The sequence below is a fragment of the Phodopus roborovskii genome, unplaced genomic scaffold (genome assembly GCF_943737965.1).
Source record: "Phodopus roborovskii unplaced genomic scaffold, PHOROB, whole genome shotgun sequence".
Taxonomy (NCBI): Eukaryota; Metazoa; Chordata; class Mammalia; order Rodentia; family Cricetidae; genus Phodopus; species Phodopus roborovskii.
The window spans coordinates 1,076,440-1,148,528 of NW_026125538.1; the positions used below are offsets into that span (position 1 = coordinate 1,076,440).

The window sequence follows — 72,089 nt, forward strand, 5'->3', positions numbered from 1 at the left end:
GAAGCAACCTAGATGCCCCTCAACTGAAGAGTGGATAAAGAAGATGTGGCACATCTACACAATGGAATACTACTCTGCAGAAAAAAAATTATGGAATCTTGAAATTCACAGGCAACTGGATGGCACTTGAAGAAACCATCCTGAATGAGGTAACCCAGTCACAAAAAGAGGAACACAGTATATACTCACTCATATATGGATTTTAGACATAGATCAAAGGATCACCAGTCTATAATTCACACCACCAGAGCAACTAGGATACAAGATGTGTTCTAAGAGATTCATATAAAGTCCCTCACAGAACTGGTAAGGGACAAGTCCCCCAGAGCTCAGGGGAAGTGTGGGGGGGAGGGCAGCTAATGGAGAGAGAAGTAGGAGAAAATGAGGGGGAGGAAAGGAAAACATGTGCGACCAGGAAGATTGAGCCTGGTTAGGAATAGAAGATAGGAAGGAGAGAAAGAGAGAGAGAGAGAGAGAGAGAGAGAGAGAGAGAGAGAGAGAACATAAAAGAGGGAGCCAATACTGGTTTGAAGATAAAATTGAACACAAAGAAAGGTCTAGAGAACTACAAGACTGCTGCCAAATAACAATTTGAGCTTCCTGGAAAGGCTACCATAAATGCCCTTCCCGGAGAGTGAAATCAACAACTAACTTATCCATGGAGCCCTCAACTAATCCCTGTTAGAAACAGGAGCAAACACCCATACATAAACACTGAGTCGAAGTAGAACTCAGATGCAGATGGAGAGGAAAAGACCAGGCGGCAGAAACACATACATACAGCTCACCTGAACAAGCAGGAGCTAACGGGCCACCGGACTGATAGCTGGGAAGCCAGCATGGGACTGACTCAGGCCCCCCTGAATATGGGTCTCAGCCAGAAGGACTGAGCAGTCTAAGGGACCTCAGACAGTGGAGCCAGGATGTATCCCTGGTGCACAAAAGGACTTTGCGAACACATCCCCCTTGGAGGGATAACTGCCTTAATCTAGAGACAGGAGAGAAGCCCTAGTCCCTACTTCACATGACCTGTCAGACCTACATGACCCCAACTGGATGGCATTCCCCTACATATGGAATTGGGGTGGGGGGATGGGAGGGGAGGGTGGTTAGAGTACATGTGAGAGGGCAGAGAGGGTAAAAGGGAGGGAAGAAGGGAGAGAGGGAGGGAGAGAGGGAGGGAGAGAGGAAGGGAGAGAGGGAGGGAGAGGGAATTGGGATTGACATGTAAAATAATAAATTAAATTAAAAAAAATGCTTTGACTCCAAAATTTAAGTTCAAGGACAAGTTACTGGGGAAAAGGATTTCTATTTTTGTTTCCACAGAAAATGAAAAGCTGTGGATTCCTTCCAGATTAATGTGGTTTGATCAAGCCACACCGCCTGAAACAGAGTACCAGGTGATCCTACATTCAAAACAGCTGGACAAAGCAGCCTTACAGACTACAGCCAGGAATTCTGAATCTTCTTCGAATCCCCCATGACAGCGCCCCTTACCAGCAGGAAGTAGTTTGGAAAGAACAACGCCCAAATTCCTAAATGTTGTGTATAAATGTTTGTTTTCATTTAAAAAAGAAAAAGAAAAAGAAAAGCTGGCTAGAAACAAACTAAACTAAGGCCAGGCAGTCATAAGTAATAATAAGACTCTGTGTGTGGTTTATTTGGAAATAGGGTAGTGGGCCCCTCAAAAAGCCAAAAGAGTAAAATACAATTCAAACAACAATTCTCTATTATGACAATAAAGTTTTCTTAAGTATTGGTCTGTTCATGGTAACATTTACAAAATCTTAGTAATGCTCACAAAAATTGGTCTGAAAAAAAAAAAAACAAAGATCTTATTTCATCCTTTTAGTAAATGAGACATTTAAAACCAGAGATTAGATTTCTCCAAATACTATTTACTTATTTTACCATTGAGCAAATTACAAGTGATCATAGGTCTTATTCCATTGAACAAATTTAAAGCTATATGTAAATTTAGCCCATTATACAAAATCTCATCATGGCCATGGTCTTCAGTCATCTAGATTAATAATTAATTTTTTAATGTCGCTAATAAATGGTTTTCTACAACCTGCAATTTTATATTCTTTATATCCTGCTGTACTTGCAAACTGCTTAAAACTTTGCTGGGTTATTCCTCAGTGATCAAATTGACTACTCCAAGATGTGATAAGAATACAAGAGGGCCTAGGCCCTGCTCCAAATGACATGACAGACTTTGAAGATTCCCCATGGAAGGCCTCACCCTCCCTGGGGAGCAGGAAGGGGATGGGATGGGGGTTGGTCAGGGAACAGGGGAAGATGGGAGGGTATGGGAACTGGGATTGACATGTAAAACAAGCTTGTTTCAAATGTAAGCTAAAAAATTATTTTAAAAAAAAAAAAAAAAAAAAAAAAAAAAGACAAGTAAAGCCTGAGTGGTGCTGGCATATACCTTTAATCCCAGCACGCAGGAGACAGAGGCAGATGGATCTCTGTGAATTTGAGGCCAACCTGGTCTACAGAGAGAGTTCCAGGACAGCCAAGGATACACAGAGAAACCTTATCTCAAAAACCAGATCCCTATCACCAGACCTGAGATAGAGGTGAGTCTGGGACCAATTCTGGTGGAATCCCCCACACACCCTTCCCTGGGAACTCTCTGGATTGGCCCCGGATCTATCTCCCCTGTGTCCTGTCCCCATGGAGAGCTCTGATACACACCCACACACACCCACCAAGAGTCTGCCCTCCCCCTATCCTGCTGGCTCTGGTTGAGCACTGAGACAGGGGGTGGAGCCAACAATCCTGCCACCATCCAGGAACTTCCTGGAGCTGCTCTGAGCACACTAGACCTGCCTATCCACTCGAGACCACCCATTATCCCCACTTGACTAATCTCTGCCCTCCACCGCCAGTCCTCTACTGGAGCTCTGGGGCCCTCCCAGAGATCTGCCTATCCCTGCAGGGACACTCTGAGTTCCTGTGGTTTGGATCCTTGACCCCCATCGCTAGGTCTCTGCTAAAGAGGCCTCAACTGGAGAGTGTCATGCCCAGGCTAGACCTGCCTATCGGCTGTGCAAACATCCTGAGTCCCAGCATTCAGGATCTTTGACCCCCATCACCAGTCTTCTGCTGAAGCCTGATCTTTGACCCTCATTCCCCCCCATCGCCGGGTCCCTGCCGAGGAGAGACCTCCTAGAGAGCTTAAACCACCCAGAGCTACAGACATTGAACCTCTGACCCACCTAAGCCCACCTGTGGAATATCATAGAGAGAGGGAGAGACCCCACCAACACCTACTGGAAGAAGCAATGGGAAGATTGCAATACAAGAAAACACCTAACAATAGAAAGACAAGCATAACAGCAACAGAATCTAGGGACTCTACACCAACTAGACCTGAACACCCCAAAGCAGATGGAGCAGAAGAGAACGACTTAAAAATTATTGCCATAAAAAATGATAGAGGCCCTCAAAGACAATGTGAGAAAATCCCTTAAAGAAATGGAAGAAAAAATAAACAAAATATTGGAAGAAATGAACAAATTTCTTAAAGAAAGTATAGAAAGCCAAGAAAAAGCAATTAAACAGGTGAAGGAAACAATTCAAAACTTGAAAACTAAAATAGAGACAATAAAGAAAACACAAACAGACAGAATGATGGAAATAGAAAACTGGGCAAGTGATCAGGGACTACAGACACAAGCATAACCAACAGAATACAAGAGATAGACAATAAACTAGAGGAAACAGATTCATCAACCAAAGAAAATCGTAAATCCAACAAATCCTTAACACAAAACATCCAGGAAATGTGGGACACCATGAAAAGGCCAAACCTAAGAATAATAGGCATAGAGGAAGGCGAAGAAGCCCAGCTCAAAGGTGCAGAAAATATATTCAACAAAAATCATTGAGGAAAACTTTCCCAATCTTAAGAATGACATGCCCATGAAAGTACAAGAAGCATACCGAACACCAAATAGACTGGACCAAAGAAAAAAGACCTCTCAACACATAATAATCAAAACACCTAACATACAGAATAAAGAAAGAATATTAAGAGCAGCGAAGGAAAAAGGCCAGGTAACATATAAAGCCAGACCTATCAAAATTACACCTGACTTCTCCATGTAAACTCTCAAGGACAGAAGGTCCAGGATAGGTGTTCTACAAGTACTAAGAGTCCACAGAGGCCAGCCCAAGCTACTATACCCAGCAAAACTCTCAAACACTATAGATGGAGAAAACAAGATATTTAATGACAAAGCCAGATTTCCACAATACATATCTACAAATCCAGCCCTACAGAAAGTTCTGGAAGGAAAACTCCAACCCAAGAAGTTAACTACACTCACAAAGACATAGGCAACAGATAATCTCACTTCCCCAGAAGCCAAGGGTAAAGCAGGACAAATATATTCATAATACCACTGCCAACAAGAAATCTAAAACAAACAAGCATTAACAATCAATGGTCCTTACTCACCCTCAACATTAATGGTCTTAACTGGCCTATAAAAAGACACAGGCTAACAGAATGGATACGAAGATAGAATCCATCCTTCTGCTGTATACAAGAAGCACATCTGAGGTTCAAAGATAGACATTACCTCAGGGTAAAGGGTTGGGAAAGATCTTCCAATCAAATGGAACAAAGAAGCAAGCAGGTGTGGCTATCCTACTATCTAACAAGTTAGACTTCAAACCAAAATTAATCAAAAAAGATGAAGATGGTCATTTCATATTCATCGCAGGAAAAATCCATCAACACAAAGTCTCAATTCTGAACATCTATGCCCCAAATACAAAGCCACCCACATTCGTAAAAGAAATGCTACTAAAACTCAAAGCTCACATAAAACCTCACACAATTATAGTGGGAGACATCAACACACCACTCTCACCACTAGACAGGACCACCAGTCAGAAACTTAACAAAGAAACAAAAGAACTAACAGAAGTTAGTCTCAATTGGGTTTAACAGACATCTATAGAACATTCCATTCAAACACAAAGGAATATACCTTCTCCTCTGCTCCACATAGAACCTTCTCTAAATTCTACCACATACTAGGCGGCATAACAAACCTCAACAAAAGAAATGGAATAGTCCCCTTTATCTTATCAGACCACCATGCTTTAAAATTGGAATTCAACAACAACACAAATCTCATAAAACCTGCAAACTCATGGAAATTGAACAATGTGAAATTGCACCATACCTGGGTCAAAGAAGAAATAAAGAAATAAATTAAGGACTTTCTAATATTCAACGAGAATAAGGACACAACATACCCGAACTTATGGGACACCTTGAAAGCAGTGTTACGAGGAAAGTTCATTGCACTAAGTGCCCATATGAAGAGAACCGAGGATAGTCACATTAGAAAATTAACAGCACAACTGGAAGCCTTTGAACAAAAAGAAGCAAATTCACCCCGGAGGAGTAGATGCTAGGAAATAATCAATTTGAGGGCTGAAATCAATAAAATAGAAACCAGGAAAACAATACAAAAAAAAAAAAAAATCAATGCAACAAAGAGTTGGTATTTCAAAAAAATCAACAATATAGACAAACCTTTATCCAAACTAATGAAAAAGCAGAGACAGAACATGCAAATTAACAAAATCAGAAACGAAAAGGGGAACATAACAATGAACACAGAGGAAATCCAGACAATTTTCAGGTCATACTTTAAAAACCTGTACTCCACAAAATTTGAAAATTCAAAAGAAATGGACAGATTTCTGGATAACTATCACTTACCAAAATTAAATCAAGAACAGACAAATAGACCTATGACCCCCCGCCCCAATGAAAGAGAAGCAGTCATGGAAAGCCTTCCAACCAAAAAAAGCCCAGGGCCAGATGGCTTCAGTGCAGAATTCTACCAGAAATTCAAGGAAGAGCTAATACCAATACTCCTCAAATTGTTCCGAACAATATAAACAGAAGGTTCATTACCAAACTCTTTCTACGAGGCCACAATAACCTTGGTACCCAAGCCTCACAAAGACACAACTAAGAAAGAAAACTACAGACCAATATCCCTGGGTTGCAGGGATGTTTTAACATACGAAACTCTATCAAGGTGATCCACCATATAAACAAATTGAAAAAGAAAAATCACATGTTCATCTCCCTAGATGCTGAAAAAGCCTTTCACAAAATTCAACACCCTTTCATGATAAAGGTCTTGGAGAGATCAAGGATAACAGGAACATGCCTAAACATAATAAAAGCAATATACAACAAACCAACAGCCAACATCAAACTGAATGGAGAGAAGCTTAAGCCAATTCCTCTAAAATCAGAAACAAGACAAGGCTGTCCTCTCTCTCCATATCTCTTCAATATTGCCCTTGAAGTTCTAGCTAAAGCTATAAGACAACTAAAGGAGATCAAGGGGATACAAATTGGAAAGGAAGAAGTCAAACTTTCTCTATTTGCAGATTATATGATAGTTTATATAAGCTACCAAAAAAACTGACACTGAGAATGACAATTAATAAATGGGACCTCCTCAAACTTAGAAGCTTCTGTAAGGCAAAGGACACAGTTGACAAGACCAAACGGCAGCCCACAGACTGGGAAAAGATTTTCACCAATCCTATATCCTACAAAGGGCTGATCTCCAAAATATACAAAGAACTCAAGAAACTAGCCAACAAAACACAAAATAACCCTATTAAAAATGGGGTACAGAACTGAAGAGAGAATTCCCAATAGAGGTAATCAAAAAAGGCTGAAAGACACTTGAAAGTGATCAACATTCTTAGCTATCAGAGAAATACAAATCAAAACAACTTTGAGATACAATCTTACTCCTGCCAGAATGGCTAAAATTAGAAACACCAATGACAACTTATGCTGGAGAGGATGTGGAGAAACGGGAACACTCCTCCACTACTGGTGGGAGTGCAAACTCATACAGCCACTTTGGAGATCAGTATGGCTGTTCCTCAGGAAAATGGGAATTAGTTTACCAGAGGACCCGGCAATCCCCCTCTTAGGCATATACCCAAATGATCCACATCCATGCAACAAAGACATGTGCTCAACAATGTTCATAGCAGCATTATTTGTAATAGCAAGAACCTGGAAGCAACCTAGATGCCCTTCAACTGACAAATGGATAAAGAAGATGTGGCACATCTACACAATGGAATACTACGCTGTAGGAAAAAAAACAATGGAATCTTGAAATTCACAGGCAAGTACACGGAACTTGAAGAAACCATCCTGAATGAGGTAACCCAGTCACAAAAAGAGGAACATGGTTGTACCTGCTCATATATGGATGTTAGAATTAGAACAAAGTATCACCAGCCTATAATTCACACCGCTAGAGGAACTAGGCTACAAAGAGGATTCTAAGAGTTTCAATATAAAGTCCCTCACAGTCGGGAGAAGGGACAAGTCCCCCAGAGCACATGGGGAGGGAGGGCAGTGAGTGGAGAGGGAACTAGGAGAAAGAGAAGGGGAGGAGAGGAAAGCATGTGGGACTAGGATGATTGAGTCAGGGGAGGAATAGAAGACAGAAAAGAGGGAGAGAGAGAACATAAAAAGGGGAGCCATTATAGGTTTGAAGAGAAAACTGAACCTAAAGAAATGTCCAGAGACCTACAAGACTGACTCCAACTAGTAATTTGAGCAACAGTGGAAAGGCTACCATAAATGCCCTTCCCGGACAATGAGATCAACAACTAACTTATCCACCATCATGGGGCCCTCATCTAATACCTGTTGGAAACAGAAGCATAACTAAACACTGAGCAAAACTAGAATCCAGATGCAGAGGGAGAGGACAAGACCAGGTTGCAGAAACACATAGAGACAGCTGACCTGAACAAGGAGGAGCTAACGGGCCCCCAGACTGATAGCTGGGAATCCAGCCTGGGATTGACTCAGGCCCCGCTGAATATGGGTCTCAGCTAGAAGGCCTGAGCAGCCTAAGGGACCCCAGACAATGGAACCAGGATGTATTCCTGGTGTACAAAAAGACTTTAGGGGCACATTTCCCATGGAGGGATACTCCCTTAAACCTAGAGGCGAGAGAAGTCCTAGTCCCTACTTGAAATGACTTGACAGATTTAGATGACCCCTCCTGGATGGCATCACCCTATATGTGGAGTGGGGGGGGGGAGGGATGGGAAGAGAGGGTGGTAGGGTGCATGTGAGGGGGGGAAGAGGGAAAGAGGGAGGGAGGAAGGGAAGAAGTTTAGGACAGGGAACTGGGATCGATATGTAAAATAAAAATTAGAAATTAAAAAACCCAAAAAAACAAACAAACAAACAAAACAACAAAAAAAAAAGAAAAAAGAAAAAAAGAAAGCATACAGGTAAAGACAGTTTTGGGTATTTCTGAAGTTTCTCAGACCCCATCTTAAGCCCCTTGCAGAAATTTATGTAAACTCTTCTAATATGAACTAGACTGCCATCTCCTCAATCTGCTGTCTTTGTGCCTTTAAAACATACTGTGTTATTTTAATATTGAATATAATTCTTCCATGCTGCATCTATTTTAAAACATCATGTTGTTAAAACTCCAATAAATGTAGAGTTAAAATGTTACAAGTCCGGGGTCCACTCGGAGTTCCTGCGGGCAAGATCCTTGACCCTCAAATCCGGGCCCCTGACAAAGAACAAGGTCTCAGCTGGAGAGCGCCAGTTTCCAGTGAGATCCCACTACCCCGCAAAACCTTCTCAAGTTCCAGCCCAGCCCTCGTCCTCTTCTGCTTGCTATTGGCCAGAGGTGAGTCTGGGCCCAATTGGGGCTGCCTGTCCCCTACAACCTCTTTTCCCCCCTCCCCCACCTGAACTCCCTGGATTGGCCCCTGATCCTGCTGCTCCTGTCTCCGGTCCCCATTGAGAGCACCCTTGGAGCTCTGATACACCCCCAACCATCCCAACCTCCAGCATACCCCCCCTACCCTGTGCCCTACCCCACCTAGGGTCCTGCTGCTCTGGTTGAGCACTGGGACAGAGGGTGGAGCCAACAGTCCACTCTACTTCGGAGACCTCTCAGAGCAACTCCAAACAAAGGAGACCTGACTATCCACGCAGGACCACCTGTAATTTCCACCGGCTTGGTCTCTGACCCCGCCTCCAGTCCTCTGCTGGAGTCCGGGGCCCCTCCCAGAGATCCGCCTATCTCTGCGGGTCCACTTGGAGTTCCTGCAGGCAAGATCCTTGACCCCCAAATACCAGCCCCTGCCAAAGAACAAGGTCTCAGCTGGAGAGTGCCAGTTTCCAGTGAGATCCCACTACCCTGCAAAACCTTCTCAAGTTCAAGCTCAGCCCTCGTCCTCTTCTGCCAGACATTGGCCAGAGCTATTGGCCAAAGCTATTGGCCAGAGGACCACTGTAAGTACCTGCTGGCATCTTCTTCTGGATCCTCATCCTTGACCCCATCCCTGGATCCCTGTCTGCAGAGAAACCTCCTAGAGAGCTTGGACCACACAGAACTACAGACATTGAATCTTTGATCCACATAAGCCCATCAGGGAAGGACCATAGAGAGAGGGAAGAGACACCACCAACACCTACTGGAAGAAACTATGGGAAGAAGGCAATACAAGAGAACACCTAACAACAGAAAGACAAACATGACACCACCAGAATCTAGGGAATCTACACCAACTAGAATGGAACACAACAACAAAGCAGAGGAAGCAGAAGGGTACGACTTAAAAATCACCATCATAAAAATGATAGAGGGCCTCAAAGAAGATATGAGAAAATCCCTTAAAGAAATGGAGGAAAAAACAAACAAAAAAGTGGAAGAAATGAACAAATTCCTTAAGGAAAGTACAGAAAGCCAAGAAAAAACAATTAACCAGGTGAAGGAAACAGTTCAAGACCTGAAAACCGAAATTGAGAAAAATAAAGGCAACACAAATGGAAGGAAAGCTGGAAATTGAAAAGCTGGGCAAAAAATCGGAAACCACGGACACAAGCATAACCAATAGAATTCAAGAGATGGAAGAGAGAATCTCAGGCGCAGAAGATAAACTAGAAGAAATAGATTCATCGACCAAAGAAAACCATAAATCCAACAAATCCTTAACACACAATATCCAGGAAATGTGGGACACCATGAAAAGGCCAAACCTAAGAATAATAGGCATAGAGGAAGGTGAGGAAGCCCAGCTCAAAGGTGCTGAAAACATATTCAACAAAATCATCGAGGAAAACTTTCCAAATCTGAAGAAGGACATGCCCATGAAAGTACAAGAAGCATACCGAACCCCAAATAGGCTGGACCAAAGAAAAAAGACCCCTCGACATATAATAATCAAAACACCTAGCATACAGAATAAAGAAAAAATATTAAGAGCAGCGAAGGAAAAAGGACAGGTAACATATAAAGGCAGACCTATCAAAATTACACCTGACTTCTCCATGGAAACCCTCAAGGCCAGAAGGTCCTGGATAGATGTTCTAAAAGTATTAAGAGAACACGGATGCCAGCCTAGGCTACTATATCCAGCAAAACTCTCAGTCAATATAGATGGAGAGAACAAGATATTCAATGACAAAACCAGATTTTCCCAATATGTATCTACAAATCCAGCCCTACAGAAAGTATTGGAAGGAAAATTCCAACCCAAGGAAGGTAACTACGCCCACAAAAATGTAGGCAACAGATAATCCAACTACACCAGAAACCTAGGGTGAAGCAGAACAAATATATTCACAATACCACTGCCAACAACAAACCTAAACCAAACAAGCATCAACAATCAATGGACCTTACCCTCAACATTAATGGTCTTAACTCACCTATAAAAAGACACAGGCTAACAGAATGGATATGAAGACAGAATCCATCCTTCTGCTGCATACAAGAAACACATCTTAGCTCCAAAGATAGACATTACCTCAGGGTAAAGGGTTGGGAAAAGATTTTCCAATCAAATGGAAATGAGAAGCAAGCAGGCGTAGCTATCCTAATATCTAACAAGTTAGACTTCAAACCAAAACTAGTCAAAAGAGATGAAGACGGTCATTTCATATTCATCTCAGGAGAAATCCATCAACACAAAGTCTCAATTCTGAACATCTATGCCCCTAATACAAAGTCACCCACATTTGTAAAAGGAACACTACTAAAACTCAAAGCTCATATAAAACCTCACACACTTATAGTGGGAGACTTCAATACACCACTCTCAACACTAGACAGGACCACAAATCAGAAACTCAACAAAGAAACAAAAGAATTAACAGAAGTTATGTCTCAACTGGGGCTAACAGACATCTATAGAACATTCCATCCAAAGACAAAAGAATATACCTTCTTCTCTGCTCCACATGGAACCTTCTCTAAAATCGACCACATACTAGGAGACATAACAAACCTCAACAGATACAAGAGAATAGGAATAGTCCCCTATATCTTATCGGACCACCATGCTTTAAAATTGGAATTCAACAACACAAATAGCAGAAAACCTGCAAACTCATGGAAACTTAACAATGTGCAATTGCACCACTCCTGGGTCAAAGAAGAAATAAAGAAAGAAATTAAAGACTTTCTAATATTCAACGAGAATGAGGAAACAACATACCTGAACTTATGGGACACCTTGAAAGCAGTGCTACGAGGGAAGTTCATTGCACTAAGTGCCCATATGAAGAAAACAGAGGATAGTCACATAAATGAATCCACAGCCCAACTGAAAACCTTAGAACAGAGAGAAGCGAATTCACCCCGCAGGAGCAGACGCCAGGAAATAATCAACTTGAGGGCTGAAATCAACAAAATAGAAACCAGGAAAACAATACAAAAAATCAATGCAACAAAGAGTTGGTTTTTTGAGAAAATCAACAAGATAGATAAACCTTTATCCAAATTAACGAAAAAGCAGAGACAGAACATGCAAATTAACAAAATCAGAAACGAAATGGGGAACATAACAACAGACACAGAGGAAATCCAGACAATTTTCAGGTCATACTTCGAAAATCTGTATTCCACAAAAATTGAAAATTCAAAGGAAATGGACAAGTTTCTGGATAACTATCACTTACCAAAATTAAATCAAGAACAGACAAACAACTTAAATAGACCTATAACCCGAAATGAAATAGAAGCAGTCATCGAAAGCCTTCCAACGAAAAAAAGTCCAGGGCCAGATGGATTCAGTGCAGAATTCTACCAGACATTCAAGGAAGAACTAATACCACTACTCCTCAAACTGTTCCACAAGATAGAAACAGAAGGTTTATTGCCAAACTCTTTTTATGAGGCCACAATAACTTTGGTACCCAAACCTCACAAAGACACAACTAAGAAAGAAAACTACAGACCAATATCCCTGATGAACATCGATGCAAAAATACTCAATAAAATACTGGCAAACCGAATCCAAAAATACATCAGAGAAATCATCCACCATGATCAAGTAGGTTTCATACCTGGATTGCAGGGATGGTTTAACATACGAAAATCTATCAACGTGATCCACCATATAAACAAACTGAAAAAGAAAAATCATATGATTATCTCCCTAGATGCGGAAAAAGCCTTCGATAAAATTCAACACCCTTTCATGATAAAGGTATTAGAGAGGTCAGGGATAACAGGAACATACCTAAACATAATAAGAGCAATATACAGCAAACCAACTGCCAACATCAAACTGAATGGAGAGAAACTTAAGCCAATTCCTCTAAAATCAGGAACAAGACAAGGCTGTCCTCTCTCTCCATATATCTTCAATATTGTACTAGAAGTTCTAGCTAATGCTATAAGACAAATAAGGAGATCAAGGGCATCCAAATTGGAAAGGAAGAAGTCAAACTGTCTCTATTTGCAGATGATATGATAGTTTACATAAGCGATCCAATAAACTCTACCAGGGAACTCCTACAGCTGATAAACATCTTCAGCAAACTAGCAGGATACAAGATAAACTCAAAAAAATCAGTAGCCCTATTTTTTTCAGACGACAAAGAGGCAGAGAAAGAAATCAGAGAAACATCACCCTTTACAATAGCCACAAGCAATATAAAGTATCTTGGTGTAATGCTTACCAAACAAGTAAAAGATCTGTATAATAAGAACTTTGTGACTCTAAAGAAAGAAATTAAAGAAGATACCAGAAAATGGAAAGACCTCCCATGCTCTTGGTTAGGTAGGATAAACATAGTAAAAATGGCAATCTTACCAAAAGCAATCTACAGATTCAATGCAATCCCCATTAAAATCCCACCACAATTCTTCACCGACCTTGAAAGGATAATAATCAACTTTATATGGAAAAACAAAAGACCCAGGATAGCCAAAACTACCCTATACAATAAAAGAACTTCAGGAGGCATCACCATTCCTTACTTTAAGCTCTACTACAGAGCTATAGTTCTGAAAACAGCCTGGTATTGGCATAAAAATAGACAGGTAGACCAATGGAATCGAATTGAAAATCCTGATATTAATCCACGCACCTATGAACACATGATTTTCGACAAAACAGCTAAAATTATACAATGGGGCAAAGACAGCATCTTCAACAAATGGTGCTGGCATAATTGGATGAGGGTGTGTAGAAGACTGCAGATAGACCCATGTCTGTCGCCATGCACAAAACTTAAGTCCAAATGGATCAAAGACCTCAACATCAATCCAGCCACATTGAACCTCTTAGAAGAGAAAGTAGGAGGTACCCTTGAACAAATTGGTATAGGAGACTGCTTCTTGAACATAACTCCAGGGGCACAGACACTGAAAGAAACAATTAATAAATGGGACCTCTTCAAACTTAGAAGCTTCTGTAAGGCAAAGGACACAGTTGACAAGACCAAACGGCAGCCCACTGACTGGGAAAAGATTTTCACTAATCCTATATCCGACAAAGGGCTGGTCTCCAAAATATACAAAGAACTCAAGAAACTAGTCAACAAAACACCAAATAACCCTATTAAAAATGGGGTACAGAACTGAAGAAAGAATTCTCAATGGAGGAAATCAAAAAGGCTGAAAGACACTTAAGAAAATGCTCCACATCCTTAGCTATCAGGGAAATGCAAATCAAAACAACTTTGAGATACCATCTTACCCCTGCCAGAATGGCTAAAATTAGAAACACCAGTGATGACTTATGTTGGAGAGGATGTGGAGAAAGTGGAACACTCCTCCACTGCTGGTGGGAGTGCAAACTCATACAGCCATTTTGGAGATCAGTATGGCGGTTGCTCAGAAAAATGGGAATTAGTTTACCACAGGACCCGGCAATCCCCCTCTTAGGCATATACCCAAATGATCCACATCCATGCAACAAAGCCATCTGTTCAACTATGTTCATAGCAGCACTATTTGTAATAGCAAGAACCTGGAAGCAACCTAGATGCCCCTCAATTGAAGAATGGTTAATGAAGATGTGGCACATCTACACAATGGAATACTACTCTGCAGAAAAAAATAATGGTATCTTGAAATTCGCAGGCAAGTGGATGGCACTTGAAGAAACCATCCTGAATGAGGTAACCCAGTCACAAAAAGAGAAACACAGTATGTACTCACTCATATATGGATTTTAGAACTAGATCAAATGATCACCAGCCTATAATTCACATCACCAGAGGAACTAGGATACAAGTTGTATTCTAAGAGATTCATATAAAGTCCCTCACAGAACTGGGAAGGGACAAGTCCCCCAGACCTCAGGGGAAGTGTGAGGGGAGGACAGCTAATGGAGAGAGAAGTAGGAGAAAATGAGAGGGAGGAGAGGAAGGCATGTGCGACCAGGAGGATTGAGCCTGGTTAGGAATGGAAAATAGGAAAAAGAGAGAGAGAGAGACAGAGAGAGAGAACATAAAAGAGGGAGCCAATATTGGTTTGAAGATAAAGTTGAACACAAAGAAAGGTCGAGGGAACTACAAGACTGCTCCCAACTAACAATCTCAGCTCCCGTGGAAAGGCTATCATAAATGCCCTTCCCGGAGAGTGAGATCAACAACTAACTTGTCCATGGAGTCCTCAACTAATGCCTGTTGAAAACAGGAGCAAACACCCATACATAAACACTGAGTTGAACTAGAACCCAGAAGCAGATGGAGAGGACAAGACCATGCGGTAGAAGTACATAGAGACAGCTTACCTGAACAAGGAGGAGCTAAGGGCCACTAGACTGATAGCTGGGAAGCCAACAGGGGACTGACTCGGACCCCCCTGAATATGGGTCTCAGCCAGAAGGTCTGAGCAGTCTAAGAGACCTCAGACAGTGGAGCCAGGATGTATCCCTGGTGCACAAAAGGACTTTGCAAACATATCCCCCATGGAGGGATAACTGCCTTATTCTAGAGATAGGAGAGAAGCCCTAGTCCCTACTTCATAGGACCTGTCAGATCTACATGACCCCAACTGGATGGCATTCCCCTACATATGGTAATGTGGTGGGGGGTTGGGAGGGGAGGGTGTTTAGAGTGCATGGGAGAGGGCAGAGAGGGCAAAAGGGAAGGAAGGAGGGAGGGAGGGCTGGAGGGGAGGGAGGGAGGGAGGGAGGGAAGGAGGGAGAGGGAACTGGGATCGACATGTAAAATAATAAATTAAAAAAAAAAAAAAAAAAAAAACGCTTTGACTCCAAAATTTAAGTTGAAGAACAAGTTACTGGGGAAAAGTATTTCTATTTTTGTTTCCACAGAAAATGAAAAGATGTGGATTCCTTCCAGACTAATGTGGTTTGATCACGCCAGACTGCCTGAAACAGAGTACAAGCTGATCCTATATTCCAAACAGCTGGACAAAACAGCCCTACAGACTACAGCTAGGATATCTGAATCTTCTTCGAATCCCCCAAGACAGTGCCCCTTACCAGTAGGAAGTAGTTTGGAAAGAACGACGCCCAAATTCCCAAATACTGTGTATAAATGTTTGTTTTCATTTAATTGGACTTTGTTATATAAAATTAAATAAAAATAATTTCATATAAGGAAAGCTGGCTACAAACATGCCAAGCTAAGTCTGGGCATTCATAACTAAGAATAAGCCTCGCGTGTGATTTATCTGAGATCTGGGTGTTGGGCCCCCTAAAAGGGACAAAGAGTAAAACAGATCTATAACAACCTTATTAAAATTTCTGTGCTCTTATTACACCTTCCCTACAACACCCTCTAAAACAGTGGTTTTCAACCTTTCTAATGCTGTACCCTCTTAACACAGTTCCTCATGTTATGGTAACCCCAATCATAAAATTATTTTTGTTGCCACTTCATAGCTGTTGTTTTTCTAGTGTTATAAATCATATTGTAAATATATCTTCCAATGGTCTTAGGTGGCCCCTGTGAAAAAGTTGTTTGACCCCAAAGGGGTCTGATCCACAGGTTGAGAAGTGCTGATCTAGAATGATCATTGAACATTAATGAAACTATGCAGAGGTGGGTGAATTTCTGTGAGTTCGAGGCCAGCCTGGTCTACAAATCAGGTTCCAGGACAGCCAGGGCTGTTACACAGAGAAACCCTGACTCAAGAAAGAAAGAGAGAGAGAGAGAGAGAGAGAGAGAGAGAGAGAGAGAGAGAGAGAGAGAGAGAGAGAGAGAGGAAAGAGAGAGAGAAAGAAAGACAGACAGACAGAAAGACAAAGAAGGAAGAAAGAATAGAAGAAAGAAAAAGGAAATTATAGTAGAAGTTTGTGTCTTTTAAGAATATAATTTGCTGGGCAGTGGTGGCAAGTGCCTTTAATCCCAACTAGGGAGGCAGAGGCAGTCAGATTTCTGAGTTCAAGGCCAGCCTGGTCTACAGAGAATTCTAGGACAGGCTCTAAAGCTACATAGAAAAGTGTGTGTGTGTGTGTGTGTGTGTGTGTGTGTGTGTGTGTGTGTGTGTGTGTGTGTAATTCAAGAAGTCCACCAGCAAATGTCAACATACTTTGTGACTACAACTTTATATTCTATAGGAATGTAAAATGGTCAGGAATTAGAAAGGAGAAACAACTAGGAAGGTAGAAACTATGTTGCATGACACTGCAATGAACACCTTCCTGCCACATTTACAACAACCATAAAATATTCATGAAGGGTATAAATTATAGACTTTAAGAGATAAAGCTATGTAAATATTATTAAAAATGTTCCACTCTGGTATGAGATACCAGAGAGGCTAGGAATCATTGGGGAAGTGGACACACAGGAATGCTAAACTTCATTCCATGTTGCTATGACTCTAAAGCTATTCTAAAACATAACATCTATTTTAAAAATGTTTTAATAGAACCAAATTATTGGCCAAAGCTTCAAACCTCCTATTCACTCTGCTTTGGACAATGACAAACAAGTCAGTCGAGTTTCTTTCAAGGTCTTTGCTCCAGAAGTGATACATGGAATACAATGCCAAGGTTCAGTAATTTGTCTTTTCACCTATTCATTTCTCCCATCATCCAACAGGCTCACTTTGAGCACCTCAATCAGATACTGTCTCCCCTCTCTTCTAGCAAGAACAAAAGCATATATGCAGAATACAGCAGTTGGCAATACCTAGAAGAGCTTGGCAGCATTCAAGCTGCCTCTGAAGACAACGCCCAAAGGAATCCTCTTCTCCCAGTCCCAATCCAAAGACAAAGTTGCTTTAACAAATTAGAAAAGAAATATAATGCAGCAGAGTGGTATCAGAAGAACCTGGGGTCCCCAGGCACAAGTCCAGAGCTCCCTGCAGCAGCTCTGCTTGCTCGGCACAGAAGTAGGGTACCCCTGAGAACTAATTAGGGAAGGAAAAGAGGGTGAAGAGAAAAGTGATTACAGTAACTCCCAATTAAAAGTGCACTGGATTCCCACATCACTGAGGGGCAGTGATTCACAGTTGCATCAGTATCAACTCCCTGAACAGAAAGAGAAAGCTGGAGAGGGGCAAACGTAGCCCATACTTTGGCAAGCTTCCACTTCCTCTTCCAAGTGAATCCATATATGATAATTAAGATGAAATGATTAGCCATGGTCTTAGTTTTCTATAGCTGTGGTGTGCACAATAACCAAAATCAATGTGCAGAAGAAAAGGTTCACTTCAGTTTATGACTCTCAGGTCAACTCCATCACTGAGGAAAGTCAAGGTAGAAACTCAGGGCAGGAACCTGGAGGCAGGAGCCATGGAGAGTGCTGCTTACAGGCTTGCTCCCCTAACTTGCTCAGCCTGCTTTCTTACACCATCCAGGGCCTTGTGTTCAGGGGTGGTGCCACCACCAGTGAGTTGGGTCCTCCCATGTCGATCACTAATCAAGAAAATTCCCCAATGACTTGCCTGCACCGTACTGGCGCTATCTCTGCAGCAGCATGCATTCAGAGCATCTCTTTCCTTCTCAAGTTTGCTTGGCCCACCTCCAGCCGCTGTCCACTCCCTTCTATATTACTGGCCGTGGCTGGCCTTCCAGAATCTTCCACTTTTTACAGTCTCCTGCACATGTAACAATTTGAGGCTGGGGAGCCTTCCCTCCCCTCCTGGAGTACATGTTTTCTCAATGATACATCTAGATTTGTGTCAAATTGCCAAACACCAAACTGGGACAGCCATAAAGAAAACTCCAGCATGTGACTCAAGAGATGCTTTTCACTGATTCCATATAAATTTGTTGAGAACTTCCGTCACATGGTCACCCAGGAACTATGACATCAAAGGTGAGAAGACCTTCAAAAGACCACAGCGTAAAGGAGGCAAGCAGATGACTGCAATAAGTTATTGGCACTCCAAGAGAATGAAAAGACATCAACATCTCCAGTGATCACTGTTGTCACCTACCATATTAGCAGATGTCATCGCATGCTGACAGCCAAACTAGAAACTTGGGAAGCCACCTCAGACGATTTCTTCTGCCAACACACCAAGACTGCCATCAGACACATTGATTTTGTCTCCTATATCTCTGGTTGTGAGCCTAGCCTCAAACAGCTAAGCCATCTCTCCAGTTCCCAATTTTGTCTCCTAAACACCTCACAGACTTCCTTTCCATTCTTAGCACACTAGCTCAGCATTTCTTGTCTTACTAGTACCTTAGTCCTTTCCCGTGTAGCTAAAACTTTATTTTTTTAAGACATTTTTAAGATTTAAGATTTTTTTAAAGATTTATTTATGTGTGCATATGTGTTTATGTATATGCACATGCCTATGCTGTGGAGGCCAGAAGAGAGTTGGATGCCCTGGAGCTGGGGTTACAGGTAGATATGAGCCATCTGACACACTGCTAAGAACCAAACTCTGGTCTTCCAAAAGAGCAGTACGTACCTGCTCTTAACCAGCCCTGCTTCTTGATTTGTTTTGTTTTTTCTAACAATGGTGAGCCCAATATTACCATTACCTGTTTGTACACTAATAAGCAGCAAAGGCAGGATCTGAAGCCTTAACTGTTTCAGATGTTATGGACTCGTTTTGGTTTTTTGCAGTTGATGTGGGGTTAAACCCAGGCCTTTACATTCAGTGAATATGATGCCACTGCCTACATCCCCAACCCCTGTAGGGTTTTCCTGTATTAAACATACAATACACTAAAGTCGCAAGAGTGTATTTCTATTAAGTAACATGCTATTGTAGCGTGACTCAAACATTTTAAACTTTAGCTTACCCAGCAGTGAGGGAGTCTTACAGGAAGGATGAGGGAATACACAAATAGAAAAGACTTCTCAGCAATCAGGGAGTGAGTATGAACAGCAGAAAGAAAGCTGGCCCACAATTACTTGGCACTTATCAGATTAGGCACTTCTCCAAGAGGCTGGCAGACAGGAGCCTTTGGGCAGACAGATAATCAGTAGACTCTTGCATGTGTGATTTGTGTATGCTTGTGTGTGTCTGTACTGTATATACATGTATGTGATATGTGTATGCTTGTGTGTGTGTGTACTGTATATATATGTATGTGTGATGTGTATACTTTTGTGTATATTGTGTATGTACATGTACGTAATATGTGTATGCTTGTGTGTGTGTATGTACTTGCCTTACAGACAGTAGAGATATTGTACTGAAATGCCTTGACCAAAAGCAGCTTGAGGAGGAAAGGGTTTATTTTGCCTTATAGTCCTTTAGTACAGTGGGAAGAAAGACCCAATGGGAAAAAAGTTTACATGAGATTGTCACGATGCGAAACACACTACTTATATGCCAATTTAAAACATGGAGAGATGGCTCAGAGGTAACTGAGTTCAATTCCCAGCAACCACATGTTGGCTCACAACTATCTATAATGAGATTTGGTGCCCTCTTCTGGTATGCATGCAGGCTGTACAGAGGGCTCAGTGGTACTCCATGCTAAAACACTTGTCTAGCATGAACAAATCCCTGCTTTTAAAAAGTAAATAAATAAAACATGAATACAGGGCTTGAGTGCTGGCTCAACGGTTAGCTAACTCAGTGGTTAAGAGCACTTGTTCTTACAAAGGGCCCAGGTTCAATTCCCAATACCTCTGTGGAAGCTTATCACCTCCTTGGGCATCAGCCATGCATGTGGTACAAAATACCCGTACACACAAAATAATAAAATAAGTCGAACCAGGCAGTGGTGGTACACACCTTTAAGCCCAGTGCTCAGAAGGCAGAAACAGATGGGACTCTGTTTGTTAGTTCGAGGCCAGCCTGGTCTATTGAGTGCCAGAACAGGCTCCAAAGCTACCCAGAGAAACCACATCTCAAAAAAGCAATAGATAGTTCTTTCTTGATTCCATCTTCCCGGGAGCAGCTTTGGCGTCCGCGAGTTAGTCGCCAACATGCAGCTCTTTGTACGTGCCCAGGAACTACACACTCTTGAGGTAACCAGCTAAGAGACGGTCGCCCAGATCAAAGTTCATGTGGCCTCACTGGAAGGCATTTCCCTGGAAGGAAGATCAAGTCTTGCTTCTGGCTGGCTCACCGCTGGAGGATGAGGCCATCCTAGGCCAGTGTGGCATAGAGGCCCTCACCACTCTGGAAGTAGCTAGTCACATGCTGGGAGGTAAAGTTCATGGTTCCCTGGCTTGTGCTGGAAAAGTGAGAGGTCAAACTCCCAAGGTGGCCAAACAAGAGAAGAAAAAGAAGCGGCGAATGCAGTATAACCGTCGTTCTGTTAATGTCGTGCCCAGCTTTGGCAAGAAGGGCCCCAATGCTAACTACTAAGTCCTATTGTGATTCTGGCACTCTAATAAAGCCACTTTACCCAAAAAAAAAAAAAAAAAAAAAAAAGCAATAGATAGATAGATAAAGTCTTTAAAAGTCAAGAATGCAAAAGAAGCTCAGAGGAACCTCCCCACAGCTTGATCAAAGACAGAATCCTGAAATTTCACGTCCACATCTATAAAATAGAATGCTACCTTCCTTGTAGGTCTGCTTCGTGATTAAATGAGCCATCACAGGTTCAACACATGGCCCAGAACACTGGGATGTCGGCTGCCTGTGAGCTGAATTTGATCCCAGCCTCTCTGATTCTGGGTTGATACTTCTGCCTATTATAATAAATTACTCTACTGCTGTCCCAGGAATGGGCTACAAGCTGGAGGAAAGGCTCTGTGGGTTGAGAGTGCTTGTGTCCTAAGCATGAGAATCTGTGTTCAAATCCCCAACACCCACAAAGAAAGCCAGCCCGGCAACACAGACTCAGGCAACTCCAGTGTTGTGGGAGTAGAGGAAGGAGTATCACTTGTACCTGCTCAAGAAAAGAATACGGTGAAGACTGATAGAGCAGGATAGCTGACATCTTCCTGTAGCTTTCTCACACATGTGCACATATACCACATACACACATGCATGCACACTCACACACACAAAATAGTCAAGTAGTCCTATGTTAAGATTAAGATTTTTTTGTGGGGAGACGGGCTTCTGTCTATAGCACTGGCTGTCCTGGAACTCCATCTGTAGACCAGGATGGCCTTCAACTCAGAGCTCTACCTGCCTCTGCCTCCCAAATGCTGGGATTAAAGATGCATACCACCATTCCCAGCAAAATTTCACTGTCCTTTGTTTTGGCTTGTTTTGGATTTTTTTTTCCCCAAATAATATTGGTGTTTTGCCCACATGTATGTCTGTGTGATGGTATCAGATCCTCTAGAACTGGAGTTACAGACAGTTCTGAGATGTCACGTGGGTGCTTACAACGGAATCCAGGTCCTCTGGAAGAGCAACCAGTGCTCTTAATCTCTGAGCTATCTCTCCAGCCAACTTCATTTTCTTAGATACAAACACTATCGCAGAATTTCTTGTTTTAAAACCCCAGCAGTGCCAGGCATGGCAATCCACCACCTTAATCCCAGCTTTCAGGAGACAAAGGCAGGTGGATCTCTGAGTTCAAGACTAACCTGGTCTACAGAGTGAGTTCTAGGTCAGCCAAGGCTACACAAAGTGAGAACCTGTCTCCAAAAGCAAGCAAAACAAGAAATTTTAAAAGAGAGGGAGGGAACAAGGGAAACAGCAGTGCCAAGAAGACAGCTTAATGGCTAAGAGAGCCTGCTCTCAAGCATGAGGACCCATGTCCAAACCTCCAGCAAAGATGCATGTGCAGGGTCTCCAGCACTGAAGAGTAAACAGGTGGATCTGAAGTTTGATGGCCACACAGATATAACAGCAAGCTCGGGGCTCAGTGAGAGACACTAGCTCAAAGCAGTAAGGCAGAGGAAGGCACCCACACTTCCTGGCCTCCTCACTCATGCAAACAGGAATGCACACCTACACGTGCAGCTGCATGTATGTCACACACAACTCACACACACATAATAAGAAATAAAAATTTTAGGCCTGGATAGTTGGTTCAGCAGTTAAGAATACATACTGCTCATACACAAGATCTGAGTTCAGTTCCCAGCACAGCGGCTCTCAACAGCCCGTGAGTCCAGATAAACTATTTTGTAAAATACCCAAAAAGAGCAGTGCTACTCCAACAGACTAGGGGTCTTAAAACCAATAACCCTTATAACAGGAGAGAATAAGGAGACAAAACTATAGGGTAAATTTTTTCCAGACAAATTTAATTTTGTTTCCAACCCTAAGGAAGAGAAAAATGTTTTCTTTTCTTCTTTTTTTTTTTTTTTTTTTTTTTTTTTTTTTTTGACACTGGGTCTGATTAATGTAGTCCTGGCTAGCCTGGAACTCCCTATATATAAAATCAGGCTAGCCTCGAACTCATAGAGACCTAACTTCCTCTACCTCCTAAGTGTTGGGATTAAAGTTGTGCCATCACACACCTATCAGAACTTAGATCTAATTTTTTTTTAAAAAAAATGCTCAAAAATGAAGCCATAGAAAAGTTAAGCCCCTCAGCAATAAATAGTAAACGGATATATACATACATATTAGACTCAGGAAGAAGGCAAGAATAGGGATCCTGGGGACTGTCAAAACATCTCAGGACTTGGGGAAAAGTCTCCCATAACAGGGTCCCAACAGTTCCATTAATGCTTCATTCTTCCTTTAAGTTATCAAAGAGGCAGGGGAAATAAACAAGGGCTCTGAAGAAGGCTGGACTACCACTGGGAAAAAAAGAGGCTCAAACTATGTTACAGGGCAGAGGAAGAGAAGTCTCCATTCACGACACCCAGGTGAGTTTATCTCTGGGCCTCCGCTCCCTCTACCAGGTCATTCACACTGTGGCCTCGAAGCCACAGTAGCAGTGGCTTGGCTGCTGGAGTTCTGTGGTTTTCCATTCACCACCAGCAGGAGAGGAGTTTCCACCCGAACACTGGAGAAGGAATAGTCCTAGAAAATAGGAAAATCAGACCAGTTCATTATAGATCAAGGTCAGAAAAAAACTCCAGCAAAGCAACTAGTTCCGCCCACCCCCCACCTCTGCATGCTTACCCCTTCCCTCCACCTTGCCTCAGATAAAACTGAACAAAGGAGGCAGTTTCTGAGACAGATGAGGCACCAACAATACAATTACAAGAAAAGCAGACTGCTGCACTGCCTGAGAAATGAGAGCCACAACCTCTCAGAGAATCTGCGCTTCTCCACAGCCTCTGAAAACAGAGAGCAACTGGCCAGAACCAAAGGAATTTGTTAGTCTGTGTGTAAAGCCCCAAATTAAATTAAACTGCCAAATACTTTTTGTGTTAATGAGAAACAGACTATATAAAGGAATTTAAGCATTGTCCTACTAATGGAAAAATACCAGCTCATCTCCCCAACTCAGGATGCCAAGTTGTTTGGGCTACTGGAGGGGCCCCACCCAGAAAATGCTTGATTGGCAATATGAAACAGGTTCTTCTTTTTTTTTTTAAGAATTATTTATTTATTATGTATAAAGTGTTCTGCCTGCATGTATGCCTGTGGACCAGAAAAAGGGACTAGATCTCATTACAGATGGTTGTGAGCATCATGTGGTGCTGGGGATTGAACTCAGGACCTCTGGAACAGCAGTCAATGCTCTTAACCACTGAGCCATCTCTTTAGCCTGAAACAGACTCCTTTAAGCCACAGTAAAATTCTCACGAGTTTTTTTTTTTTTACAAAGTTCCAACAAGAATATGGGCAAGTATGGGGTGAATTGAAAGCAATTCATATGCAAAACATTATTAATAAACATAATAAAATACATTTAAAAACAAATGAAAACATTATTGGCATTATTATCTTCAAGCAATTTGTCAAAACTTTTGTTTAGTGTTAAGAAGAAAACTGTAGGGGCTGAAGAACTAGAACAGCAGTTAACAGTTTGCAGTGCTCTTCCAGAGGAACCAAATCTGGTTCCCAGCACCATCAGGCAGCTCACAACTGCCTGTAACTCCAGTTCCAGGAGATCCAATGCCCTTTTCTGGCATCCAAGAATACCAGACACATACATGAACATAATACATGAAGGCAAAATGCCCATCCACATTAAAATATAATGATATATGTATAAAATATATATGAATTAAAAGACTGGCACAATGGCACAACAGTTAAATCACTTGCTATGCAAGCCTGATCACCTAAATTCAGTCCCCAGAAGCACAGGTAAGAAAAAAAGAACCAACTCCCAGAAGCTGTCCTCCAACCTCCTTCACTCATACCAGGGTAGGCACATCTGTGAATGCGTGCACACACACACACACACACACACACACACACACACTGATTTCTTTTGAAGTTTTACATACAGAAATAATCCTTAGCTTGTAGGCTATACAACAGATAGTGAACTAGGTATGGTCAGTGTACAATAGGTTGCTGCCCCAACCTAAATGACAAGAATATGACTAAATACCTCTCTCAAAAAGCAAAAAAAAATAAAAACTAACAGACTGAGATGTGTCTACTAGTTATCCTTAGAATATCTATGAGATAGTTTAGTTCATCCTTTAATTTCCTTTTGTGTATCAATAGTTTTCCTTTATAATATAGATATACTATGTGTAATATATATTTACATACTTATGTATAAATAAACTTACAATTATATATATGAATTTGTATGTTTATGCATGTAAATACCTACATATGTTATACCTGCAAGCATACATGTATATAAATAATACACATGAAAGCACACATGTATAAATAATAAATGCACACAATAGCACACACATATCATATACATGTAAATAACACACAGAAAAGTACATACATATCACATACATCTAAATAATACATACAAAAAAGTATATATAACACACACATGTACATAATGCATACACACCAAAGCATACATAATACACATGTGGATATAATACATATACACAAAAGTACACACACATCACACACTGGTATATAATACATAATACAACAATATGTCATACATATATAATACAATCATACATCACACGTGTATATAACACATACAAAAGCACACACACAAATATATGTATACACACAAAAACAGCACATATCACTAATTTGTATATAAGTACACACAAAAGCAGATATATATCACACATGTATATATAATACATATATACCAATGCACTCATGAGACACATATAATATATACACACAAACACACAGATATGTATAAACATATACACAAAGCACACATATTATACATGTGTATATAGTAGTATGCTGGCTAGTTTTTATGTCATCTTGACACAAGCTAAAGACGTTAGGGAAGAGGGAACTTCAATTGAGAAAATGCTCCCAACTGGGCATCAGTGGCGCATACTTTTAATCCCAGCACTCGGGAGGTAGAGGCAGGAGGGTCTCTGTGAGTTCGAGGCCAGTCTGATCTATAGAGCGAGTTCCAAGACAGGCTCCAAAGCCACACAGAGAAATCCTGTCTCGAAAAAAACAAAAAAAAAAAACAAAACAAAACAAAGAGAAAATGCTCCCATTATACTGGCTTGTGGGCAAGCCTGTAGTGCATTTCGTGATTAATAATTGATGGGGGATGGTCCTATTCACTGGGGAAGGACCTAATTCACCGTGGGAGGTACCACCCCTGGGCTGGTGGTCCTGGGTGCTATAAGAAAGCTGGCTCAGGAACAAGCCAGTAAACAATGTTCTTCCACAGTCTCTGCATCAGTGCCTGCCCCAGTTTCCTTTGCTAAAGGACTATAAGGCAAAATAAACCCTTTCCTCCTCAAGCTGCTTTTGGTCAAGGCATTTCAGTACAATATCTCTACTGTCTGTAAGGCAAGTACATACACACACACAAGCATACACATATCACGTACATGTACATACACACATATACACAAAAGCATACACATCACACATACATATATACAGTACATACACAAGCATACACATATCACATACATGTATATACAGTACAGACATACACAAGCATACACTCACATACATGTATATACAGTATAGACACACACAAGCATACACAAATCACACATGTATATACAATACATACACACACAAGCATACACATATCACACATGTAGATACAGCACAGACACACACAAGCATACACATATCACATATGTATATACAGTACATAAACACACAAAAGCACATACATATCATATACACATACATTACTTTCACCTCTACGCTTTAAAGAGAGAAGTCTGGTGCCATTTGCAGAGCCTGTGTCACAGAGACGACTCCTGGACACTACTCACCTTTCCCTTGTGCTGAATGTGGTGATGCCTAAGGCTGGGCTCAGGAATGGCGACGGAGTCCCCGATGAGCACGCCCCAGCTCTGCACCACATTATACACCATCACTGCATAGCAAGGACCTTCAGAGTCTACCAAACCAAATGTGCTTCCAGGTTAATGTGTGTTAAAGAGGGAGAGAAAAAAATATTACATGTTTGTGGGCAGGAAAGAATAGAATGGGTTTTAAAATATAGCAAAATAAAGAATGCATCCTTGGTCACTTCCTTAGGAATCTACAAGTGCTATTATCCATTATATACATTTGAATGCTCATTTATCTTATGTTTTACACCTTTAGCAAACATTAACAAGGCTCAATAATTATGTCACTCTACTAAGAACTTAGGACACACACACTAAGGTCATTCAATAGATGTTAATATGTACTAATCCAAAATACTGCAGCTAGACCATTATTCCTGGCCTATCGATTTAACTAATATACACTTAACTAAACCATCTACAATCACTATCAATTGAGGTTGATTCCACACACATATCAAGCACTGTTAGCACTACGATACTAATCCAAGCTATAAGTGACCCATAATCTAGCAAGAATCAGATAAAAACACCACCACTTGGGTGGGGAGTAGCTCAGTGGGAGGATGTTTGCTTGCTGGGACATACCTACAATTCTGGCACAAAGAAAGGTCAGCTAAGAAAACCCCATGTTCTAGGCCAGCTGAAAATACATAGAATTTACAATCAACCTGGACTATGCAGTAAAAACCCATTCCAAAAAGCAAAAGGAAAAACAGGGGGAGACAATAGGGGAAAATAGCTAATTAAAACAGGAAAGCTAAACCCAGCATGGTAGCACAGGGGATCCCAGCACTGGTGAGTGGGAGGCAGCAGGATCCCAAATGAAGACCACTTAGATTCTGTCTAAAAAAATTGGATGGTGATTCACTCCCTTACAGCAACAGCATGAGGACTAGAATTCAGAGCCTCAGAATCACATAAAAATGAGGTCTACAGTGCCAACCTGTAATCTTAGGGCAGAAAGACAGAGACAAGGGTTCTCAGGACAAGCTGACCAGCTAGCTAGGCTAGCTTCAACAGCCAGCTCAGGGTTCAAATGAAAAACCCTGACTCAGTCAATTAGGTGGAGAGTAACTGAGGAAGACTTTTACCATAAACCTCAGCACTCCACACACATGCACAAGCACACTCACACATACACACCCACACACACACCACCCCTATACCCACATACATGTAAAGAAATACACACAGAGAGACATATGCAAACAAAGCAAGGAAACTGGGAAGATAGTTCAGCTGATACAGAGCTTACCACACAAGGATGAAGACCTGAATTCAGACCCCTGCCATTTATGTAAAAAAGCTGTGATCCTACCACTGGGGAGTAGAAGGGAAGAGGGTCACAGGGCCTTCTAGAGTTGTTCTGCACATGAGCTCCAGATTCAGTAAGAGGGCCTGTCTGAAAGTACCAGGGCTGATGGCATGCACCTTTGATCCTGGCACTCAGGAGGCAGACACAGGAGGATCCCAGTCAGTTCCAGGATACCAAGGATACATAGTAAGATCCTGTCTCAAAAACAGAAAGAGAGAGAGAGAGAGAGAGAGATAGAAGGAGAGGAAGAAGGAAGGAAGGAAGGAAGGAGAGGAAGAAGGAAGGAAGGAAGGAAGAAAGAAAGGAAGGAAGGAAAAGAAAAAGAGAGAAATAGGAGGGGAGGAAGGAGAGAGAGATGAATGTGGGAGCTCTAAGAGAGCTGATGCTCTCTTCTGACCCCTGAGGACACTAATGTACACACATACATGCAGGCAAAATACTCATTTATCTTTCACTTCCACACACGCTCCATGGCATGTGCATACCCACACTTGCACATAACATGAGTCTCTACATGTTTCCTAAGTAAATAGACTAACTCCCTCCTTTGCTGGACTGTAAGCATGCTTTGCATGTGTCCTTTACATTTTTTCCTCACTCCATAAACACACATGCCAAAACACAAATAAATAAACAATAAAGTACAATCTCTCTGCTCAAAAAGTTCCCTGGCTGAAAAGACAATTCTTGAACTACAGATAGGAGTATACAGAGCTGGTTTTGTTCTGCCACACAAAACAAACTAAGTAACAATAAGTCAGAAAGCAAGTTAAAGAAGAAGAGGCCCAAAAACAGACACAAGACACTCAGGTAAGATCCCAACCAGGCCTCTACTCTAACCCAAAGTTCAACCTCCAGAACCATCTGGAAACAGAACCTAAGTTTATCTTTCTTCAACTCTGTAAGCCTGAACACTTAAAGAAGATGAAGAATTTTAAAGTTTCTCTGTCTTACTTTAAAACTGACCAGTCAAGGGGGCTGGAGAGATGAATCGTTGATTAAGACCACTTGCTGATCTTGCAGAGGACCCAGGTTCAGTTCCCAAGATCTACATGGTGGCACACAACCATCCATAACTCCAGTTTCAAGGACTCTGACACCTTCTGAACTTTGCACACAGCACACACATGCAAACACTCATACACATTTTTTAAAATGACCTGTCATTTCAGATATGAATTTAGGAATTCACAAAGCGCCAAACTGAGGGGAAAACAATAGGCAATGACAGAACCTACAAACATTAGAGGCCAGCAAGACAGTTCATCGGGTTAAAGCATTTGCCGCCAAGTCTGGCGGCCCAAGTTTTATCCTGGGACCCATATGCTGGAAAAACTCCTACAAGTTGACAACCACATGAAGGCTGTGGCACACATGCACTGTCTCACACACACATAAAATAACAGAGCTGTATTTCTGTTTTCTAAAAAATTAAAGAGACTGTTAGGTATCTCCTAGATAAGGCTTGCACATGGAGAAGGTACCGTAAGTAGTAAAAGTCGATAATTTGTAAAATGTCTTTACTGGCCTGAAAAGGCCGGAAATGACAGTGCTTCGCTCATGGGGAAGGGGAAGTGAAACTTACAAGGGGACTTTCTCCTCTGAGGTCAGGCTGAACACCACCTTTCCCAGGACCACAGCACCACTGTTCACACCAGGCTGCAGCGTGCTCAGTGGTTTGCGCTCCAAAGTCACCTTCTGCCCAGAGGCTGACTGATAACGCCCATCACCACAAGGGCCCAGATGGGCTGGACGCAAGCTTCCCAGCATGCTCTGGAGCTTTTTGGGTTTTGTCTTGCCCTGCAAAAGAAAGAGAAACAGATCAGCTGGAAGCTGGTATACTGACTGAGTCGATTCTTTCTCTCAACCTGTCCACTGACACTTAAACCTATTCTTTTTGTGTTTGACTGACAGCTCAGCCCTTGCATTTCTTTACCTTGCTCTCCAGAAGGCTGGTTAGCCTAGAGAGGAATTCCAGGAGTTGTTGTTCTCGTTGCCGGGGCTCTGGCCATGCAGGGTCCAGTGCAGCTGCCTGAGAGAAACCCTCTAAGGCCTCCCCATAACTCTCTTCATATTTATGTAACTGTAGAAAAGTAACACAGATTATCAGGATAGACAGACTAAGAATCTAGAGAAAACGTATTTCCCCTCACATTCCTGTCCTACACTGGGCACCTTTTTTCTGGGCCAAGCAGAACAGTGCAAAAACAAACCCATTTCTAAGACACTAACTCCCAAACTCCGAAGCCATGAAGCACGCTGGGTTACTATTATTCTATTCATACTTAAAACCAGAAGTCTCCTAAGCTATCTCCCAGTCACCATGAGCTCTTCCCTGCCTAAGCCCCTTCCTTCCCTCAGTGACTCTTTCAGGCTGAGGACAGACTCAGCTAGCTCTTCCTAAGACTCAGGCTTTCCTCTCATGGCTTGTGTCCATTTTTGTCCCTGTGTAACTGTTACCTTCAAAAGCCAAGGCTCTGAGGCCTTTTTTTTAAGACATTTTTATTTTATAAGTTTTGGCCTATATGTGTGCCATGGTATGCATTACACTTCAGAGGTCAGAAGGGAGTATCAGGTCCCCCAGAACTGAAGTTATAGCCACATAGATACTGGCAGCCAAGGTCCTCTACCAGAGCAGCCCGTGCTTTGAGCTCTAAGCCATCTCTCCAGCCCTTACATGTCCTTTCTATTTTACCTTCAGATGAGTGCCACCCATGGTCTTACCGTCGCCCTGTTCAGATGAAGGTCGGGATTGCTGGATGCTTTCCTGTCGACCTTCTCCTACAACAGCATAAAAAGATCATGAATAGAACCTGACTCGATTTTAAGGCTGCCCAAGCTCAACATGTCCTAGATTAAAAAACTTGAGATTCTTCCTTGCCAAAATGAAATGCTATCTCTACCCATGCTGCTGTTTATCAGCAACTAAGGTGTATGGAACATCACTCTGTCTCTGAAGCCGTGAAGATATAAAGCTGACTGCATGTGTGGAACTTTAAAATATAGTTACAACTAATCCATACCGTATCACAGAAATAGGTAAAAGATAAAAACATGAATAACATTCTGATTTTTTTTTTTTTTAATTAAGTCATGGCATAGATACAAACGAGGAAGCCTAAAGCAGTAATGGTGACTTAACCCAGTTCCCCTGCCATAAGCATGGCTCCAAATGTAGGCAAAGGCAAAGTCAGGGCTCTGAAAAAATGCGGTGCTGATGTTTTTAATAATGTTCAATGCCTGGGCACAGCAAAAGCATAAGTAACATGAACTAAGACTATTTAAACAGCTATTTCAAAGATGTTTTTAAATGCAGACAGGTAAATTAAGAGTTAAAAACAAACACCTTTAATCCCAGCAATTGAGAGGCAGAGGCAGGCAGATCTGTGAGTTTGAGGCCAGCCTGGTCTATAAAACGAGTTTCAGGGCAGCCAGGGCTACACAGAAAAACCCCATCTAGAAAAAAACAAACAAACAAACAAACAAAAAAGCCCTGTATGGCAGAGGAAAAATACAGAATTTTGAAGGCATAGTTTTGAAAATGCAAGCATTCACAAATTTTAAAATCAGCATAAAAGGCAGCTCTGTAACACCAGCTCTTAGGAGGTAGAGATGGAGGGACCTCAAGTTTGAGGCCAGTCAAGGAGTTATCTGTCACCAACGCACCATCCCTTAATATCCTGCCAAAAGTCACCCAAGGAGACATGTGATCAGCTGCTAGCCATCTCTGCCAGCACTACTAGCTGAAGGAGCCCAGGAAGGATAACATGCTCCAGATTTGGTCCCTGCCTCTATATCCGCCCAGGGAGACCGCAAGTACTTACTGCTTGAGCATAGGCACTGAGGGCTTGCTGGGAGATCTTAGGGTTCTGGCCAGTATTGAAATAAAGAGAAAGATATGCATTCCCCAGGATATCTGCAAGAGCAACAGCAGTGGGCCATCTCAGAGCCCAGTCCAAGATACGACCAGCAGCTCTCGGAAGTCTGTATGTTTAAAGTTCTTATTAGCATATATTATTGTATATAAAGATGAGTTTCACTATGACATTTCCACACATACACAGAATGTGTTTTGATTGTTTGTATGCCTTCCATTGTCCCTCTCTTATCCCCCTTCTGTGTCCACTGATCCCCTTCTTCCCAATCAATGCCTCTCCTACTTCTACCTTTCTGTTTATTTTAACCCAATGGGGCATGGGCACCTTACCAATGGTTACAACACAGAAGAAAATGTCTCTCCCTCCCCCAACAACCATTAACTACCTATACATTCTCAGGGAGGGTTTGGGGTCTTGTAAACCCTGCTACAAAAAAAAAAAGAATGGAGGGTTTGTGCTTCCAGAATTTTCTTTAGAAAAAAAAAAAAAAAGATTCAGAGATTCACTTATTTTTTATTTTACATCTATGTTTTGCCTGCATGTGTATCAATGCACCACACCATGCAATGCCTGTGGAGGTCAGAAGAGGGCATCAGATCCTGTAGAAATGGAGTTTCGGATCAATGTGGGTGCTGGGAACTGAACCTGGATCCTTTGGATGAGCAACCAGTGCTCTTAACCACTGAGTGACCTCTCCAGCCTCTTTTTTTTTTTTTTTTCCAAGACAGGATCTCAAACTAACAAAAATCCACCTGCCTCTACCCCCTGAGCGCTGAGACTCAGAAGTCCATTTCTGAAAAGCCTGACCTCTTATCCAAACAAGGCATTACACTGTACTGATTAGCTAAAATTCAAATGAGATAACAGATAAACATGGATTCCAAACAGATTTGACAAAAGCCCTGTGTGCTAGATTTAGGGGAGGGGTGTTTATGTTGGGGGGGTTGTTTGTTTGTTTGGGAGGGTCACTTGGCACAAGCTAGCATCATCTGAGAAGAATCTATTCATAAGATGCCTCCATCAAACTGAACTGTAGGTATGTCCGTGAGCCATTTTCTTGATTCATGACTGATGGGAGGGGGGGGGGTCAGCCTACTGTAGGAAGCACCACACCTGGACAGGTGATCCTGAGCTATATAAGAAAGCAGGTTAACCGTGAGCCTGGAAAGCAAACCAGTAAGCGGCCTTCCTGCTTCAATTCCTGTGTCCAGGTTCCTACCTTGAGTTCCTGTCCTGACTTCCCTTCACAGTAGACGGTAATAAGCTATATGCTGAAAGCAATCCTTTCCTCTCCAAGGTGCTTTTGATCCCGATGTTTATCAAAGCAACAGAAGGTAAACAAAGACATACTGCATTGCTTAAAAGGAAACCTAAGTCTCCCATCTTAGATCAAGAGATCCAAAAGTTCCAACAGTAGCTCACCAAAATAAGTTTAGAGGGGCTGAAGGTCATCTCAGCATCCTAAGAGTGCTTGCTGCAGAACTATAAGGGCCAGAGGTGGATCCTTGTAATAAGCCAGGCATCCAACCAACATAGGTAATGGCACCTAGGGAAGTAACGGCATCTTCTGGCCTCACACATGCATGCATACACACACACACACACACACACACACACACACAATTTAAAAAATAAAAAGCTTAGGGCTTCTTTTAAGGAAAGATAGCCTCAGAGTCAGAGTCCACAGCTGGCCTGCTGATGATGCTAGTATGTAGCCATGGCTGAGAACCACTACTGTACAAGCCCAGACATCTTTTCCTAACACTCACACCAGGAGCGTCCATCAAAGACATCCATCTGCACGGCCAACTTAGCCTGCCGGACACTGTCCATGACGTGACGAGAATGCTCATCTCCAGAGTCGGTCTGCAGCTGGCGAAGCACCATTGACAAATTTTGCAGGGAGACTTTGTTTTTGCACTGAAAATGGAGAGGACAGACATTCAACTTTCCTGATTCCACCCCCACTTCCAGATAGATCCACGCTGAGCTCAGTGTTCTCCTAACCCCACTTTTATGTCTTAACCCTTGCCACTAACTGCATCTTCAAAGCCTATGGATAATTCTGGATGCTATTTCTTCTCACCTAGGCTAAACCCGATCCCTTACTTTTCCCTCCTCAGGACTCTCTGTTCCTATTCTGCTCCCCACCCTTTCTCCCTTGTGGTTCTATTCTCCTCTCGCAGATTCATTTCTGATCTGGTATTCTTCTCGTAGAGAAATTCAAAGAACCAAAGGCACCCATTACTTCCCAACTGTATGGGGGAATGGGCAGCTCACATGGGTGAGGGCTCCTGAGAAGCAGGTGTGGGCAGCCGCAACGTCCCCTTTCTTCCAGTACACCTCACCCAGCTGGTTCCAGGCTTCCACCAGCTCAGGCTCCAGCTTCACAGCCTTTGACAGAAGCACCTCAGCCTCTGGACTATACTCAGGAGTCACATTCAGTGCCTTCCCCTTCAGCATAAGAGCCTGTGCCTCACCCTGGACAGAACCTAGGAAGAAGGGGGAAAGATGAGCAGTGAAAGACCCAGGAACTTTTTTCCCACCATAACTACCTGACTGGAGACCCCACCTAACCTTAGTGCAGACACAGCTTTGCTCCTTCCTGGGGATCCTCTTGGCTTTCTAGATCATCCCCATTCCTTTGTGCTGGCCACCAGGACCTAGAGACACTTTTTTACACCTGGGACCCCCAGCAGTCACACCTGGCTGGGACTTGGTAGATTTTCACTACCCTCCATTACGATCTCTCCCGTCTCAACCCTGGAGCAACTAGCTTGCAAGTGCCTCTCTTCCCACCTGATCCCACTCACCCAGGGCTCACCCAGCCATTTCATCTCTCAAGGCATAGTCTTTGTCTTACTCTTACTGTAACCTACTTGCAGGAGCTCCTCTAAATACTTCCAACTCCCTGGGGACTCTTGGTGTGGACCTGTCCCCTTAGCTCTCTCCCTCAGACCAAATCTACAAATAATAGGAATACAGGAAGGAGAAGAAACCCAGATCAAAGAACAGAAAATGTTTTCAAGAAAATTTCCCTTGTAGGAAATGCCCTACAAGAATCATACAAAAGACCAAATAAACTGGTCCTGAAAAGAAATTCCCCACAGCACATATGTGGTGGTTTGAATGTAACTTACCCCCCATAAGCTCATAGGGAGTGGCACTATTAGGAGGTGTGGCTTTGTTGGCATAGGTATGGCCTTGTTGGAGGAAGTGTGTCACTGTGGAGGCGGGCTTTGAGCCATGCCCAGTGAGTAAGACCACTTCCTGTTGCCTTGAGTCCAGACTTAAGAACTCTCAGTTCCTGTCCGCCTGCATGCTGCCTAGCTTCCTGCTATGAGGATAACGAACTAAACCTCTGAACTGAACCACCACAATTAAATGTTTTCCTTTATAAAAGTCGCCATGGTGATATTGTCTCATCATAGCAAAGAAACCCTAACTAACTAAGGGGCTGGAGAGATGGTTCAGGGGTTAAGAACACTGGCTGCTCTTCACGAGGACCTGGGTTCAACTCCCAGCGCCCATGTGGTAGCTCACAACTATCTGTAACTCCAGTTTCAGGGGACCCAAAACCTCCCATGGCAAAACACTAATGCACATTAAAAAACAAAAACCTAATTAAGACACATAATAATCAAAACATTAAATGTACAAGATAAAAAAATAAATATCAAACTCCACAAGGGAAAAGATTAAAGTAATATACAAAGGCAGGCCCAGAAAAATAAAACCTGACTTCTAAACAGAGTCTCCAAAAGCCAGAAGGAGGTAGAAGGATATTCTACGAACTTTAAAAGACCATAAATGCCTACCCAGACTACTATACCCAACAAAACTACCAATCACAATAGAAGAAAGAAAAACTTTCCACAATAAAATCAAATATAAGCAGTATGTATCTGCCAAACCAGTTCTACTAAAGGCACTAGAAGAAAAACTTCAGTCTGTAGACAAGTTTGTTTTTTGAGGGGTTTTTTGTTTTGTTTTTGTGGTTTTTTTTTTTTTGTTTTTGGTTGTTTGTTTGTTTGTTTGTTTGTTTTGAGCAGGGTTTCTCTGTGCAACAGCCCTAGCTGTCCTGGAACTAGCTCTGTAGATCAAGCTGGTCTTGAACTCACAGAAATCCTCCTGCCACTGCCTCCTGAGTGCTGGAATTAAAGGTGTGCACCACCAATGCCCAGCTTCTGTAGACAGTTTTAACTATACCCAAGAACACGAAAGGAATTTAAATAATCCCAGAGCAGCAAATCAAAAGAAGGGGAAAACCCACACTGTATCAAGAAAAACAGGAATCAAAAAATACTGCTCAGTGTTAACTCTCAATATCAATGGCTTCAATTCTCTAATAAAATGACAAAGACTAACAGATCAAATTAGAAAACAGGATCCAGGGGCTGAAGAGATGGCTCAGTGGTTAAAGAACACTACTAGCTGTTCTTCCAGAGGTCCTGAGTTCAATTCCCAGCAACCACATGATGGCTCACAACCATCTGTAATGCGATCTGGTGCCCACTTCCAGTCTGCAACGATACATGCAGACAGAACACTGTATGTGTAATAAATAAACAAACATTTTAAAAAGATCCATCTGTCTCCTGCATCCCAGGAACACATCTTCCAATCAAGAAAGACATTTACTTGGGTTCCATTTACTTGGAACCCAAAAGCAATAGGTTATAACCATATATGACAAAAAAGACTTCAAACCAGACCATTCAGAAGAGAGAACAATACATATTTATAAAAGGAAAAATCCATCAAGAGGAGATTACAATCCTAAGCATGTATACACCAAATATAAGGGTTCCCAAGTTCACAAAAGAAACATTACTGCAGCTAAAATTACATAGTCACTTACACACAGTGATAGTGGGTCAATTCGACACCCTACTCTTGCCAAGAGACAGGACATCTACACAAAAACTAAACAGCAACATGCTAGACTTAAATACTGTCATGTCAGAAGGACTTACCAGATGATTACAGAACACTCCATCCAAAAATAAAAGCATGTACCTTCTTCTCAGCACCTCATGGAACTTTCTCCAAAATTGACCACATACTCAGACACAAAGCAAGTCTCAATATATATAAGAAAACTGAAATAATCCCCTGCAACCTATCTGACCACCTGAATTAATGTTGGGTCAACAACAGAAAGTATACAAACTCACAGACACTGAACAACTCACTAGTGAACAAAAAAGGGCCAAGACAGAAATTAAGAAGAAATATAAGAATTTTTAAGAATTGAGTAAAAAATGAAAACAACATACTCAAACTTATAGGATACAATGAAGGCAGTTCTAAGAGGCAAGTTCATTGTACTAAATGCCTATATAAAAAATTAGAACGATCTCACATTAGAAATTTAACAGCACACCTGAGAGCTCTAGAACAAAAAGAAAAAACACCCAAAAAAGAGCAAACAGCAAGAAATAATCAAACTCAGGGCTAAAATAAACAAAATAGAAACAAAACAATATATAAAAATTACAAAGACGCAATGAGATGAACAGTTCATTCTTTGAAAGAAAAAAAAAATCAGTAAGAATGGTATACCATTAGCCAAGTTAACTAAAAGACAAAAAGAGAAGATTGAAATTAATATAGATGAAAAGGGGACATCACAACAGACACCAAGGAAATCCAGAAAATAATAAGGGCATACTTTAAAACTCTACACTCTGTCAAATTGGAAAACCAAAAAGTAAATGGATAGATTTCTTGATATATATGACCTACCAAACTTACATGAAGATCAGATAAACAATTTAAACACAGCTGATAATTTCCTAGATAAACAGAAGATATAATTAAAAGTCCTCAGCAAACAAGACTCTAGAGCTGAGCTTAGGGACAGTGGGGACCGCACATCAGGTTAAAGGATTAGACTTCAGCCACTCAGCAGTCAGAATCTTCAAGAACACCTGAGCATCCAAGTGTGGTGACACATGCCTGTGATCCCAACACTGAGAGGCAAAGGTAGAAGATTTCAAGGTGATTTCAAGGTCAAATTCATTTCAAGGCCAGCCTGGTCTACATTCAAAGTCTAGGACAGCCAGGGTAGCATACTGAGACCCTGTCTGAAAGAAGAAGAAAAAAAAAAGGCAGAAAGCTCAGTTGAATATATCAAGATTATTGCAAAGTACATTCTTTTACACCATTTGCTATAATCAAACCTTTGCAGTGGATGAGCACTATCCCACACAGGAACATGACACTACTGTGTTCTAACCTATAGCAGCCAGGCACAGGACACCACAAGGTGCACAGAGAAAGAGTAAAGCTTGAGTGAAGGGCAAGGGGCTGAGTGCTCCTTGGTGCTCATACCCAGGACTTCCTCCATCTGCTGCACGGTCTTCTCCATCTCATCCTGCACATCCTGTTGCTTCCGCCCTGCATCCTCAACACTGTGTGTCTCAAAATAGCTGTCTCGAAATGAGTAGAGTTGATCCACCAGTTCCTAGAAAACAGGAGGAAAAAAGAACAAAACAGAATCATTAAATGGAGAGAGTACCAGACAAGGAGATCTTACATCAACTGAACAGCCTCAGGACTAGCAATACTGGTCCCATTATCACACATGATGCACAGCACAAGAAGGTTCCCAGTCCTATCAAAAGCTACAGATCAGGAAGAAGGGCCAGGATCACAGGGTCTCATGGCCCCAAGCTGTTCTACACTGGTCACTCAGCACTGCATATGCACTGATCTCTCACAGTTCAAGCAGGGGCTTCCCTATGACCACACCACAGACAGGAGAGAGACTTGAGACATGAAATAAACTAAAATCAACAAGACCATTCTATCTTATTCTGGTCCCCAAAACTTTCCAATTTAGCATTAAAGCTGGACTTTTGAGTAGGGGAGACAGCATGCTTAAGGTTCTCATCCCCAGAAACACACACACATACACAAAACCACCCAAAATAAAACTGCACTTCTATTAAAAAGAAAAAGCCATTATTGTTTCACATGCTGATATGTGAAAATACATGGTCTTTCTAAAGATGACAACCTGTAAGGAAGGCCTTGTTTTCCACCACAAAACAACCAGTTTGAACTTGGTGACCTGGGTATTTTTGGAGGGTTTTGGAAGATTTTATTTCTTTGCTTGGCGCATCTTCTGACTTCTGCATTTTTTTTACTAAGTCCTCCTGACATGTCAATATAACTGTTACACTATTCTTTCCTGAAATCAAAGAGCAGAAGAAACATATAGTCCAATTCCATTAAATTACATCAACTATCACCCAAAAGTCATCCATCTGGCTTTCCTATCTCCATTCTAGACTAAACTAGCTTCCTCGTGTGACTAGACTACTACAATAACTTCCTAACTGGTCAATTTGTTTCCACTCTCACAAATTCTCAAAGAATTCACCACTACAGACAAAAAGAACCCTCTTTTCCAGTATTATGAGAAATTTTGATCTGACTTCCTACAGCCACTGCACCAAAGACTCCACGTCTTACCCTCCTTATCCCCATAATCCTTAAGCCATATGATGGTCCTCCAACTATGAAGTTCCTCACCTGGACACTTGCTCAGATCTCCAGATGACTCACCCCTTCAGCATCAGTGAGATCAGAGCTAAAATGCCAGCTTCTTAGAAAATTTCCCTAATTATCTGACATAGTCTGCTTTCCACTTCTGTGATTAAATAAATAAATAAATAAATAAATAAATAAGTAAATAAATAAATAAATAAGTGACCAGAAACAACCTGGGGAAGAAAGGAAAGCACACAACTTTTGAGGACCTTCAGAAGTCACAGTAACAAATGAAGGGCCCTGGGGGCAGGAACTGAAGCAGAGAGCTGCTTACTGACTTGCTTTCCAGGCTAGTCTAGGACTACTTGCCTGAAGGTGGCACTGCCCAAAGTGGGCTGGGCCCTCCCATATCAATCATTAACCCAAACATGCCCCACAGACTTGCCTACAGGCCAAATGAGGCAATTCCTCAATTGAGGCTCCCTCTTCCCAGATAATACAGTTCGTGTCAAGCTAACAAAAAATTAACCAGCACACTACCTAAACCGAAGAGAGGTCTCCCTTCCCTCCTCTGCAGTGAGTCACTGTGTTTCCTTCAAAGTGCCCATCATCTTCAATTATATAGCCTATTCATCCATTACTACCCAGCATCACCACTGTGAATTCCATTAGGGAAAGAATCTCATGTTGATTAGTGTTAGTATTAGAACAGGAGCTGGATCATGACAGGCCCTCATTAAGTATAGTGATTAAATTAACTAATGTACTGTGGTATTAACAAATCCGTATCTGCTATACGTAACTCAAAGCCCTACCTTGAATAAAGAGAACTAACTGACACCTTCTTCAGTAGTGCTTTTAAACATATATATATATATATATATATATATATATATATATATATATATATCCCAGGAAAAACAGGTTCTGCAGAGACTGATTTGAGCACATATGAAAGACAAGTTTTGAAAAAAAAAATATGTTTAACAGAGTTCTAAGCAAAAGTCACAATCAATTTCTTGTCATGCAATGAGCATGGTTGTAAATTCAGAATGAGGTCTTATTGTCTGTTTTTTTAGTTGATTTGTTTTTTTAGGGACTGAACGGTTTTCTGTGGTGGCAAAAGCAATACAAATAAGTTGTTAAATGAGAGGAGGGAAATCATGAAAATAGGAAGTGATTCATAACCACTAGACAAACATTTGGTATAGCGTGTTTTTTTTTTTCTGTACAAGCAAATGTACATAGTGTGTACAAATGTACAAAGTCTCTCTGAGGATAGGACCAAGAATCTGATTTCTACCCTGGCAGTGGTGGCACACACCTTTAATACCAGCACTCAGGAGGCAAAAGTAGGTGGATCTCTCTGAGATGGAGGCCAGCCTGGTCCACAGAGCGAGATCCAGGACAGCCAGGATACCCAGAGAAACTGTTCTCAGAAAGAAGAAAAAAACCTCATTTCTGCCAATCACACTAAGGAATAAAGTTAATGTCCATATTGTGAGTGTTGTTTTAACACACCCAAAGAACAAGAAAACCTGATCAATGCTTTAAAAATTGTTAGAAATAACTGGGCATGGTGGCTCACACCCACCACTTGGGAGGCAGGGGCAATTTGGATCTGTGTGAGTTCGAGGCCAGCCTGAACTACAAAACCAGTTCCTGAAGAACCTGAGCTACAAAAAAGACCAGCTTGTCTCAAAAAAAGAAACAAGCAAATGGTTAGAAGTATATAAGCATTGTTCCGGTTTAAATTCCAGGGTGCCTAAAACCACAAACTGAGTTTCTAGGGTTTAAGGAAAATTTTGGTCATTAACACAAAAGTAAAGACACAAACTTGAAGGAAACTCCTCTACCTTTCTACAGCAGTCACCTGGGGATAGGGTGGGGTTAAGAGCTTAAAAGAGTAAATCCTAAAACTATCAATCGGGCCATCTGCTCTGCAGTCCGTCACTGACTGTTGCCAAGTTCAAAGCAGAAAAGATGTTAAAGAAATGGCTGCTGTGGAGATCAAAACAACCCCGTTAACAGTCGAGGCGATCTGCCACTCCATGTACAAGCTGCTGGTTACCGAGGGATCCCGAGTGGGCGGACTTCCTCCAGGCTCTCAACAAGCAGTCCGCAGCACAGGCTGAAGACCCGTCCTCCGCCGTGCCGGCCCTGACCGGTCGCTGCACTTCCTCCTTCCACAGCAACCAGGCAAAGAATTTAACTCACAGCCTCACTCACCTGCAATTTCTGCAAGACGTGCTTCGCTTCTTCCTCTTCATCAGCCATCATTCCAGCCACTGTCGGCTTCTCCTCCCCCAACTTTGTGACCACAGATACTCAGCCAGTCTCACGAAGAAACCACAGCGACACCTAGGGCTCTGGAGGTCCACCTGCCCCTGGGAGATGGCTAAAAACCAACTTAATCCAACCGCTTTGGGGTTTTGTTTTGCTTTGTTTTTAGATCAGTCTGACATCACTGTGGTTATGCTGTCCAGGCTGCCTTGCAGAGCCTGATCCTTTTGCTTCAGCCTCCCAGCGGGGATAAAAAGCACAGACTGAGTTTGTGATCACTCTCAGTTTCATAAACTTCCTTCCCAAATTCCAGAATCAAAATGTTCTTGTATTAATTACATTCAAAATTTTATTTCGTATATTCTTGTCCTTGCTTATATCACTCTTAAAAAGCAAGAGCAGTTATCAACGTATATGTGTTGTGTGGTATTCAGAACAGAAAGTACTAAAAGGTTAACTTGTCTGAATATTTTCCAACTTTGAAAATTTCTACACGTATAATTTTTAGCATTTTTTAATGCATTATCCTAATAAGTCTACTATGTTTGGACTGGCATGCCACTATGCTGTACATTAATAATGTTCTCATATTCGTTATTTCTAAAAGGAAACATAAGAAAGTCTGGAGAAACAGGAGAGATTGACCAGAGAAAACTTTTCACTGTATTTTCCATTTTTTTTCAACCTTGAACATGAATTGTTTATTTAAAAATAAACATTTTAAGTCTTCTGCTTGTTTTGAGGCAGGGTCTCATGTATCTCAAGCTGGCCTGGAACTTGCTATGTAGCAAAAAAAAATGACTTTGAATTCCTGATCTTCCTGCCTCCACTTCCAGAGTGCTGAGACTATAGACATTACTACACCTGACGTTTAATTTTTAAGATGGGATCTCCCCGTGTAGACTCAGCTGATCTGGACTCTATATGTAAACAAGGGTAGCCTCAAGCTCAGAAATCCTCCTGTCTCTGCCTTCTGGGATTACAGACATGCATCACCATATCCAGCTACAATTTTAAAAAATATAGATCATTTGCTAAAAGACTATCTCTGTAAGGAGATACTAGACACTTCCAACAGTAATTGCTTCCAAAGTGACTGAGCAGCAGAAACAAAGAGATAATTTCACTGTGTTTTTCATACCTTAAAAAAAAAAATCAGAATCCCCCCCCCCCAAAAAAAAGCCCACTATGGGGCCAGAGAATTGGTTCCATGATTAAGAGCACTGACTGTTCTTCTGGAGGCCCTGGTTCAATTCCCAGCATTTAAATGGCCCCTCACAACTGTCTGTAACTCCAGTTCTAAGGTAGCTGACGTTGTCACATAGACATACATGCACATAGAACACCAATGCACACAAAAGAAGAAATAAATCATAAAATGAATAAAAATAAAAAGCCTATCATACAAATTAAACTCCTTAATATTTTTTAGAGAAAATATAATAATCCTGACATTTTATATTTTTTGTTTCACTTATACCCTGCTTATATTTCAATCTGCTCAACATACCTATTTCCTCATACCCTTTTCCAACAAAATTAACAACCTCATAGGAAAAATGTATTTCACTAGCTATACTTTTAATGAAGCCTGCAATCTCAGCATTTGGGAGGTGGAAGCTACCATGAAACTGTTTAAAAAGAACCAAAGGCAGTAAACTCAGTTGTGTAAAGCAATAGTATTTACTCTTTCTATGGTGACTAAACATGAAAATTCTTTATGCAACTTCAACGTGACTCCTATTACCTCAACAGTAATCTGATTTGGCATTTAGGATAATTCTATAATTCATCCCAGGAAAATTGTTTTAAATTAAGTTAATTACTATAGCTCTTAAGTAAGGTCAGTAGCACTGGCATGGGAATGGATTCAGAGAAATGCTGTTTTAGTTCGCCTTCCCAAATCAAACTTTCACCCAATGTGTAATCAAGTTCACAGCATGCTTTTAGAGCCACTCTACTTACACTTTATGTTCAACCTGTTCAGAATTAACTGAGCTAAGAAAACACTGTAACGATCTTAATATACTTTGGACTTCCAGTGTAGCTTCAAGCTCAGCTGACTTCACTTCTTAGGAGGGCAAGAAAAACAATTTTCTTTCTTAGCAGATTCACATAAAAAATTAAGACAAAAGCTCCTGACTCCTTTTTGTTTTTGTGCTTTCAAGGAAGCAGTTCTGTATGTATTCCTGGCTGTCCCATAACTTGCTTTATAGACCAGGCTGACTTAGAACTCAAAGATCCCCATCTCTGCCTCCTAAGTGCTGGGATTAAAGGTATGCAACACCACAGCCCACTCCTCATTGCTTTTTATTACCACATTAGCTGTGCAATTCAACAAAGATGATCTTTGCTCAGCATTTAAAATTAGGTGATTAGAACAGCAAAGACCCAAGTCTTTGAATTCTTGTGCACATGCCCAACCAGAGACACACATAATTAAAAATAAAATTAAATCTCACAAAAAAGAAATGAATTACAAAATGAACATATCAGCAATTGTTAAAAAGGTAAAGAAGAAGTTTTATTTTAAAACAAATACCAATTAAATCAGCAAATAACTTTTATCGATGTAAATTCTTTGTAAATAGAAACTGAACACATATATCAAATTGCACTTTCATTCACTTGTACAAACACAGCTCCAAAACAAGCTAATACAAATAAAAATACATGACTGTGTACAATACATGCAGATACCAAGCCACCATCATTTTTGGCCACCACTTTCCAAAACCATAATTTTTACATAAATATACTGGCAAGAAGAGAAAATCAATGCACACACTTAGTATATTTGAAAGCACCATGTAAATATACACTGGTGCTTACAGAAGTATAAACACAGCTTGGCCTGAAACAGGGATTATGCAACAATGTTGTGACTGTGTGAGTAGTGATGAATGTAGAGATTGAAACTCACCAAATGCCTATACCCTAAGCAAAAACTGGAGAAACCAAACAGGAAGCCACACACCCTACTGCAAGCCAGCTTCTTCTAAGGTGAAAATGTGAAGAGAACTCAGGAATGCCAATTATTTCATCTGGGGTAAAACTGTACAAAAACAGAGACAGGCTAGAAATGTGAAACGAGCTAAACTCTTTTTGCTTTAAAGGCCCTGCTGCAGACTTGCTGCTCTGCTTCATGGCTTTGAGAAGCAAAACTAAAGAAGTTGTTAACGGGTTCAGGTGCTGTGGGGGAATCCACAAAAAATGGTCTGAACTGAACATCTTCATCTCCACCTCCTCGACTACCAACCGGTGTATGGTCCAAAGGAAACTTTGAGCTGTTCCCTGGGGGAGAAAATCAGGGAAGAATGTAAGAATATCTCCTAATAGACCTTTAGGAACAAGTTAATAGCCACTGAATAAATATTTTAACAAAATCCAACTATGAGGTGAATAATTAACTTAAGTTCATCTCCTATGATAAGATACAGACCTAATCCAAGACCAAAGACTATGTCACTCAACTCCTCCCCTACCTCAGAACATACTATGCCTTCTGTGAAAAATCAAACAAATTGAATAAATATCTATTTCTACCAGACCCTTCCTTGGCTTTAAATAGACTTCATTCAAGAGGAAAAAGCTGAGTGCATCTGCCTAGAAACAACAGAGGTCAAAAGCTAAAGAAACTCAGTAGTTAAGAGCAGTTGCTGTTCTTGTAGCAGACCAGGGTTCGGTTTCCAGCATTCACTTCATGGGTCACAACCATCCAGTCCTGTGGGATCCAACGCCTTCTTATGGCCTCCACTACACAAGTGGTACACATACATAACATACACACAAGCAACACATACACATAAAAAAGGAAATCTTTTTTAAAATGTACATAAAGAGTAAAAACAAGTTCAAGAACAAGAAAAATATGTACAACAGCCATTTGGAATGGCTAAATTATTGTGGAATAATCTTTTTGCAGACTTGAAGAAGTGTCTTTGCCAAGGCGCCTTCTGATTGACTTAATAAAAAGCTGAATGGCCAAAAGCTAGGCAGGAAGTGATTGGGAAGGATTTGCAGGCAGAGAGAAATGAGGAGATGAATCTAGGCACAAAGGAGACACCAGAAGAAACAGGAAGCACAAGATGGAAGAGAGGTAAAAACCCATGAGGCAAAACATAGATTAATATAACTGGGTTAATTTAAGTTATAAGAGCTAGTGGGACAAGTCTAAGGTACTGGCCAAGTTTTGTTTTGGTTTGGTTTGGTTTGGTTTTTTGAGACAGGGTTTCTCTGCATTGCTTTGGAGCCCGTCCTGGCACTACCTCTGTAGACTAGGCTGGACTGGAACTCACAGAGACCCACCTGCCTCTGCCTCCAGAGTGCTGGAATTAAAGGCGTGTGCTACCAACGTCCGGCTCTGGCCAAGTTTTCATAATTAATAATAAGTATCCATGTCATTATTTGAGAACTGGTGGTACAGAGAAAGACTTGCTACACTAAATTGTCATTTATAAATATGAAGCAAGCAGAAAACTTCATTTTTTAGACTGATCTCACTCCAGTACTAAAACTAGTTTGTAGACTAATTGGTCTCAGACTCACAGCAATCCACCTGTCTCAGCCTCCTGAGTACTGGATTAAAGGCACACACCACCATGCCAGGCAGGAACCTTCCTTATTTATTTATCTCTTTTCCAGACAGGGTGTCACTATGTAGCTTTGGCTGTCCTAGAACTCAGAGTTCCATTTGCCTCTGCCTCTCATGGGCTGGACTAAAGGCTTGCACCACTAGACCCAGCTATGTAACATTTTGTTTGTGTGTTCGTATCACCTCATTCCCATTCTAGAAAACCACTTTCTCTCACTGGACCTTTCTCCTTAGCCTATAATAAATGCCAATTTTTGAGTACTTGGAAAAGTCTACCACAAGAGACTTCAATGTTTGTGTGCCTATTTTTACAACTAATATTAATACTGGGGGGGGGGGAACCTACTGGTTTCTGTTGTACTGGTGTCATCAAGGGAAGAACTAGGAATGAGTCACCCATCTATCAAAATGATTCCGAGTCGGCCTAGGATTTTGAATTACCTACTTGGACAATAATTACATCCTCACTACTTAGAACCATGCCCAAGAGCCAGGCATATAAAATATATTTGGTAATTATGTGATGACTGAATAAACAATTTAATGATCAAAGGGGAAAAAACAAAACTGTGCAATCTGGGCCAGCAAGGTGGCTCAGTGAGTAAGTATGCTTGCTACCTACCCTGTCAATCCCCAGGTCCTACATCGTGCAAGGATATTAATCTGAGTTGTCCTCTGACCTATCCATGTGTATTGTGGCACATTTATAATGCCCCAACAGATACACACACACACACACACACACACACACACACACACACACACACACACACAAAACAAGTAAATAAATATAATGAAATAAAAATACATCTTGGCATGTGAAAGAAACTAAAACATGGCCTTGTTGGCAAATGCAGGAGAGCCTGGTTAAGGATGGATTATGCAATGTAAATCACATGAAAACATGAAACAGCAGTGCTTAACACTCACTAGTGAAAAAAGTATAGCTCATATTAATTACTACTACTAAATAGCTAGCAGAGTACAACTTGAACATCTGTTTTGACAAGATCAAGTCTACTCAAATTTAAAATAATTTAAACCAGGCAAGGTGTCACACCATGGAAATTCCAGAGGCAGGTAGATCTGTGAGTTTGAGGACAGTCTGTCTCAAAAAAAAAAAAAAAAAAAAAAAAGAATAAACATATGCAAATACAACCGAGAGAGACCGAGAGAAACAGTGTACAGAATAAGATAAGGAACTCACAGTTTACCATGGCTTGTCATTCTTGGAGCCTTCTGAGTGTGTAGAACTATGCAGCACAGTGTGAAAAAAATCGTAATTTAAAAATGAGGCATTGGGTATAAGATTCCTTACCTAACGGAAAGCCAAAGACACCAGACTGTGTGATGGTAGTTTGTTCCAGGGAACCTTCTTGGCTAGCAATAGTGATATTTCGTAGCCTAAGACTATCATAAAGGCCTTGGAGCTTTTGATACTGGCGATTGCGCTCCATAAGTTTTTCAGAGATATCACTAAACTTTTTCTTATATTCTTCTAGAACTTTCTTCATAGAGATGACCTCTCCTTTCATGGAGGTTAGTTCCACATCCTTGCTCTGTATTTGCTGTGTGTATATCTTTTCCATCTGTTTCAGATGGCTCTTGGCCTTGCTGAAATTATATTCTTGATAGAGACGTTCCTGGTGTACCTGTCCAAACAAACAAGAAGCAGCACAGTGTTACAGACTGTAAAAGCTCACCCATGCTCAACTGGAAAGGACACTTATACAGAGATCTCGTTGTCACAATATTTAAGCCAGGGTTAAAACATAATCATGCCAGGCAGTGGTGGTGTATATCTTTAATCCCAGCACTCGGGAGGCAGAAGCAGGCGATCTCTGTGAGTTCAAGGCCAGCCTGGTCTACAGAGTGAGTTCCAGGCAGTAAGGCTAGATAGAGTACACAGACAAAGTCTCAAAAAAAAAAAAAAAAAAAAAAAAAAAACCTAAAAACAAACCAACAAAAAAACCATAATCACAACACATGATGTGGTGATTACAGAAAATGGGATGCTCAGAGAACCGTTATCACCAAACAAGTATGCCTTATCTGCAAGTAATATATATCCTGAAAGTTTTTAAGAAATATAATGAAAGTTGTGTGTGAAGGTTTATGCATGTAATAGTCACAGACATAGGGAATGTGGGCAGGAGGATTGGGCACTCAAGGTAAGCCACCACAGCTATGGTAAATTCAAAACCAAGAAAAAACTAAATATGTGTTTACTTAAGCCTCGAATGTAATTGGAGTCTTCTCCTCAGAGTGGAGTTGAAAATGCAACAGCCCAAGTGCCCAAGTGGCTGTTTATTGCTTTTCAATAGCAGTTGCTCTCATGTCTTGGGGGCGGGGAAAGGAGGAATTGGCTATTTTAAAAGTTGGGGGAAAGCTGGGTCAGGGTGTATGTTCACCTTGGAAATGTTCTGTTTAACAATTGGGTCATGCACATATGGTGTAGGAACTTTTTTCTGCCATAAGTGACACCAATAAATTCTTGGTTTTTTTTAATAAATGTTTACTTGACACATGCACATATAAGAAGTCCAATTTTCCAAATGATCCAAAGTTAGAAAAATAAGACCACCCCCCCCAATATCCTTGCTTCCTAGAATTTACTTGTGTGTTGGGCAGAACCTATCCTAGAACATAGCAAACAAAGCAGATGTCATTTGTCTGGTGCAGAAGACTACAAAGTCTATCTCCCTTGGAGATGGATGCCATTTCTTGCTGACTGAAAAAAGCAGTTATGATGGAAAAACCTAAAATGGGAAAAAAACTGCAAAATACTGAAGCCCCATAGGATTAACTCAAATGGATCAGACCTGAATACAAACTGCAAATCAACTCATAGGTTATAGATAACACAAAGGAAATCTAGGAACTGAAGTTGGCAACAACATTTACATTATTTTTATGTTGCCTGACTTCAGATCCCCTGAAACTAGAGTTACACATGGCTGTGAGGCAGCTGTGAGCCACCATGTGTGTGGCAGAAATCAAACCTAGTTCTCCTCAAAAGCCACAAGTGCTCTTAGCCAGTGAGCTGTTTTCCCAGCCCCACATCAAAAAGGCACCGATGTTAATAAAATAAAATCTCTACTTTGTGAAAGGAACTGTTGAAAGAAAAAGGCAAATAAAACTGGGAGAACATACTTGAAAAAGATCCAAAAGGGCTGCTATCCAAAATAAGAAAGTTTACACAGCAATAACAAAACCAGTTTAAAAATGGGCAAAGTCAGGGCATGGTGGCGTTATGTCTTTAACCCAACACTCAGAAGGCAGGTTCTGTGTGCTTGAAACTAGCCTAGCCTACATAGATAATTCTAGACCAGTTAGGATTACATGAGACCCTGTCCCAAAAACAAATAACAATAGCCTCAGTTCAACCCCAAGATTGCACATGATGGAGAGACCCAATTCCCACAAGTTATTATCTGACCTGTGGGTTGAGAGCATGCTCACACAATAACTAAATGTAAAAGTGGGTAAAACATGAGCATAGGTTCTGTTATGCCTCAGGAAAATTTAGATTCCACTCTATCTCATTTAAAACGGCCAAAATTGCAATCTGTAATTTTTGGCAGAAACACAAAGTAATACAGTCACTTTGGAAAACAGTTTGGCAGATTCCTACAAAAATATGGTCAGAGCTAAAGAAGTGCTTAGCTAACACATGAAAGACCCTAAGTTTCAATGTTAGGAATACAAAAAAAAATTCTTGAGCTAGGGTTCATGAACAAATGTTTAGGTAATTGCCACACAGTATAAACAAAACAAAAGTACAGACAGTTTACCCACAAAATATAAAACCAAAATAAATACTTATCACATGATAAATACTTGTAATAAAAATTAGGGGAGACTATTTCAAGAATGTTTTTTCAGTACAGTCATATATTCATAAGAAATATAACAGTGAAGAGACTTTTGAAGGAAATCCTTCATAAAGTTGGGGATTTGACACAATAGTAAAGCACAAGGCCTTGGGTTCAGCAGCACCCTATACCAAGACATAAAAAGGTCCCACATAGGCCCCAGATTATACATCTGTGCAAGTGTATTTGGGTTGTCTTCCTCTCACATGAGAGCCCAGCTCTCCTACGGGTGCTGACCTCAGGCCTTCACCCTTACACAAGCACTTTGCCTACTGGGACATCTCCCCAGCCCCTAAGCACTAACCTGGTATGTCCAGAAGGCCAATGCCCGAGAGCTGATGTCCAATACAACCTCTGGCCGGAGCCCCGCCAATACCATAGCTTTATATTCCTCTGATGGACTGAGTTCTGTACGGACAATATCTAGCTTTCCAGAAAGGGTGCTGTTGCAGGCAGGGCAGATAGCTGGTGAACGACTGAACTCACCACTACCGTGCTGATCACAGAAAATGTGAGAGCAGGCAGTAACCCAAGCATAGCCAGAGAGCTTGAGGCGACACTTTCGATAATTGCAAAGCAACATGTCTTCATACAAAGACATGATGGTAGTCTCCAGAAGAAACCTAACAGGGAATAAACGAAAAGATAAGTAAGCCAAATTATAATCAATGTGGAATTTTTTAAATGTATTTTTGATGGGAGATGTCATTCTGTAAATATGTTTTTCTTATTGGTTAATGAATAAAGCACTGTTGGCCAATTAGAAAGCAAGATAGGCGGGGCTAGGAGACTAGGAGGAAAGAGGAGTAGTAGGGAGGAGATCCAAGATGAAGGATGGGGAGAATGCCAGCCCCTCTCTCCGGTAAGATAAGACCATGTGGAAGTAGATTAATAGAAATAGGTTAATATTTAAGACAGAGCTAGCCAATAAGAAACTAGTAACTGGCCAACAAAATTATATCTAATATAGTGTTTCTGTGTGTTATTTTGGGCTGGTGCAGAAGTGGGTCCAGTCTGGCAGGGGAAAACCTTACTCATAACATATTTTTATTTTGACAAAAGGATATTTTTGTATTTATTAAAATTATATTGATTTCAGCCTCAATACTGTGGTCTTTCATTATACAAAAGTTGTAAATTAAGTTATACACACAAGTACTCCCAACTCTTACCAATGTCAAGAATACATCACAAGGAAATAAAAATTAAGTCTGTCTGTTTTCCAACACCAAAACGAAAAGCAGTCTATTAAGGCCACACATAGTGGTGGTGGTGAAAACCTTAATACAGAATCAGAGAGGCAGAAGCAGGCAGATCGTTGTAAGTTCAAGGTCAGCCTGATCTATCTAGTGAGTTCCAGGACAGTCTGGGCTAGTATATATCATACATGGCAAATGTGATGAGGCTGCACATAACTGTAGTACAAATTTTAAGTGAAACTCAGGGTTTTTATACATCTTGATTTCTCATATTCCTTAACTGAACTGCCTTGATTTTAAAAGACTAACTGCTTGATAAAATTAGACATGAATTATTAACTATGCTAATTCATCTATGATGAAGCCTGAAAATCTACATTAAAGTGCTTATTTGGTTTTTGTTTTTGTTTTGTTTGGTTGGTTGGTTTTTTGAGATAGAGTTACTCTATATTGCTTTGGAGCTTGTCCTAAAACTTGCTCTGTAGATCAGGCTGGCCTTGAACTCCACCTGCCTCTGCCTCCTGAGTGCTGAGATGTTTAAGTTTTATTATCAGTTAAATAACACATCTACTAATATGGGCATAGTTTAACACTTTTACAACTAACTCTCTAGACTAAGTTAATTTTAAGTAGTGGCCACTATAGAAAGCAATAGCATTATCAGTCATCTATTGAATAATAGTGGTGTATCAATTATACACCAAAGGAAAGTGAATACATTCAACATACAACTTAAAAATATTTCCTTCTTTGGGAGCACATTCCCCATGGAGTGATACTCCCTTAACCTAGAGGGAGGGCCTAGTCCCTACTCCAAATGACTTGACAGATTTTGTTGATCTCTCCTGGAAGGCATCACCCTCCCTGTGGAGTGGGAGGGGGGATGGAGGGAGAGATGGAGAGAGGGAGGGAGAGGGAACTGGGATCGATATGTAAAATAAAAAAAAAAAAAAAATGTTTCCTTAGCTGTGTGATGGGTCACACTTGTAATCCCAGCACTCAGGAAGAGGCTGAGGTAGATCATTCCTTGTTTGAGGCCAGCCTGGGCTACACAACATAATCCTGCCTCAAAAAAAACAAAACAAATTCCCCATGCTGGGATGCCTCACCCAGCCTTGATGCTGGAGAAGGAGCTTGGTCCTACCCTACTTGATACACCAGGCTTTGTTGATGCCCATAGGGAGCCTTACCCTTTCGGATCAAAGGAAGAGTTGGGTGAGGGGGGGAGCTAGAGGGAAAGGGAAGAGAGGGGGAAACTGGTTGGTATGTAAAATAAATGAAAATATAGATTTAAAGGAAGGAAGGGAGGGAGGGAGGGAGGGTGAGCCAGGCAGTGGTGGCACACGCCTTTGATCCCAGCCCTTGGGAGGCAGAGGTAGGTGGATCTCTGTGAGTTCGAGGCCAGCAACCCTATCTCAAAAAAACACAAGAAAAAACCTATAATGTTACTCTAGTAACAGGGGCCAATGGATACACGGACACCTTCATCTCACGTGTCACACCTGTACGCCCTACCACCTGAGAGATGGTCGCTACATCAGTCCTCCTTGCACTCGGTGACTCTGAGGCTACTATGGGCTACAACGAGACGGTCTTCAAACCAACAATTACACAGCCGTCCTTTGAGTTTGCAGGCACAATTCACCTGACAGCCAGAGGCCAATTTTACTTTACCTCCCCGCAGAGTAATGCGCCCCGTCCTAGCTGGACAGCAGGACCGTGAAGGAGCAGCCAACTCCACATCGCCACAAGGCAGGCGGAAAGTCATTCAAGGTGACAGCCAAGTTTTTCAGAACAAGACCCACACAGTTCTCACTTAATTTTCACAGCGAAAATGACAGACAAAATACCTGCAACAAGGAAAGCTAAAGGTGCCGGCCTTTCCACCAAGCGGGGCACGCAGGATTCGCGTGGCGTGGCCGCGCCGGCAGAGCGCATGCGTGGAGACCGCAGGGCCTGCTGGGTAGCACGAGGCGGGCTGCTGGGTAGCACCGGTGTTGTTGGTTGCTGAGGTAATCAGCTGGATGTTTAGCCTCCCGCTTCCACGGGGTTAGCAAAATAACTACTTTGAGTCTGTATTACAAATATTCGCAAGGTGCTTAAAAGAAAGCAATAGGCCGGGCGGTGTTGGTGCAAACCTTTAATCCCAGCATGCCGAAGGTAGAAGCAGGCGGATCTCTGAGCTCGAGGCCAGCCACAATAGACCACTATTGGGCGAGAAACCCACAAAAAACAAAAAAAACAAGAACCAAAAAAGAAGAAGCGACAGGATCAAGTTTCATAGTTTTTTGTGACATTTTGTCTTTAGCCAGGCGTGGAAATGCATTGAGTTCTAGGCCAGCCAAGACCACATAGTGAGACCCTTTTTCAAGTTCATATATATATGTGCCTGTGTGCCACATACATCCTTGTAGTCAGAAGAGTGTGTTGGATGTCCTGGAGCTGGAGTTACAGACAGTTGCCTTGTCTGTGCTCACAAAATCCATGTCCTCAAGCTCAGCAACTATTGCTGAGGCATCCCTCCAGCCCCGGGAGTCGTAACTGAGGTATCTTTGATGGTAGTATTCAAGTAGTTAAGTGGATTATTTTGTCTGTTTAAGATTTGTGTAATTTATGAATATGGATGTTGTCTGCACACCAGAAAAGGGCATAGAATCCCATGAAACTAGTTGTGACCCACCAAGTGGTGCTGAGAATTGAACTCAGGACCTCTGGAAAAGCAGCAGCCTGCACTCTTAACTGGTGAGCCAGCTCTCCAGCTCCCAAATACTGCTATCACTTTGCCGTTCTGAGGTTACCTGTATATAGCAACTGTGGTTTTTCTGCCTGTCAGTGCTTTTATTTCCAGCGAAAATTAAAACTAAGCCTGGGAGAGAGCTAGAAGGTCCCATCACTCAGGAGGCAGAGGCAGGCAGATCTCTGTGAGTTCGAGGTCAGCCTGAACTACAGCTTGAGTTCCAGAACAGACTCTAAAGCTACACAGAGAAACCCTGTCTTGAAGTTTAAAAAAAAAAAAAAAAAGGAAAGGTGTAGAGAGCCACGGGTGCCATTCCCAAAGATGGCGCCGGTTTCCTGTCCATAAGCCAGCAAAGCGCGGATGCGCGATCCACGTCATGGGGTGACGGTTACGAGCGTTGTGGGCTGCACCTGTCAGTAACGGACACGACTCCTCTGAGCATATATAAGCAGAGCCCTTTTTCCTCCTCGGGGTCTTCCCTCAACTTGCTGTAATGAGCCGCGAAATAAACATAGCTGCAGAAGAATCCTGTTGTTGAGCGTCGTTCTTGCAGGCAAGGCGATAGCGCTCGACAGAAAGGTAGTTAGGATGAAACCTTAATGCCACTCTCTTGTAGCTACCTGCTCAGAAGAGATGACCCTGTTGTGAACTAATTATATCCGCACAATAGACACCAACCAATGGACTTTACCAATATTCAATCTTTCTTTTGTTTTTGAGACAGGCTTCATATTTCCTACAGTGGCCTTGAGCTGTGTAGCAAAGGATGACCTTGAACTTCTGAACTTTTACTAAATGCTGGGATCAGGGGGATGTATGCTGGAGATATAGAACCTGGTTTTCATTCATATTAGGCAAACAACTAAGCTACAGCCATTAAACCTTATCCCTTCAATTAATGAAATAGCTTTAACATTTGTTTTTCCCCTAGCAACTTAATCCTACTGGTACAAATTAGTCAGGGGGAAAATGGAGATGTAAGGGCAAGTAAATACTAAGTTTAGGACGAAATAAAAGATGAGGATTTAGATACCCTCAAACTACAGCAGGCGAAAGATATAGCTGGCATTTCTAGTTCTGGCACAGGACCCAGTCACTCAATGACCATAATGACCCATGTTTGAAAATGAGGGTCATAGGTAAATCATATATTACCTACCATATGTTAAACTGAACCTTTTGTATCTGGTTTTAACTGTCCTGAACATAAATTACAAAGTACAGTTTCACTTAAATGTCAGAGGGTAAAAACGCTCAGATTTTGACAATACTGTGAACTTACTCTTACCGTACTCTTGTAAAACCTTTCTTCTTAGAGATATATCCAAGTAATACATGTTGTCTTTATTCCTCCAATAGGCATATACTAAAGCATACCAACTCATTTACTCTAACAGTCATTGGTTCTAGGCTTTAATAATTTAACTCTATTGATCTAAACTAAGCCTCTGTGTGTGTCCTTGACTAAACATGCCAAAAACTCCTATATCCAGGAGCGGTGTTAACATAAAATTCCCAAACTATATGCTCCCCCTTGACATAAAATGAGAACTTGCTGCTAGACAGCAATATGTACAGTTTGCTTTGTGTTCTTGTTCATCTGATTCCAAGTTATGCGACATTATACTGAGTCAGCTTTCATGTATTTGCTTTGACATGTATTTATTAATTGGGAGGGTGGTGTCATCACATCCCTTTAGTCCCAGCATTTGGGGGGCAGAGGTAGGTAGGTCTAAGTTGCAGGCCAGCCTGATATACAGAGTGAGACAGAGAAACCATGTCTTTGAAATGAAAAAGGAAGGAGAGGGAAAGATTGGAGAGAGAAGGTTGTAGGAGCTGGGTTTGATTCCCAGTACAGACATGGCAGCTCACAACTGCCTGTTAACTCCAGTTTAGTTCTATGGACTGATGCCCACCCCCCTCTTCTGACCTCCAACAGGAATGTAAATGATAGACCTACATTCAAGTGAAAACACTAAACATAAATTTAAACAAATTTATTACTTGGGAAAACAACAAACCATTTAAAACATGAGTGTTTCAGTAACTCACAGGATCAATCACTACAGTCCTGTGGAATGATATTACAATAAAAAGTTCTCTATAGCTGCGGCCCTGGTTTTAAACTCTTCACCCCAGTCTCCACCTTCTGATTTATAATTGTCTTTGCAAAGTTCAGAAAGCACTAGGGGATAGGCTGTCTATGCTCATGGAACCCTGAAAAGGCAAGCAGTGTGATGGACTACATAGGTTCTCTGTGAGGAGCAAAATTTACCTGCAACTACATTATGAAGCATTAGACAATAAGGCACTGTAAATACTAGGATCGGGCATACGGAACAGAAAAGACCATTGACTTAAACGGTCTTATAAAATGATGACTGGCAAGTTAGTACCAAAGATTAATCCACTAAGAAAACATTCAATTATATACTCACTGAATACTTGCCTCATTTTAGAACTAAATTGAGCCAATGGTAGTGGCAATGAGTAAGCCATCAAGCAGATACAGAATTTATGTGTTTGGGTGTTTTGCCCATTTGCCCCACTCACCCATCTCCCTCCTCAATTTCTGTTCAGGAAAAGCACAGGCCTCTTGTTGATTGATATCAAACATGGCATATCAAGTGCACTAAAACTATGCACCTCCTCTTGTATTATGGCTGAGCAAGGCAACCCAGTATAAGGAATACAAAAGAATCAGAGACATCCCCTGCTCCCACACCACAACCGTCCCATGTGTAGAGGGCCTAGGTTGGTCCCACTCAGACTCCCAGGTTATTGGTTCAGACTCTGTGAGCTCCTGTGAGCCAGGTTATCAGTTTTGTGGATTTTCTTGTGATGTCCTTGACTGCTCTGGCTCCTGCAATCCTTCCTTCCTTTCTTTAGCAGGATTCCCCAAACTCAGTGGGTCTTGGCATCTATTTCCATCAGTTGCTGGAGGAAGCCTCTCTGATGATAATTGATCTAGGCACCAATATAAGTATAGCAGATTATTAGGCATTACATTACTTGGCCACTCCTACAATCTGTGTCACCTTTACCCCAGCACACCTCAGCCATCCCCACCTGATCTCCCATGTTTCCATCCCAACTCAACCCCAATCCACTTACAAAAATCTCTATTTCCTTTTCCCAGGGAGATTCAAATGTCCCCATTGAGCCCTCCTTGTTATTGTGCCTGTCTGTGGATTAGAGCTTAGTTATCCTTTACAGCTAATAACCACTTGTCTCATACTGTTATTCTCATTCATCTAAGATGAGGAAGCTTACCAAAGTTATATAACTTGTTAAGTGATAGAACTTTAAACCCAGTCCAACTAGAAGCCTACTATTTAAAAAACTAAAATTCAAGCACTGATCAAATTACAAAACAGTATTTAGATTTTATGTCAAAATCTCAGCCTCAAACCTTACCAAAGAATGCAGACATTTATCATTTATTGTACAGCCATGATTTACAGCATGAAAGCCCAGACCAGAAATGTGGTTTGGTAGCAATCTGGTGTTCTCTCCTGAACACTTCGTTTTTGTACTTCTTAAATTCCATCCTTAGTTTCTGGGAGAAAAATAAAAGGAGGGGGTAATTGCTCATAGTTGTGTGTACTCCTAAATTCCTCATGCAAACATGTATATAAAAGTGTCAACAAATAATGCCCATGACCTGTTTGTTGTGCAAACACATTTAATAAATATAAATGCATAAAACTGCAAGTAATCACAAAGAAAGACTAAAAAGTGATGACTTTAAATCTGTCAATCTTAATACATATTAAAAGTGGGGACAGGGAGACTAGAGAAATGGAGCATCTGGAAGAACACTGACAACTCTTCCAAAGAGCACAAGTTCAATTCCCAGCACCCACATGGTGGCTCACACCCCTGTTAACTCCATTTATTGAGGGTTCAATGTCCTTTTCTGGCCTCTATGGGCACTGCATATACTTGGTACACAGGTGTACAGGAAAGCAAAATACCAATATACATGGAATATAAAACTTTTAACTCATTAGCTAACAGGAGTATACCAGCCAACAGTACTTTTTTCTATAGCATTTAAGTTAGTAAGGATCAACTAGATTTAAATCACATTATTAAAGATCAAAACACAGAATGCTGATACTATCAAATCCTTTAATTTTATGAATTCCCTAAGAGGAAAGGGCTAAGGCCAAGTAAATGTTTGAATGGTTGCCCTAACTTTAGTCTGCTCAGCACATGTGTATAATCAGTGTGATCAGCTGAAACACGGACTTGACATGTACTTCATCATGGCAAACTGATGCTGTTCTGAAGCCAGGAAGCCCTCAAAGGCCTTTCGACTAATCAAGCCTCTAATAACACTGCATCCCTTACCTTTCCTGGTAAAGGTATTTATAATATTTACCTGTTATCAAGTAAATCCAGCTTTAACCTAGGAACCCAAATTGAAATATCAGAACATCGTAGCATCATCTCTGGAAAATAAATACACAAAAGTTATCATTACACTTAGCATAAACCATACCAACATGCTTCACTATTCAATACAACATAAGGCCAGCTGTGCTGGTACACACAAAGAAAGTAGATGGAATATTTAAACCAAACGTTTGGCCACACACCAAGTTGAAGATCAGTCAGCTCGAGCTGCAAAGGCCCTACAAAATATAAATTTGTAAACAAAATCCTAAGTCAATATCAAATTGAGAGAGGATCGCTACACAAACTCAGAGAATTAAGATGAGAGCAGGGCGGTAATAAACAACTTTAATGCCAGCACTTGGAGAATTCAGGTGGGATCAGACAGGTGAATCTGTGAGTTCAAGGCCAGCTTGGTCTACAGAATGTTGGGACAGGCTCCAATGCTACAAAAAACCTTCTCGGTGTGTGTGTTGGGGAGCGGGGGTACCAAACAAGCCTAAGTTAAGATTGGGCTAGAGACTTAAGTTAGGAGCCCTTCCCAAAGACCTGAGTTCTGCTCCCAGTGCTCACACCAGGCAGCTCACAGCAGTCTGGACTCCAGCTCCAGTGAGTCCAACACTCTTCTAGCAGCACACTCATGTGTTCACATAATTAAAACAAGTACTTTCTAGTTTAGATAAAAATCACAGTAAGTCTAATCAGTCTTTGAAAGGAAAATATGGAAAGCCAGTCCATAAGGTTCAAGTAAATAAAAAAGCAACCCAAAATAGTTTTCAAACTGTATTTTAATTTCACTTGAGCCAATACTGATTGAATTTAACTCTGTAAGAAAACCATCTTCCCCCAGACATAGAAAAAGCATTTGGAGCTTCTATTGACCACAAGATGGCAGTGTAAGGAGGCTCCAGTTTCGCTGCCCTAAGAGTTTTCTTGCAATGAAAAGAAAGTTCATTTACTACAAATAACCTCCGACACTTTTCTATTCTTATGAGCTATAAATCTTCTACACTGTATGCAATTAACATTAAACTCACTGTTAGATTGGTGGTAGGCAACAAAAAAGCACTAGGGTGCAGAGCAAAGAAAAAGGAGGAACTCTCTAGGTGTGGTACCTGAGTGCAATCCAGCATTCAGAGGATTTCTGGGTTCCAGACCCATTTGACCTTGTCAGACCAAACCAAAAAAAAAAAATCCCTTGTCAAGAAGCCTTCTGCACATGAAGGTATATGTCTTGGATAGGTATTAAAATTGCATGTGTATAGCTGGGTGGTTATGGTGCACACCTTTAAAATCCCAGTACTTGGGAGGTAGCTACAGGCGGATCTCTGTGAGTTCAAGGCCAGCCTGATCTACAGATAAAATTCCAGGACAGGAGGACAAGTTCCAAAGCTAGAGAAACCCTGTCTTGAAAACAAAAGCAAAAGCATGTAAAAATGTCTGCACTTACACACTGCAATACTCAAGCAGAGATGGAATCTGGAGGCAGGAACTGATGTAGAGACCATGGAGGGGTGCTGCTTACTGGCTGGCTTGTTTCCCCTAGCTAGCTCAGCCTTCTTGTTTAGAGAATCCAGGACCACCAGCCCAGGGATGGCACTACCCACCATGGGCTGGGTTCTTCCCCATTGATCACTAATTCAGAATATACCTTACAGCAGAATCTCATGGAGGCATTTCCCTCAACTGTGGCTCCTTCCTCTGATAACTCTAACTTATGTTAAGTTGACACACAAAATCAGCCATTATGAGTATGAACCTGTAATACCAGCCTGAGGTCAGCAAGTTTAAAACAAGCTTGGATAATTTAACAAGATCCTGCTTCAAAACAAATTTTTATTATATATAGGGCTAGAAAGAGTTACAGTTCAGTAGGTACCCAGCATCATGAGAAGGGGCAGAGAAACAGTGCATATGTACAATGCAAGAAAATCTGGGTCAAAATGAGTACCTGTCTTTATAGTCCCATCAGCCTTTAAACCTTTCTCTTGAGAATGTCCAAATCCAAGCCCACTTTACAGACATTCTGGAGTTTTCACAGGACATCTGAGTTGGCACACAGAGTGCTACAGTCCCAGCTCTTTCCTGGACACATTTCATCTTCAACCTGAAACCAGAGAATAGGACAAAGTAAGCAGAGGTGATGAGGCACAGCCAATACAGATGCCAAGTTCCATTTCCTACTCACTAGCAGCTGTTGAGAATAAGAAAACTTGTTTTAGTAGGGACAGAATGACGGAGTATATATGACCAGCCTTGCAGCTCATCACTTGCTCGTCCATCCAGGACCATGACTGGCAAGGTGAATGAACAGTACCTGAAAGCTGTGGCTCAAGACAGCAGGAAGAAAATAACTTGAAATCAGAATGCAAGAGGCAGTAAAACTTCCCTTGCTGTTAACTTGCTGTTTTCCCTTTTATTATAGTTTTCCTACCTTAGGGAAATCTACTTTCTATAGATTACCTCAAGTACAATGATCTGGTTTTTTTTAATGCAAGGTTTAGAGAAACGGCAAGGTAGTCTTGATAATAAGTATTCGTTCCCCAGCTTTATTGGGGTATAATCGACAAATACAAACTGCAGAGTCTAATGGATAGTTTTGATAAGAGGTATCCTTTACCCTTTCTGTGGAGGAAGATATGGTGAGCATATTTAAAATCTACTGTTAACATTTTTTGAATACAGACATGTTGAACTTCCTCACCCCACTGTTTCTAAGTTCAACTTTTTAGGTTCTAGACATAAAACATCCCCCTCATTCTGTTTCATGCTGGAGTATACACCTTAACCTGTTGTGACTGATGCGGTCAATGAACAATGGAATAGTTTTCTGTCCATACATTCCATAATATCATGTATTTTTGTTGTTGTGGTTTTTTTTTAGATAATGTTATCAAAGAGCACATAATAGACTTAAACTCACTGGGGAGCCAATGGTGATCTTAAACACTTTTATGGAATTTTGTGTTTTGTTTTTTTTTTTTTAAGACAACCCTAGCTTTTCTTAGACCATGATGGCCTTAGGAGACCTGAAAATACTGTAATTAAAGGCATGCCACACCAGGCAAACCTTGAACTTCTAATTATCTCTATTTACATCTATACTATAAGAATCAGTGTCATTATGGAGACAAACCCATGCTAGGAAAGTATTCTAGAAGCTGAACTACATTTTAATTATCACTTGCTGTAACCTTGAACAGAAACACAAGCTATGGCAAAGCTACCTCACACTAGGAAGTTCCTTGAAGGTTATAAATAAACTTTACACCAAAGCTAGCATGGAGTTAAATGGTTGATGTCTCTATCACTTATGGAAGATCAGTCAACCCACAGTAACTAAAAATATTCTCCATGAAAAACATCCATTGTTCACAGGAACTCTGAAAGGGCATTCGTAAAAACTCTCTAGCTCCAAGATATTATGTCTTTCTTCTCCATTTCTATTATTCTCTACTTAACATATTCCCCAGTGCTGGGTAACAGGATGACAGCAGTATGGATCTGAACCTATGTTTGGTCTTCTGGCCCATTAAACCTGTTTTCTAACCCTAATGTTCTCCCCTCCACTGGTTTTGAGATAGGGCTCATTATTTAAGCCCTGGCTATCCTGGGAAAAGGCCCAATGTTGTCTTCCTACATTCTCAAAAGTATTTCAACCTTCCCTAACTTAATGCTAAAATGATTAACATAACAGCATAATCATCAGTTCTCCAGTAAACTCTGAAAGTATGTCCCTCTTCCCCTGTGACTATGCTAGAAGCACATGGTTGGCCTGAGTCTGTCACCCCTTTCCAACATTAAATGTGCTCAAGATAACCTATCACCACTAGCACCCTACTGAACTCAAGGTAAGCAAAGACAATCATAGATTGCCACCAGGGTCTTTATCTATGACAGAAAAACTCTGCTAACCAGCATTGCCTGCAAGTCATCACTGCGCACAAAAATAACAGGAAGCTTAATTCTACATCTAGATTCATATGTATCTTTTTAAATATCCATTTGTGTATGAGTGCTTTGCCTGCATGTATGTATGTGCACCTTGTGTATTCAGATGGGAATACTGGGTCCCCTGGAACGGGGTTACCGACGGTTTTAAGACACTATATTAAGAGGACAGAATGCAGGTCTAGAATGCAGGTCTTCCTTCAGCACGTGCTCTTAACTGCTGAGTCATCTCTCCAGGTATCAGACAACCAGAACCCTTTTACATAAGAATATACTAAAGCCCAACCAACTCTAATGCCACACATACCAACTGACTTATCTACAGTTACTCATTTGAGGGGAAATAGTAAGACCATAAGCTACTTAAGTAACTACCAAGAAAAACTAACAAATTATGGCATGAGCATATATTAGAATGTGACAACGCATGTGGATGCTGTTTACTAGTATTAAGAAAAGTACAGGGTATCCTTATATGCAGAAAGGAAAATGAGTACATACTTTACTGTGTGTGCATCCAACATCCTGGGATGCACAAGTCCTAGGGTGAGGTAAGAAACTTCATTGTGCACTCTGAACTCATGCAATGCCCAGCACTCACACAGTTGGTGTCTCAAAACTATTCATAACTATGGTTCCAGGGGATCCAACGTCCTTTCCTGGACTCTGCAGGCACACTTGCATCAGGCCAGTAATCATGGATTTAAAGATGAATTAAGTATAGATAATGGAGTCATCAGTGCCTATCAGTACATTAGCTAGGTTAGTATTTCTCTTTCTCATATTTTCTGCCTGTAACAATAACCCATGGGCCAGGTCTGATGCTGCACACCTTTGATCCCAGCACCCAGGAGACAGTCATTGTCAATCTCTGTGAGTGAAGCCACATGAGAACCTGTCTCAAAAATTTAGAACTAAGCAAGGCCACAGTGATAGATCAGCAGTTAAGGATGCTTACCACTCTTTCAGAGGACCTGAGTTCAATTCCCAGCACCCATGTTGGGCAGCTCAATGCTGTAGATAACTCCAGTTCCAGGGACTAAAACCCACCTCAGGCTCGGAGAACACCTACATACTATCTGCATATACCTCCCGCACCCCCATACATGAACGCACATAAAAACCGTTAAAAAAAAAAAAGCATAACTGCTGAGCAATGGGTTACACCTCTTTAATCCCAGCACTCAGGAGGAAGGCAGGCGGATCTTTGTGAGTTCAAACGAGTATCAAAACAAAAAGCGAGTCTGGTGAGATCATATTAGTAGTTATTAGAAAAAAATATTTCTAATAACTGAGCTTTGTTCGGTCAGTGGCTCACACTATCCCCCAATGTCACCAGAGCAAGTAGCATCAGAACAGACCGTAGCACTACGATCTGAATTTGCTCAGTGTGTCTTACGCTCTTTATACGGTGAAACCTCATAGGGCTAATTAAATCACCTGTCCTCGGAGTTTGTCGTCTAGTCTCATACATGCTCCAAGCAAATACTACAGCAAACACTTCAAAACCGCCAAGTTAGTGACTTCCACACACAGACATTCATCAGAAAACTAAAACACGGTCTGAACTCACCTTCGGGGACCGCCCGAGCAGAAGAACAAAACAGCGCCGTGGTAATAACGGTGACTACCTAGCAAGCAAAAAACGAAGCTGAGGATTTCCCGAGAATCAGGCACTCTGTGCACGCGGCAAAATCTATTTCTGGGTCACCAGGTCTCGGAACGCAGGGCTACCAAAGCCCACGTGGAGACAAGCCAGGTGGTCCACCTTGCTACCGGCCCCTAACCTCCCAAAACAGAAATGAATATCCTTTGAACTCAGACTTCAGCGCCGACCTGAAATAAAAGCCTGGCCCCTGGATAAACCGCTCAAAAGAAAGAGAACTTGAAAACCAGAGACCTAAACAACTTGTGCACTCACCAGCGCACAAGAAACGAGAGGGAGAGAAAGAAGGAGGAGGGGGAGGCAAGCGACCTAAGTAATGGGCCTCCGAGTTTGATTGGCTGAATTCAAGGAACCTCCCTCCTCCATGACCTTAAAGAGTGCAGCCGGGCTTGAACACCACCAAATTTCTTTCTTGATGAGAGCACCAAGTGCAAGTAAACATAGAATAATTGAAGGGATTCGGGAATGTCCTTGTTCCCTTCTATTCCAATTCCCACCCTAAGCTAACCTCCTGCCCTGTTGTGACCTCAACACAGTTAACATATGCAAGGTAATAGGTCCAATTACAAACAGTTCACAACCATCTAAGTTAGAAGTTGCATTCAAGTTAGTTTTCAAGCTAACAAACAATGATTAACATTTATTAACAGGTGGTTTAGTGTTCGTCCTTTAAAGTAAAATGTGAATACCTGTACACATCTAAGCCTCCATTCCCTCGACTTAAAATTATTGTGGAGGATTATCTGAATCACAGTTTGCCCTTGAAATTAGGTTTGCCCTTGATGAAAGCTTTATTTACATGCCATGTTATATAGCAACCAGACACCATCATTCAGACAAAGCCGCAGGCTTAGGGAATGGGAAAAGATCTTTACCAATTACACATCCAATCAAGGATTAATATCTAAAATACAATAAAAACTAGACATCAAAAAAAATTAAAAATGGAGTACAGTCAGGTGGTGGTGGTGCACACCTTTAATCCCAGCACTCAGAAGGCAGAGGCAGACAGATCTCTGAGAGTTCAAGGCCAATCTGGTCTACAAAGTGAGTTCCAGGACAGGTTCCAAGCTACAAAGAAACACTGTATGTGGGGAGGGGGGAAATGATATGAAACACAAATGGCTAAAAATAACCTTTAAAAAATGTTCAACATCACTAGTTATCAGGGAAATGCAAATCAAAACTTCTTTAAGATTTCATCTTGCCCCAGTCAGAATCAACCAAGAAAAATAAAACAAATGACAGCTCATACTGGCAAGGATGTGGAGAAAGGAAAAGACTCATGTGTTGTTGGTGGGAGTGCAAACTTATATAGCCACTATGAGAATCAGTGTAGTGTTTCCTCAGGAAGCTGGGGATAGATCTACCTCAAGATCTAGCCATACCACTCTTGGGCACATCCCCAAAGGATGCTTCATTCTACAACAGAGACACTTGCTCAACCATGTTCATGTTCATTGCCTCTTTGTTCATAATAGGCAGGAATTAGAAACAACCTAGATGTCCTTCAACAGATGAATGGATGGGGAGGGGTGATAGCATACAATGAAATATTATTTACCCGTTAAAAAAGAAAAAAGGAAATTACAAGTGAAATATGGTGGCACATACCTTTAATCCCAGTACTCGGGAAGAAGAGGCAGGTGGATCCCTGAGTTTGAGGCCAGCCTGGTCTACAGAGAGAGCTCCAGGGAAAACCAGGGCTCCACAGAGAAACCCTGGGAAGAAAGAGGAGGAAGAGGAAAAATAATTATGAAATTTACAGATAAATGGATGGAACTAGAAAAAAAATCATCCAGAGTGAAATAAGCCAGACCTTTTTAAAAAAAAATGTAGTATGTCTTCTCTTATATGTAGATGTTAGGCTTTGTAGCTCAGACTGGCCTCAAGCTCAGGGATCCACCTGCCTCTTCTTCCCCTGTCTCTGACTCCAGGATGCTGGGGTTAAAGGCATACGCCACCACCCAGCATGGATGTTTTTGAGCTCAAATAGGTAAGCTACAATCAATATAACTGCAGATGTTAGGTATAGAATAAGGGGCTAGGAGGAGGGGAGGACCCCCCAAGGAAAGGGAAATAGAAAATATAGCCTGAGAAGCATGGGGGGAGGTTGGAACAAGAGGATTTAATGGAAAGGGGGATGAAAGAGAGAGATAAAGAAGTGAATACAAGTAACTAAGGGACATATTGAAGCCTACTACTGTAGACACTTCTTAAAATATGTACATGTAGGAAAGAAATCTAAGTGAAGTTGCCAAATAGACATCTCTCACCACCAAGAGAAACCTCCAGTACCAGGAATGGGTTTCATGTAACTGAGTTGTTGGCCAAAGGGGATCCATGGAAACCCCAAACAACTAAGTCTATTGCCAAGGTACTGGTTGCTCTTTGCAAACTGATGGTAAGGGCCTATTGCTAAAAACGTTACTTAACAGACCTCATTAAATATGGAGGAGTTGAGATAGTGCCTAGCTAGAACCTTATCCCTGTCCTACAACTACTACTTTCAGAGTACTAGAAGGTATTCTTCACACTACTCTTACAGTTTAGAGGTCTTGAAATGATACTCTTGGGGTCTTGATCAGGTTTGTTTTCTCTGCCAGTTAAAGAATAGAAAGGCAAAAGAACTTGAACTAGCAGCAGACACACCACAGACAAAATCAGCAGATGAAGAAAGGTATTTGTTGGGGGTGAAGGGAACACACACATGCTGCAGACACACAGAGAGAAAGACCCTCTGCAAAGCAGAGGAGGACTTGGAAAGCCCAAAATACAATCTCTTCTCTAGGGTGGGGAGTTTTAAATCTTTGGAAGAGTTTTCTTCCCCTAATTTAGACTTAGTCAGTTTGAAGAAAGCCAGGATAGTTGATTGACCCAAGAATTGCTTTTGGCATGTATTGACCAGGTCTTGAAATTATTAAGCCAGCCCACCATCATGGGACCTCCTGGGGGGGAAACAAAAGCCTACAGAGCACTTGTTTCAAGGTGCCAGGCTCTTGTCTCAAGCCAGGAGGGTGAAGAAGTATCTGGCCATTCTTGAAAATTTGCCACATTTATTACCTAGTCACCCTCCCTCCCCCCCTTCCTTCCCTCTCTCCCTAACCTTCTGCATAATCATAAGTCTAACTCCTAGTCTCTTACTTCCAGAGGAGAGAGGTAACCAACCCATCTACAAACCCTCTGGTCTACAATAGTGCACACCTGTGGTCCCAGCACTCAGGAGGCAGAGGCAGGCAGATCTCTGTGAGTTCAAGGCCAGCCTGGTTTCAGACTGAGTTCAGGACAGGCTCCAAAGCTACACAGAAAAACCCTGTCCCGAAACACCCACCCCCGAAAAAAAGAAAAGAAAAGAAAGAAACGGTGCCTTTGACATGACATGACAGTACGGATTCGCATATGCACTCACAGAGACCATGGCTGGATGCACAGGGCTGCACAGGTCCACTCCAGATAGGGATCCGGGTCTGGACACAAGCTCCTACCCCAACACAGAGGCTGCCTGCAATCGATGCTCAATCACTTTTCTCTACAGGAGCCTCACCTGATTTAAAGGCAGGCCCTGTGCCCAGAAGTAGATGTCCAACAACAAACAAACTCAGTAGCATTTTTGGAGAATTGTTTTGTTTTACAGTTGTTTGTTTGTTTGTTTGGGGTTTTTGTTTGTTTGTTTTTATATTTCTTTTTTTAAGCCCCTTTTCATTTTGATCTTTTGCATATATATGGTTTCCAACTTCATGTTTTTTAGGGGTTTCTTTTTATGTGTATGTCTGCGTACATATTTCTTATGCTTTTTCTTCCTTATTTTTTATTCTTTTGTTTTTTTCTGAGGGTTTCTCTGTGTAGCCCTGGCTGTCCTGAAATTCACGCTGTAGATCAGGCTAGCCTTGAATTGAGAAATAGACATGCCTCTTTCTCCAGAGTCCAGGATTAAAAGCGATCACCAGCTGTTTTCTAAATCAAGAGCAAGAAGGTGTGGAGTTGGATAAGTGGTTGGGAAGGTGGGGGACAATCAGGGATTTTTATTTTTGAGTATTGGTCATTAATCTGAGGCGTCTACACATGACTTAAGTCAGCTTCTGACACAAAAAGAAACCCCCTAAAAGCACGAAGTTGGAAACTATATATATATATACACACACACATATACACACAAGATCAAAATAAAAAGGGGCTAAACAAAAAAATATAAAAAACAAACAAAAACCCCAAACAAAAGCCTACCCCATTCCCATATCAAATGCTTCTTCTGCGTGTAAGTGTCCCTCCACGTGACCCTACATTGGCTCTGTTCTTTGCTTTTCTACATTCTTTTTTTTTTTTTTTTTTTTTTTTTTAATTATTATTGTCTAAAATGCACAAAATGCTGAGAATTTCTAGAACTCAAAAGGGCGGGGGAGAGTAGTCTGAATTGGGTTATGAGGTCCGGGAGGTACCTCACCTCAGCCATTGAACTCGCTCTGCTGGCCGTGAGTCTGTTCCAAGCTCCGGCGAGGGAGGCATCCGCCCACTCGGGGCCTCTCCTGCCCAGTCTGCCCACGCGTGGAGCCCTGCTCTCTGGGAACTCACCTCCCCGCTCGGGGAGGGCCCGGTTAGGGCCGCGGGAGGCCCCAGTCTCAGACCTTCCCAGGGGCCGGGGAGTGACGGGCACTCTGCACGTGGCCCCGCTGATGAGCTTCCCCCGCCCACAACGATGTTGGAGATGGCGAACCTTATAAGCCTCGGAGGAGAAAGACATTTTGCGCTTATGGTGGTTTCCCACAAGGCACAGCGCGCTGTTATTTGCATACACTCTAGCCCTCTCCCGCTCCAGACTAGAAAAGCCCGCGAATTTCGGCTGCGAGTGATGACGTCGGACCTCAAGCGCCATGGCGCCGAGGCGGCAGAGATCTGGCTGCAGAAAGCAAGGTGAGAACCATGTCCGCGGGCAGAATGCTGGGCCCAGAGTCAGAGGGCCCATAGAAGCGTGTGCACCGGTAAGAGCAGACGGAACAGCAGACATAACAGCCTGTTAATAACTAGTGTCATGCAATTAAAAGAAGTTATTCGTTATTGAGTGTACCACTGCGAAAGAATAAACGCGAACAGTAAAGTGATTAACTACTCATGTCAACCTTTTAAACATATATCCGAGTTCAGAAAGCAAAATTCGGATCTCGGAACTGTTGGCAGTGGATTGCGTGCTATGTTAATTGTACCCTATAAAGTTACATACTATTGCTGTAGTTTCAGTTTTACATTTCCGACAGCTGAGGTACGACCAACTTGCGGGGTTCTGAAGCTCCAACAAGCAAAGCTAGCTGTAAGCTGCTCCAGACTGTAGAGCACCTTACTAACCATGATCACATGATCTAGTTTGAAGTAAGGTATGGAAAACCAAAGGTTAGGAGGTCCATGCCACAAGTAATGAACTTTGAACAACTCAGTAAATTTATTTTATCCTGTTTTTTTGTTGACATATGGTCAGGAAAGCAATGTAGAAAGGATTGCTCAGATTGTTTCAAGAGTAGTAAGTTGGTGTGGTATTGATTTGTAAACGTCCAAAAGAACATCTTAAATTATTTCTTAAAAATGATTTAATCGTTATGTGTATTTTGTCTGTATGTATATATGTACACCAAATGTGTACCTGGAGGCCAGAAGGGGACGTTAGATACCCTGGAACTGGTGTTACTGACAGTTGTGTCCCACCACATGAGAGATGGGACTTGAACCCAAATCCCCTGGCCCATCTTTCCCACCCTCTTTAAATTCCTTCTTCAAAACAATTTCTTGGAATCGTGGGAGTATTGGCCCATATTTTTAATTCCAGCACTTGGGAGGGGCAGACGCAGGAGGAGCCCTGTGAGTTTCAGGACAGCCAGGGTTATGTAGACAGACCCTATCTCAAAGTTAAAGAAAAGAAATTGTCAGGGGGCTGGCCAGTTGGCTCGTGCTTTTTAAAAGGACTTGTTGCAGTTGCAGAGGACCTGGGTTCGACTTCAAACACCCATGTGGTTGGTCATAGCCACCTTACCAGATTTTATATCTTTTTTTGACCTCCAGTTACACCAGGCTGTTATATGGTGCACATACATATTTGCAGCCAAAACACCCATACATGTAAGAATAAAATAATTACCCTCCCTCACCCCCCCCTAAAAGATTTGTCAGCAGATTCAAGAGCAGGGACACAGAGCTCTGTTAACCCTGGCTGCAGCCTAAGTTTTTTCAGGGACCTCCACTCAGGCAAACATAGTACTCTTGGCTTTAAGATAGAAAGGAATTTCAGGAGTATGCAAGATGAACCAGAGTTGGGAGTTTATTAAAAGCAGTATTAGCATACATTTTAAGCACAAGGGTTAGAAGAAAAGAAATGCCTGGGAAGAAAGACACCACAGAACATGAGTGTGTTATAAAGAGTTACCCTTCTTTAAAATAGAAATATATGCAAGAGTTGTGTTTTTGGCTCTTCAAAGAGTTGTCAAAGAATTTAAAAGAGATCACATTTCTTGAGGTGGATCTGACAGAATTACAGTGTCAAAGGCTAGATCATAAGGGATGCAGGAAGCTAGGTTATCTTCCTGTAAACAATGTTCATGGACTGTTTAAGATTCCCATAGAACGAGAAAGATGAGCCCAACCCCATTGCCATATACATCTAGGCAGTAAGCCCCATTGATTGTCATTTTAACATAAAAGTATTTGACTACCTAGGTCTGCAACCTTCACAGCGCATGTTTTGTATTTTTGTTTTGTTATCTGAGACAGGGTTTCTCTGTGTAGCTTAGTACACCATGCTGGCCTAGAACTCACAGAAATCCACCTGCTTCTGCCTCCCAAGTGCCAGGATTAAAGGCGTGTACCACCACAGCCTGGCTCATAGCATATGTTAATTGTGCTGGAATTATTGATTCTCAGCCTCAGGGGGTCTTCAACCAGACCCTGGGTTGAGGGGCTCCCTATCCTTTCTTCGTCCTCCTAACTTTTCCTGTGTTTTTATTTTGCTCCAGTGTTGTTTAAATATTAGATCCTCTTCCTTCTGTAGTAATTCTTTGCTTGTTGATCTTGCCTTTAGCTTCTGAAGTGCTAAATGAAGCCAAGAGAGTTAATAATGGCAGCAAAGCAACAAAAGACTCTCCTCCTGGCAAGAAAATGCGCACATGCCAGAGGAAGGGGCCTATGGCTGGAGGAAAGGATGCAGACAGGGCAAACGGTCAGCAAGGTAATGGGTCTGGGAGCATGTGGGCCAGCAAGGTATTGGGCCAGCTCTCAGGTCTCTGAATGGAGTGAGATGGTATTTTTTCCTCTTTGAAGATATAATTAATTTCTCTATCATTTAAGAATTTTGCAGTACCAGTATACTTTGTCAAATCTTTTATTTTCATAGATTTGAGATGGATTAGGACCTAGGCATAAGACCCAGATTGTTCGGGAAGGACACAATTAATTATAACAGCTTTCAAGCCAAGACAGCTTCCTTGATTCCCACATAAGTAATGACAATGCATATTTATGTTCCCTTAGACATGGTGAAGGCCTTGCTGATAAAGGGCAAAGCTCCTGTGGACCCAGAGTGTACAGCCAAGGTGGGAAAGGTAAAAACATCGGGAATGGAAAGCATATGATTCCTGTCTAAAGTATTGCTAGTGATTTATCTTCTCCAGAATTGAGAAGTGGGGATCGTGGGGCTTCAGTTGA

At 41.6% G+C, this 72,089-nt stretch overlaps 3 protein-coding genes, 1 non-coding gene and 1 pseudogene across 5 annotated transcripts in view; 2 read left to right on the top strand and 3 right to left on the bottom strand.

Annotated features, from left to right (window-relative positions):
- Positions 1-20,622: 20,622 nt before the first annotated feature.
- LOC127216243 (ubiquitin-like protein FUBI) lies at positions 20,623-21,086 on the top strand (annotated as a pseudogene).
- A 1,979-nt stretch (positions 21,087-23,065) lies between these two features.
- On the bottom strand, positions 23,066-42,083 carry Ttc5 (tetratricopeptide repeat domain 5). Its single transcript, XM_051176771.1, has 10 exons — positions 41,933-42,083; positions 38,540-38,672; positions 34,484-34,695; positions 33,973-34,123; positions 32,150-32,241; positions 31,050-31,106; positions 30,262-30,408; positions 29,911-30,125; positions 26,927-27,071; positions 23,066-23,630 (listed from the first exon to the last, which is right to left on the bottom strand). Exons 1-10 carry the CDS (start codon positions 41,981-41,983, stop codon positions 23,511-23,513), a joined length of 1,323 nt encoding a protein of 440 aa, XP_051032728.1. The 5' UTR covers positions 41,984-42,083; the 3' UTR covers positions 23,066-23,510.
- A 2,986-nt stretch (positions 42,084-45,069) lies between these two features.
- On the bottom strand, positions 45,070-51,074 carry Ccnb1ip1 (cyclin B1 interacting protein 1). The gene is made up of 3 exons (XM_051176867.1): positions 50,760-51,074; positions 47,899-48,232; positions 45,070-45,280 (listed from the first exon to the last, which is right to left on the bottom strand). The coding sequence occupies exons 1-3, from the start codon at positions 51,054-51,056 to the stop codon at positions 45,081-45,083; spliced, it is 831 nt and encodes a 276-aa protein (XP_051032824.1). The 5' UTR covers positions 51,057-51,074; the 3' UTR covers positions 45,070-45,080.
- Positions 51,075-58,595: 7,521 nt separating this feature from the next.
- On the bottom strand, positions 58,596-58,672 carry LOC127216271 (small nucleolar RNA SNORD126). Its single transcript, XR_007834010.1, has one exon. It is a non-coding gene; the product is annotated as a small nucleolar RNA SNORD126 (small nucleolar RNA).
- Positions 58,673-69,228: 10,556 nt separating this feature from the next.
- Positions 69,229-72,089, top strand: part of Parp2 (poly(ADP-ribose) polymerase 2) — a 13,465-nt gene continuing 10,604 nt past the window's right edge. Inside the window, exons 1-3 of one of the 2 annotated variants that reach the window (XM_051176772.1) lie at positions 69,229-69,317; positions 71,467-71,613; positions 71,916-71,986. In XM_051176772.1, the coding sequence (XP_051032729.1) occupies positions 69,278-69,317; positions 71,467-71,613; positions 71,916-71,986 (258 nt within the window). In that variant the 5' untranslated portion in view covers positions 69,229-69,277. The remainder of the gene's footprint in view (positions 69,318-71,466; positions 71,614-71,915; positions 71,987-72,089) is intronic. The other variant, XM_051176773.1, reaches the window with a different exon arrangement.

Bases quoted from the DNA above. Each gene is read 5' to 3' on its own strand.
- Ttc5 (XM_051176771.1), bottom strand. From the start codon at position 41,983: ATGATGGCTGATGAAGAGGAAGAAGCGAAGCACGTCTTGCAGAAATTG. The intron at 38,673-41,932 runs GTGAGTGAGGCT...CCTGTTTTCTAG, and splicing joins ACGTCTTGCAGAAATTGCAG to GAACTGGTGGATCAACTCTA. The intron at 27,072-29,910 runs GTAAGTTTCACT...TTAACCTGGAAG, and splicing joins TCAGAGGAGAAAGTCCCCTT to CACATTTGGTTTGGTAGACT.
- Ccnb1ip1 (XM_051176867.1), bottom strand. From the start codon at position 51,056: ATGTCTTTGTATGAAGACATGTTGCTTTGCAATTATCGAAAGTGTCGC. The intron at 48,233-50,759 runs GTTAGTGCTTAG...TTGTTTGGACAG, and splicing joins TGGCCTTCTGGACATACCAG to GTACACCAGGAACGTCTCTA. The intron at 45,281-47,898 runs GTAAGGAATCTT...TTTCTCCCCCAG, and splicing joins TGTCTTTGGCTTTCCGTTAG to GGAACAGCTCAAAGTTTCCT.